Source organism: Siphateles boraxobius, unplaced genomic scaffold (assembly GCF_051911475.1).
Source record: "Siphateles boraxobius isolate OS27281-9 unplaced genomic scaffold, OSU_SipBor_1 31, whole genome shotgun sequence".
NCBI classification, from domain to species: Eukaryota; Metazoa; Chordata; class Actinopteri; order Cypriniformes; family Leuciscidae; genus Siphateles; species Siphateles boraxobius.
The window spans coordinates 17,644,248-17,716,336 of NW_027508931.1; the positions used below are offsets into that span (position 1 = coordinate 17,644,248).

The window sequence follows — 72,089 nt, forward strand, 5'->3', positions numbered from 1 at the left end:
GGTATAATAAAAGCCATAGTCAGAGGTGAGATCAGTGTGTTTTATTTTAAAAGAGGTCTTTCACATTTACATTTGAAGTTGTACTTTTCACAATCACATATAAAAATACATTAAAACAATGTGTATCGTTAAAGCACATACATTTTAAAAGCATGAGTTGCATACATGTTCTAGAATTAAAATTATATCACGCAAATAGTTTTATTTTCTAACATACGTTTGAAGAAAAGTTGTACTTTTACAATTAATTTGTGTTGAAAGGTATTAAAAAATGTTGTACAAAGTTAAAATACACGTCTTTAACATTCATAGATTTGTAAAATGTTCAAAGCGTTAAAACATCAATGAAAAAGTTTAAATTGCATTTTCTTAAAGTTATCAAAATGTGTTTGTATTAAAACATAGAAAACAACTTTTTAAAATGTTAATTACAAAAGATACATTTAAAAAAAAGAGTTGATCCATAAATCTTTTACCTTCACACAGTATTTGTAAAACTATTACATTTTACATAAAACATATATTTTCTAAACAGTTTCAGACACATCATATTTAAACTACATGTTTAAAATAGTATTTAAAAAAGGCCTTTACACTTTTACAATTACGCTTGTTGAAAGAGAACCAAAACTCTTATTATCCAGCTCCGCGTTTCATACATTTGTAATACGTTAAAACATCATTGAAAAAAAGTTTAAATTGCATTTTCCTAATGTTTCAAAATGTGTTAGTTTTAAAACATAGAAAACAATATTTGTAAAATGTTAAATGTTAAGTTAAATGTTAAAAAGTATGAATTGCAAACATGTTCTAGAATTAAAACATGTATTAAAATTGTATCATGCAAATAGTTTTATTTTCTGACATACGTTTGAAGAAAAGTTGTACTTTAACGTTCATACATTTGTAAAATGTTAAAAACGTTAAAACATCAATGAAAGTGTTTAAATTGCATTTTCTTAAAGTTATCAAAAGTGTTATTATTAAAACATAGAAAACAACATTTAAAAAATGTTAATTACAGAAAGATACATTTTTAAAAAATGTTGATCTGTAAGTATTTAACTTTCACACATTATTTGTAAAATGTTACATTTTACATAAAACATTTATTTTTTATTTTTTTTAAAACACATTAAAACAGGCTTAGCCTACGTTTGATAAGACCGTGTAAGGCAATCTCCGGGGAACACAATGAAAACACTTCTGGTTACTCTGGAGACCTGGCCAGAAATGGCTACAGAAGGGTCTGCAACATAGACATCATATAGAGACTAGATGCCCTATTGGCCGCTGAGCACCGAGAAATACGGCTGCCATCTTGAACCGGTCATACTCCCAGTTTCGTTGCGTGGCAGCAGATAAGATGCCAGAGCACTGTGCAGCATTTTCCTGTTCTAATCGGCAGACCATCGCAAATAGGGCCCGTGGGATTACTTTTCACATGTAAGTTTTAACATTACCGAACTATTGGTTGTATTTTGTGAATGGAATATTACCAGATAATTGAGAAGGAGCAAGGATCTTTGATATTACTGTACTGAAATCGCAGCCAGCTAACGTTAGCTAGGCTATGTTTACTGCTGAGGTGGGGTAAAGTAATAATTACAAGAGCTTCTCGGTTATCAGGTACAAGCATTCAACTGCCCTGTTGTATAAATACATATATTCTATATATATAGTTTTTTTTGTTTGCGCACGTGATATCAGGAAGCAATATAATACACGCATGACGGCGATGCGCAAATTAAGTTACCCCCTCCAATAATTCTATGTAGAAATAAAACAATTATTATTGGTATAATAACATTGGCCAGTGAATTTTACACAAGTGTCATAGACTGTATTATCAGTGTTGGGCAGTCACTACTTGTAGCTTAGCTAGTAACTTAGTATTTTGTTCTTAGCTTCACTATTTACTGAATCAAGTAACTTTTCAGTAGCTTACTACATTTAAAAATTGGAGTTTTGTTGAAGAAAGATTCTAAGAAATGTGAAGGAAGAAAATAAGCTTGACCTCCATTGTGAAATGTTTTTGTGTAGACTCTCCAAAATTTTCCGTTTTCATTTTGAAGGTTTCCCAGGGACAAAGTTGTGAGGAAGAAGTGGGAAGTGGCTTTGAGGAGAGAAGGGTTCCATCCAAATGATTCATCCGTGCTTTGCTCCTCAACATTTTAAGCAGGGTGATTTTGATAGGACAGGTCAGATTGTCAGACTCCGAGATAATGTTATTCCTTCCGTCTTCAGCTTCCCAGTTCACCTCCAAAGAGTAGGTGTATCCTCATAAGGCTGTTAGCATTCATAAATGTAAATATTAGCCTATATTATCAATCACGGGGCAGGGTAAGATACTTTATACAAATTTCATTATGTATTATGCTTCTTCCTTTTAGTTGGAAAAGGGCAGGGATACGTCTACCTCCAGAAGAGCTGAAGAAAGCCTGTCCGTGGACTCTCAGGATTCCCAGAAAACGGTAACCTCAAGCCCACAACCTCAGCCTAATGATGTGAATATTTCTAATTTAAACATCATATCATAATGTTTCCTGGACATATTCAAATCTCACTTGTTTGCTGCCACTCATATTAAACAGGCTCACACATAAACCCATACATACACAATTTAAGACACGTTGAACATGCACTGCTGGCACACACACACACACACACACACACACACACACACACACACACACACACACACACACACACACACACACACACACACACACACACACACACACACACACACACACAGAGTGCTGGCAGTGAAGTGAAACATGGCACAGGGCACAGTGAAGGTTTGATTCTATTATCCTGTTTTTTTAGTTTTTAAAAAAAAAATCTTTGTATATTAAGGTTACTTTGTTCTTATTTTCTCTGTTCTGTAAAGTGTATTTGAGTATTGTGTAAAGCGCTATATAAATATGAATTATGTTTTTTTATTATTATTATTATTATTATTATAAGGTGCAGAGAGCTGCAGAGAGGGTGATCCGCCAAGCTTCAACAATTCAAGCTCCTAAGGTGTCAACAGTCACGCATGTTGTGCGGGAGGAGATTGGAACCGAGGACATTCTCCTTCTTCGAGAGCACATTGAGGAGACCCAGTTTGGCATCGACAACCATCAGTCTGACTTGTTGTCATTGGTTGTGTCTGTTTTTAAAGATAATGTTGCCAGACTCGCCTCTGTTGAACTACAGAAAGGGAGAACGAGAAAGAAGCTCTGTAAAACAGTCCTCTTTCAGGGGTTTTAGTGTGTGTGAGATTGTGTGTGTGAGAGAGAGTGTGTGTGAGAGTGTGTGTGTGAGAGTGTGTGTGTGTGTGTGTGTGTGTGTGTGTGTGTGTGTGTGTGTGTGTGTGTGTGTGTGTGTGTGTGTGTGTGTGTGTGTGTGTAGGCATATGTGGTTTATGAGACCAATTTTCAGGTTTACATACCAGCATTACAAGACCAATCGGTTTATGAGACCACTTTTAGTGACCTCGTAATTCTGAATTTTTTTATTGTAATAATTATTGACTAATAATAATAATAATAAAAAATAATGCTTGTATGTTTTCTACGTTACTACTTGTGTTAATTAATGTATCTATTGCACTGTTATGACACTCCCTACCCTTTTTATAACCTTTACAAACACTGTCCTCTTAAACCATGATGTGTATGTGTGTACTCGGAACAGTGCCCCTGTAGGTGGGAATTAGTATTGCAAAGTATACACATTGGCGCCAAATTACACACACATAGGCGGCAAATTACACACACATAGGCGGCAAATTACACACACATTGGCGCCAAATTAACGCAGTTTACGTCAGAGAAGATTTGCAGCGCTTCAGTGAACAACGCAGCAGCTGGATCTATGGTGAAATAGTAAGTACTTGATAATATCTTTTTTTTTTTTACATAAATATGAAATCCTCGATTCCTCAGCGTTAGTATCAGTTGTCAAATGTTTATTTGATGTAATTTAATCACTTAAACTGTAGTAATGGCGCGTGAGAGGAGCACTGCTTGTAGAATCAGCTCTGAGATGCAAAGATGATGTAGATCGCAACGAATGTGGTAATCATTAAAAAATACAATTTAAATTAAATATATCGTTGTGAAATAAAGTGGCCTTGGGCAGAGCACACTGCTAAAAGGTCATTGCGTCTAATAAGAAAATACTTCTGCGATATATATTTTCATAGTTTATCAAAGTTCAAATAATACGTTACAGTAGATCGACATCGGAATAAGCACAATCTCCTCTAATGTCGCTGTCTGTGCGGTCGCGGCGGTCTGAGCGGGAGAGCTGGCAGGTTTAGCCGGCTAAGGTCAGGGATGCAAACAGCGCGCTTTTCGGCGCCTCACGCTTTTTTCACGTCAGTTTGGGTGACTTGGGTCTGAGACTGAGAGGGTCTTATTATAATTACAAAAAGTCGTCTGAATCCATTCCATAGCTTAATGTGAGGGACAGAAGTCTATTTACATCATTAAATTAAGGTTTACGGAAACTCGTTTTCCCTCCTCTGCGGCTGCCAATCATTCTCCATTCAGTATAACAGTCTATGATAACAGCGCGCGCCTCGTCCGGTTACAGCAGGATGCACGGTAAAACTCTCGAATATGATATATTCCCATTATAGTGCTTGATCTGTAGATAAAAGGCTGTGGATTTGCATAAAATTACTTTATTTTGTGTATTTGTATATTATGTTTGTTGCTGTTTTTAAACGACTCGCTACCGTGCCTGTTAGCACAAGGACTATGAATCGGCATCAAACGCACAATAACTGGAATTTAAAACTGGTGCACTCCTAACACGAGGAGCCACGGCCTTGAGATTCGAGCTATTTTCTCACCCAAACCACTGCCGCGAATTTCACGGACGAGGAAACATTAAAAGCATTATTAGACGGTTTACAAGGCTGCATTATATGTTAAGCCAGTGGCGGTTCTAGAGGGGGGGCCAGAGGGGCCCGTGCTCCTGTGACAACAAGCTTGGCCCCCCTTGTGGCCCCCCCTAAATGTGGAGTGTGAAATAATTTTTACAAAACTGTTTTTATGCTATCGTTGTATGCGTATTATTTTTTATTATTCTATCTTCGTGGATTTGCTTGTTCACGTGACAATTCGCATCACATTCGCGGGAATCGCGGCAGAATAACGTCTGTCTCCTGCACGCGAGAGAGAAGGAGAAAGCTGGTAAATGTCAGTTCAGTTGCAAGTTCATTCTTTATGTGCGTATCGGGTGTGCGATGCGTATTGTCTATTATGATATTGTAATCAATGTTTTAACTGATTAACTGGCTACGAGGCACTGTGAGCTGACATCGCATTTGTCTATAGTCCTTTCACTGCTGTGTGCGGTTCATAGGTAGCCTAACTTAGGCTATGTCCCCACATTAGTTTATGTCTTATATTTATATCATATTATGTTCTTATATTAGAATATCAGATCAGCAAGAGTGCCGTTTTCCCGTGCACAATTGCAACTGTGATATTGATGTTATACAACAGTTAAAATAACAATAAGTGAACATTGGGAGTTACTTTTTAGACACAATATTGTCAATATTGTTTGTTTTCCCTTTATTTCGCCGACTAGAATTTCAAAATGAAACCGTAGCAGAGTCTCAACGCAACAGACAGCGATGATTTATTGACCTGAAATCCGCGTTTTGAGGGAATCACTTGCTCCTTTCCCGAATGAATCAGCCGTTTGAACGAATCGGTTGAATGAATGAATCCCTCAACTCACTTATTAAGAGCGTGACTTGCCGCCGCCTACTGGCGGTTTTAGTTTCATATTTAAAGTACCCTTTAACTAAAACATTAAAATTAGAAATCATTTCATATTTAAATATTGATTTAAAAAAAATCTCATAGCTTTATTTATGCAATTGTAAATGGAGTGTAAATATATTAATGCCACTTCTGTGTCACCTCTGCACTGCAAAAATGGATTTTGATTAAATGATTTAATTTGACTGGTGACAGTGGTACTGTATAATTATTGTATAATTAAGTATTATTGTATAAATAAGTATAATTAGTGTATACTTTGAACGTTAGTATTTGACATAAAAGGTGATTCATAACTCTATATAAGTTTAGAAAGAATGTCCATATATAGGTGAAAATGCCCCTGGAAATCAATTTAAGGTGGCAAATTAAATTAACAAAAAAGTAATAAAAAAATTAATTTCGGTCCCTGCTGTTAACTGACCACTGTATAGAATATTAAAAAATATGAATATCTTTGTGAGTCTGCTGTCAACAACAGGCCTAAACCAGCCATGGCACCAGCACAAAAACACAATCAGTAAAATATCATCTAATTATCAACAAAACATTGAAAATATTGAGATATATTTTTGTCAATATTGCACACCCCTAATGTACGGTATGAATTTTGATTTCTTCAGGTCTTAAAAAGCCTTAAATTTGACTTTAAAAAGTGTGCAGGAACCCTGTAAACGGTTAGTAGTTACCTAGCAAGTCAGTTATTTTCAGTAAATGAATTAATACGCTTCTTGGTCCCCATTGCTTTTGCTCTATAGTTCTCACCAAAATGAAGAGAAAGAAGGACATCATGTCAATTACAGTTACTGTGACTAATACTGAATATGTAATGCAAATGTAAAAATATAATGGCAATGCAAATGCATTGTTGAATGATTATAAACATGGTATTTTGCCTGTTAATGCCTGCAGTGCAGTGCAGAAAATGATATGACAACAATAAGGTCTAAATGTAACTGGCCCCTCTAACAGCACAACTGGCCCCAGCTTGGCCCCCCCAGTTGAAATGGTCTAGAACCGCCACTGTGTTAAGCCCATTTAAAAATTATAATAAAGCATAATGCTATTGTGAATTAATAAACCCTATGATTTAAATAAATATATGCAATGCAGGTTTATACAGTATGCAATGTAATTATTTACATGCGTTACTTGTGTGCATGCCAGAGCAGCTCTGTTCACACGTTAAGTTACTCTGCTCCTCACAAACTTATCAATAACATGCGTGGATCGTCTCACACTCTATCTTTGCATCTCAGTGTCGCTTTTAGTTATAATTACTAACTTTTTAGTAAAGTTTTCTGCCATTAAGCAGCTCTCTAGTGTGGAGCCATAGCTAATGATAAAAGCTTTTTAAAATATTTAACATCATAATAGTGAATATTTAACATCAAAGTTTATTTTTGTAGTATTATTTTTATTTTTGTATTTATAGTGTTTATATATACTATTAATATTATTAATATTAATATTATACTGTTTATCTGTAAAGATTGACTTGATGATATTTTGTAGTGATACTGAGTCATCGGATCCGAGGACCAAATCCTCTAAAAGATTCAGAAATCAATGTAAAGATGGGTAAGGACAAAGACGTTATAACCGGGAGATATATAAATCCTGTCAAAGGTAAGTTTCTTTTTCTTTTTTTTTTCATAAACCTTAGCCTATCTATTAATTAGTTAGTTGACTTCTATTATACTAGATACACAATGTTCAACCAGAAATACAGTCTCTTGACGTGTACAGTGTAACATGCATGCCTTGGATAATCTAATAATGGAGTATAATACATTTCAAAATAGACCAAAGTGTCAGATCTATCCACAAAGAAGTTGGAACCTAGGGTGTACTCACAGTAGATGATCTGATCTGAGCTGTGCCCGAGCACGTTTGACCCCTAAAGCCCGGTTTGTTTGACTAGTGTGAGGCCATCCTTAAAAATATTTTGGTTTGCAGTAACAGCAAAAAAAAAAAAAAAAAAAGGGTCGGTAGGTAGGCCTATTTTTTTTTTTCAAGATTCAATGTAAAAAAAAAAAAGTAAAATATTGGTGATTTACATGGGTATGAATTTAAACAAATTTGCATATCGTGACGTCACTGACTGGGTCTTCAACACGTGCCTTCGGGCGCACCATTGCAAACCTCATTCTGATGCAGGTTATATAGACCACAAACGATTTGAAATCTTTGTCAAAAAATATGTTTATTGCATTAATTCCATCTGCATTCATTTGGGGGGGATTAGCCAGAATCAAGAAAGAAGCCACTAGATATCAACGAAAGTGGATTTTCAGAGGAAACAAATAGATTACAATTACTTTAGAATTCACAAAATAACAGTTGTTAATAACAATGTAATACCTAGGAGTAAACATGTTAATGTGTTACATTAACAAATGCACCTATATTTAGTTTTTCACCGATGTCTAGGGGCTGTTTACACCTGGCCACTACATGCGTATTATCGACAATTAATCGGTCGCCGATTAATCGTTTACATCCCTAGTTCGATCTGAACATTACCATAGGCTGTCTTGCTTGCCTGTCAAATATGTACAGTATTTGCATATCTCTGCACACCCTGTTTACACAGACATGTAATCAGTGCAATCCGGCGAGAATGAAAGCCGCTATTATTGTAATATTTTTAGGGATGCACCGATCCAAATTTTTTCACTTCCGATCCCGATACCTGAATTTGGATATCGGCCGATACCGATTCTATTCCGATACCAGAGCTGTGTTTGCTTTAATATTATTATTATCATTATTGTTGATTTTATATGATGCTGAAATAAACTCCTCTCAACAGGCAAGTATGATATGTACGTATGTCCCAAAAGGTAACTTGATATAAGTATGAGGTCAGAAAAGGAAGTCAGAAAAACAGGAAATCCTGTTAACAGGAAAAATCACATTCTGAACACAAATATGCAACTGTAAGGGACGGGTTTCAAATTGATTGTCATATCAATATTTATTACATTGCCAAATGTCAAATACTTGAGTCTTGAAATATAAGAAAAGTGCAATAACTGTAAACATCTTACACACACACTCTATCAATAAAACAGTGTGCATCTGAACAGCAAAAATCAAGTATAGTAAGAGGTTTGGCACTGAAGATGAACTGGATTAAGCTTAACGTGAGAGTCTACCTTATTCTTCAAAAGAAAACAATTGATTCCTGACGGCTCCCGTTGTCTTTCTGCCCCCTGGCTAAAAAAATCCTTGTGCTCTTTAACGTGGTGCGTTTTAAAATTTGCGTTCATTGTCTAGTACAACGCAAGGGAGCTTGTGCCTCTCTGAATTACGGCTTTGTAAACATTGCATTTTGCTGTCTTCCTCTGCGGTGTTTCCAGTGTGAAGTAGTTCCACTCAGCGGACATGTTGGCTAATCACACCTGGCCACTTCATGCGTTTTCTCAGATCGGATTGATTTATCAAAATGATTCCATTTACACCTGTTCACATAAATGGGTTTTTTCGCAAAACGGATATAAATCCGATCTTCAATTCCCGTGCTATATGCAGATTTAATCAAGTTCTTCACATTTTAGCTACATTTTATTGATTATTAGCTAATTTCAAAATCAAAGACCGCAATAAGAGATAGCGGTCACAGCACTGGTAAGATCCTTCCGTTTCTTTATTTTAAATGAAGATGATTGTGTCTTAGCGTCTGTAAACAGACCCAATGCTGTTCAATGCGATCCTGCAAGCTGGCTGCAAACTGCGGAATGGATTTCCTGAGCGGGGGCGTGTTTCATAACTCTGTGTCTGTCTCATTGAGCCGCGCACCCGTTCAGGAAATCCATTCCAAAGTTTGCAGGCAGCAAGCAGACTAGCCGGCGGGTATCACTTTTGGAGTCATTTCAGCAGACAACGTTAAAGCGCAGACATGGCTCATGGATATCAGAAATCTCCGCAGGTTGGATCGGGAAAATCCGATACGTGAATTACGCTGGTATCGGTTCCGATACCGATACTGGATCGGATCGGCCCCATCCCTAAATATTATGTGCTTTGTACTGTAACAGGGCTCAAAATTAACTTTTTTACTTGCTAGCACTGGTGCTCCCAACTTCAAAAAGTTTGGAGCACCAGCAAAAATTTAGGAGCAGCACAACTACAAATTATATATTAACAGATTTCATTTCACTGGGGCTTTACACATCCTGTGGCCAAGATTTGGTCTTCTGGCTAGTGTTGCTTTCGTCAACGAAAATTATGACTAAATATCGTCGTCAACGAACCTTTATTACGTGACGAAAACGAGACGAGACGCAACGTAAATGCTGGTCATGTGACGATGACTATAATTAAATGTATAATGCAATATTGTTGACGAATAAAAACAAGACTAAATGTGGTTTACAAAATAAAAACTATGCTAAAATGTCTCTTCATTTTCGTTGACCAAAACGAGACGAAATGTTATTTAACGTTATTTCGTCTCGTTAACTTGCATTATTATTATGCAGCATTTCTGTTTCCTGTGTCACTTCAGGGGCTGTATCAGATCGCACTGCACAGACGCAGGCGACTTCACATCCTCAAGCCCCACTCGCGGCATTATTTAGAAGATGCAGCTGCGTGAGTTACGGCTGTTTCACACATACTCCGTGTGTAGTGCGTATGCGGTGCGTGTTGCGGTGTGTATGCAGGAGCAGCACGAGCTATTGTGCTTTCACATGTGCTCCGTTTGCAGTGCGCAACTGATCTACGGCTGTACCACAATCACAACATTTATTCTCTATTTTTTATTTCAAATCAAAATTTTTAGCCTACATCCATTATGTCGCGTTGTTGAGGTACTGTGTAGATCTCTGCTCTGCTGTTATACACGCACCGCTCCTTGCCGGACCGCATCCGCGTGCGGTGTGAGCGCTCTAACCATAGGCTCTACATGGGTGCGGGAAAAAATACGCACCACATACGCACTGCAAACGGAGTATGTGTGAAACAGGTGTTAGCATAAACGACAACAAACAAAGTTAAGTCTGACAGAGAAAGGGATTCGTCTTTGGGAGAAAAAGAAGAAATGACATTTGGAAAAACTTTCATTTCATCATGTGTGTAGGGCAGGCTACTTTTAACATGTTTGGTTGGTAAAATAAATATGTTGTAAATTCAAATCAGAGCGTCTTCCGTGTCTGGAATGGATGTATTCTTGAGTCTATAAGGTAACAATAATGTAGATAACTATAAGAAGATAAGATTGTTTGAAATGGGTTTGGCTAAAAGAAAATTTTGGTTTCGTCTATACTACTACTACTTATACTATAGCCTTTTGACTGGGTTAAATAGAATTGCATTACTAAAAAGTGACTAAAATACAATTTTCATTGACTAAAACTAGACTATGTCTTTCATCGACTAAAACTAGACTAAAATGTCATAAGTTTTCGTTGACTTAAACTAGACTAAAATGTCATCAGTTTTCGTTGACTAAAACTAGACTAAAATGTCATCAGTTTTCGTTGACTAAAACTAGACTAAAATGTCATCAGTTTTCGTCGACTAAAACTAGACTAAACTAAAAAGAGTATGCACGTGACTAAAACTAATAAAAACTAAAATGACAGCTTGACACAAAGACTAGACTAAAACTAAAATTAAAACAGGCCGCCAAAAACAACACTACTTCTGGCTCTATATCATCTCTCACCCTGATGATACACATGATGGCACATGATTTGTCATTTGCATACGTCATGTTAAACGCAACTCCGTTCTTCCATGAGCTGCAACATAGGTTTAAATTTAGTGAAGGCAAGCTCTTCTTTGGCGATGGTGTATGCTGTGTTATATTTGAAATATAATTAGCTCTGCCAATAGAGCGGAACGATTAGCAGCATCCTACCGATTAAAAGCCTTAATAATCTAACCTGATGAACCTGATTTTTTTTAGCCACACACCTGTCCCCGCATTTTTTGCTTGGCACTCTATTTCTATTAATATGCTGTATTAATCTTTGTTAATCTTAGTTACAGTTTTTTTCAATCGCTAACAAGCGCTTACCCATACTTCAGATACTTTTTCTAAACTCTTAACACAGACTCACACCTACAAAACACAATTGGCCAAATGGATAGTTTTCTTCTCAAAAACACATTTTGTTCAATATATACTAACTCTTCATTTCCATTTCATTCACTTCACTTCACACTAACTTTACCAAAACACTGGAAATCTGACTCAGAATGAAATTATTCTGTCAAAGAATAACACTTGTTTTCACTTCACAAGGTACATGCAGTCAATCAGAGTACACCAGGTTTCAAAATACTGGCTATTGTTGACATTACAAAAACTTCATAGACTTTTGTGTTTCAGTTTTACAGGTATTTGCATGCAAAACATACAATCCACCGTTTTTACACTAAATGTCTTGGTTGGGAACTGTATGTCAACATGTACTGTAATGTTCACATTCAAAAGCATTCCAGTAAAAAGCAAATCATTTTTTTTCCTTTACTGTTTACCAGCCTCTCTTAGTGAAAGACCGTGGTTGATTACATGGTCAATGATAGTGGCAATTTCATCACTGACTACTGTTCTTGCAGCCCTTGGAATGCCACCACCATTCATTCTTACACCTCTACCTTGCCCTCTCCTTGGGCCTGCTCTTCTCCCTGGCCCTGCACCTCTCACTGCACCTCTCACTGCACCTCTCACTGCATCTCTCACTGCATCTCTCACTGCATCTCTCACTGCATCTATCACTGGACCTCTCACTGCATCTCTCACTGCATCTCTCACTGCATCTCTCACTGCATCTCTCACTGCATCTCTCACTGCACCTCTCACTGCATCTCTCACTGCATCTATCACTGCACCTCTCACTGCACCTCTCACTGCATCTCTCACTGCATCTCTCACTGCATCTCTCACTGCATCTATCACTGGACCTCTCACTGCATCTCTCACTGCATCTCTCACTGCATCTCTCACTGCATCTCTCACTGCATCTCTCACTGCACCTCTCACTGCATCTCTCACTGCATCTCTCACTGCACCTCTCACTGGACCTCTCACTGCACCTCTCACTGCATCTCTCACTGCATCTCTCACTGCATCTCTCACTGCATCTCTCACTGCACCTCTCACTGCACCTCTCACTGCACTGCATCTCTCACTGGGCCTCTCACTGCATCTCTCACTGCACCTCTCACTGCACTGCATCTCTCACTGGGCCTCTCACTGCACCTGCACCTCTCACTGCATCTCTCGCTGGACCTCTCACTGCACCTGCACCTCTCACTGCATCTCTCACTGCACTGCATCTCTCACTGGGCCTCTCACTGCACCTGCACCTCTCACTGCATCTCTCACTGGGCCTCTCACTGCACCTGCACCTCTCACTGCATCTCTCACTGCACCTGCACTTCTCACTGCACCTGCACCTCTCACTGCATCTCTCACTGCTCCTGCTCTTCTCCCTGGGCCCCTTGCTCTTACTCTTTCTCGTCCAGACATTACAGTGTTTGTCTTTTTCTGTTTCTTTGTCCAAAAACATAACTCCTCAAAGTCCTCCGTTTACTGTATAAGTGTCAATGTAATAGAAAAAAATAACCCCTGCTACTGAGTCTAAGCCAGACTGGAATCAGCTATGGTTGGCCCAATTTACCCAACATAAATCAGCTACGGTGTGTCAATTATTCAATTGTTTGTTTATAATCAGCTGAGATTTATTGTTTTTGAACTGATATAATTGCAGAAGCAGATGTTTTTATACTGTATCTAAGGTCTGGAATATTGTTTTTGCTATTGTGGGATGGTGTGTGTTAACATTTGTAAATACTACAAAAACAATCCATAATTTTGTTGGGAGGTATAGCTTGTCTGTTAAGAAAATGTAAGCATTGTGGAAATGTGTTCAATGACTGCATATTGTGTGAAAACGACATGAAATGTGTGAATGGTATGGCCACAAAAGACCGATGCTGTGCTAATTGTGTTTAGAGTTTTGAAAATGTGACAACTGGTTGGACAAACGCTTGTTAGCGAATGAAAAAAACTGTAATAAAAATACAGCTGTTCATTGCTCGTTCATGTTACTTCACAGTGCATATGTTAACAAATAAAAAACAATTATTTTACTATTAGTAGCCTAAATGTTGAAATTAACATTAACAATGGTTAACAAATTAACAAAGTACAGTTTATTAAAAGTACATGTTAACTAATGTAGTTAACTAGAATTTAATAAATGGAACATTATTGTAAAGTGTTACCGATTTGTTATACACCAATTCAGACGTCTCGTGAGTTCAGTGTTGGACAGATCAGTTGTTTTAACGCTTTAACCATTCATTAAAGTGAATCGGTTCAAATGAGTCATTAGTTCGCGAATCGTACATGTCATTAGTGGACGTGTGTAGCCTACGACGGCACAGGTTGTGTGATTATCCCGGCAGTTTATTTTTGAGCACAATTCACACTCCGCAGTAATTCAGGAGAAAAAACATCTCTGAATTCTCCACGTGAAACTTTGGTCTTCCGCCCGAGGGAGAGATCAAGACAGCGCTCGTGTTGTTTGAAGACGTGAGAGCGCGCGGCCGGAGCTCTCTTTCTTACATAGATGCGCCCTGTCAAGCGCAGCAGTCATTTATTCTATATCACTCACCGATCAAATAAGGCTTTGGTGGCCGCCGGAAAAAAATTAATGCAGGAAAACCCCTGGATTGGTTATATAACGTTGGATAGAATGATGGTCCGGCCATCGCATATCAGCGCACAAGGTACACACTGTGAAGTAATTTGCAAACGTTTTTTAGAGAAATGAAAACAGGTCGCACCACAACCATTTGCACTCGCACAAATACTCCCAAATATATTTTTAGGTCGCACAGATTAAATTTCAGGAGCATATGCGACCAAAATGGTCTCAATTTCGAGTCTTGTGTAATGTTTTCTCACCGGTGGGTGAATGAGACGTGAGATAATCTTGACAGCGTTGCATTCAATCCTCCGCCAACGCTGTCTCTCATCGTGTCACTGGTTAGTCTCTGCTCTACCTGAGCGTGTTCATGTGTTTGAGGAGGCATGGCTTTGCAGAGTGATTATGCTGGGATGGTGGATTATGCTTGCTATGGTTATGCTTGCTATTGCCTTTATGTAGTTTAAATTGTTAAACAGTTTCTTCTTGATTTTTATTTCATTTAGGTCGGGGTGTGTTTGCCACAACTCGTATCGTGAAAGGTTCCTTTATTGTTCAATATAGGGGAACATTATTAGAAAAATGGGAGTTGAAAAAAACAACAAATGATTATACATACTACTTCAAACACAGAGGGTGTGACTACTGGTAAGTAGACTGTATTTTGCTCTATGTAAATTCCTGTGCATCTTTTGAAATGTGTTTCTCAACCCTGAAACCAAATACCACACACAGTTTTGGGGCAGATTAAAGTGATTACTAATTATGTATTCCTTTCTAGAGCATAACTTTAGTGAACATTTGTAACAACTACTTTTTTTTCCCTCATATAGCATTGATGCCTCCTTTGATGACGGTTCACTCGGGAGACTGGGAAATGACAGTCAAAAGCCAAATGGCAAAATGAAGAAAATTGAACTGGAAGGAAAGCCTCATCTTTGTTTATTTGCTGTGAAAGACATCAATAAGGGTGAAGAGATAACCTATGATTATGGAGGACATGACTTGCCATGGCGTTCTCGCTGTGGGCAGAAAACGTGCAAGGTAGAATATTTCCAAAAGTTATTACAAAAATTATACTATTATCATCCAGTTGCTTCAGATTTTTCTCTGTCTTCCAGCTTGTCCATGAGCCTGTCGCTCCAGCCTTGACAGGAAGTGAAGTCACATCTCCTGAAGAGGTTTGTTAATACTTTTGACAACTAAGTTTCACACGCGTTATAACATGATCTTAAGTGAAATTATGTTATTGCTACCAAATGTGATTTAGCTGTACATTATTGTTAAAAACACTTGTGGGAACCATGAGTAAACACACACAAGTGTTGTAAAACAATAGTCTACCGCTGAGTCACATACAATAGTCATATGAGTCCTCATAAACCGAATAATGTCCTCATAAACCATGAGTAAACACACACAAGTGTTGTAAAACAATAGTCTACTGCTGAGTCACATTATTGCTCCTTTCTCCTTGTTTCTGTCTTCCAGCTTGTCCATGAGCCTGTCGCTCCAGCCTTGACAGGAAGTGAAGTCACATCTCCTGAAGAGGTTTGTTAATACTTTTGACAATTAAGTTTCACACGCGTTATAACATGATCTTAAGTGAAATTATGTTATTGCTACTAAATGTGATTTAGCTGTACAGTATTGTTAAAAACACTTGTGTGTGTTAACCGTACCATGAGTAAACCATGAGTAAACACACACAAGTGTTGTAAAACAATAGTCTACCGCTAAATAACATACAATAGTCATATGAGTCCTCATAAACCATGAGTAAACACACACAAGTGTTGTAAAACAATAGTCTACTGCTGAGTCACATACAATAGTCATATGAGTCCTCATAAACCATGAGTAAACACACACAAGTGTTGTAAAACAATAGTCTAGCGCTGAGTAACATACAATAGTCATATGAGTCCTCATACACCATGAGTAAACACACACAAGTGTTGTAAAACAATAGTCTACCGCTAAGTAACATACAATAGTCATATGAGTCCTCATAAACCATGAGTAAACACACACAAGTGTTGTAAAACAATAGTCTACTGCTGAGTCACATTATTGCTCCTTTCTCCTTGTTTCTGTCTTCCAGCTTGTCCATGAGCCTGTCGCTCCAGCCTTGACAGGAAGTGAAGTCACATCTCCTGAAGAGGTTTGTTAATACTTTTGACAATTAAGTTTCACACGCGTTATAACATGATCTTAAGTGAAATTATGTTATTGCTACTAAATGTGATTTAGCTGTACACTATTGTTAAAAACACTTGTGTGTGTTAACCGTACCATGAGTAAACCATGAGTAAACACACACAAGTGTTATAAAACAATAGTCTACCACTGAGTCACATACAATAGTCATATGAGTCCTCATAAACCGAATAATGTCCTCATAAACCATGAGTAAACACACACAAGTGTTGTAAAACAATAGTCTACTGCTGAGTCACATACAATAGTCATATGAGTCCTTATAAACCATGAGTAAACACACACAAGTGTTGTAAAACAATAGTCTACCACTGAGTCACATACAATAGTCATAGGAGTCATCATAAACCAAATAATGTCCTCATAAACCATGAGTAAACACACACAAGTGTTGTAAAACAATAGTCTACTGCTAAGTAACATACAATAGTCATATGAGTCCTCATAAACCATGAGTAAACACACACAAGTGTTGTAAAACAATAGTCTACTGCTGAGTCACATACAATAGTCATATGAGTCCTTATAAACCGAATAATGTCCTCATAAACCATGAGTAAACACACACAAGTGTTGTAAAACAATAGTCTACTGCTGAGTCACATACAATAGTCATATGAGTCCTTATAAACCGAATAATGTCCTCATAAACCATGAGTAAACACACACAAGTGTTGTAAAACAATAGTCTACCGCTAAGTAGCATACAATAGTCATATGAGTCCTCATAAACCATGAGTAAACACACACAAGTGTTGTAAAACAATAGTCTACTGCTGAGTCACATTATTGCTCCTTTCTCCTTGTTTCTGTCTTCCAGCTTGTCCATGAGCCTGTCGCTCCAGCCTTGACAGGAAGTGAAGTCACATCTCCTGAAGAGGTTTGTTAATACTTTTGACAACTAAGTTTCACACGCGTTATAACTAGGGATTTACCGATCCTATACTCGGTATCGATATCGGCTCCGATACTACCTGTCTTGGCCGGATCGGGTATCGGTCAGAAGAGGCCGATCCAAATCCGATATTGTGCGTACTATTCTGTGTTATTGTTTAGCCCCACAAAAGGCACACAAACATTATAAAGCACCGTAAAGTTTTCGTGTACTAATTTTTAAGTGTTCAGAAGCCATTTATAGTATAAAGGTAGAAATTAATATTTAAGTCGTTAAATTCAAGTTCACGTAAACTTTTCCGTTCGCTGCGGCTGTCAGTCATTCTCCAATGAGCATCAAACAGCACGTCGAGTTCGGTTACAACAGTCAACACGATGACACTCTCAACAAGATGATTCAATGTTACTATTATTATACTTGATCTGTAGATAAAGGTCTATGGTTTCGCATAAAATGACTTTTATCTTGCTGGACTGTATTGCTGTACCTTAATCATGTTACTTTCTACCGGGTGTCTCTTAGATCACAACAATGGAATAGATTCAGAGCACTAATTGTTCTACACGAGCACAGTAACTGAAATTTCAAACTGTTAAAAGAAAATGCTGAATAAACTATTGCATAGATAGATACTGTATAATACACTACGCTGCTACGCATCAATATGTCTTTCCTTTGTGCTTTGAACTTTTCAATGCGGACTCGACGCGCTGTGACTCATGTTGCTTCATGCGCATCATTCTGCTCACGGGATGCGCATAAGCGCTGTATTGGATGGAGCCTTTCATATTATAATATTTTTGCACAATAAAATATTATTAATAGCCTTTCTTGTTCTGTCCTATCATATGTTGCTGCCTCATTAAACAGCTGCGCTATACAAAAATTCTTACTTTTATAGCCTAAACATTTTTCTTATCTTTTTGATTTTTTTATCTTGTTTTTCATGAATGTATTTTACAACAATACAAAGAGCAATGTGTAACGTTTTACCAGATTTAGTACTACACTTATTGTCTCTTATTTGTTCCCCACTAAATATATTTTTTTTCACTAAATGTTCAGATTTTATAAAATTATTGTGCACTCGTGATTTTTCTAGAGTAAATTTTACTGCTGAATTATCCACTAATCTAGTTTATAATAACATTTTTGTTATAGAGTATGATCATACATTTTTTTATTTGTTGTTTTTCTTTATAATGAAGTTGTCCGTATTAAGTAGATTGTGTGTTGAACTGATAATCACTCTTTTGTGTGTTAAACACAGTGTAATAGAAATTCTACCTAATAAAATAAAGAATTGCGCCGGTATCAGAATTTTTAGTATCAGATCGGATCGGTTCCCAAAAAAATTGTAGCAGTGCATCCCTATCCTTTACCACCCATACCAGTGCTTGAAATTGTGTAAATTATATACTGATTGCGAGCTAGAGAAATTAGTGTGTCAAAAAAGAGAATTCTGGTTCATCTCAGTTGTATCCCAATACAATTTGTTGCAAGTTTATTTACCAGTGTGAAAATTAGCTTATATCCATATCCACTGTCTTTCATGGAATCATGTTTTTTATTTTTTTATTTTTTCACTCCAGGAAATCATGGTTAGATCCCAGCAGGAAGTTAGAAGGCCAGGCAGTGGCAATGATGGTAAGAAAATTCCTATAAAAAATAACAGAATTATATTGCTACCTTGGTATTGAGGTGCTATGTGTGGTTTTAACTGATTATCATAATGAATGCTACTATGGAATCAAACTTCAACATAACTGCATTCTGTTTTTATTCACAATTTGTACAGTGTCCAAACTTTTTTGGAATCGGGTTTGTACACCAAAATTAAGCCTAAACCCTAAACTTGCCTAAATGTTAAAATTATTCTTTGTGAGTCTTCAGTACATGTGGAGCTTGTGTTCAGATCACTGTACACAGAGATCATCCTGTTACCTCTGATCACACACCTGATGCCCCAAAGAGAAATGCTGAAATTCACAGGCACAACCAGTGAACATCAGCCCTGTGTGTGTGTGTGTGTGTGTGTGTGTGTGTGTGTGTGTGTGTGTGTGTGTGTGTGTGTGTGTGTGTGTGTGTGTGTGTGTGTGTGTGTGTGTGAGAGAGAGTGTGTGTGTGTGTGAGTGTGTGTGTGTGAGAGTGTGTGTGTGAGAGTGTGTGTGTGTGAGAGTGTGTGTGTGTGTGTGTGTGAGAGTGTGTGTGTCTGAGAGTCTGTGTGTGTGAGAGAGAGAGAGAGAGTGTGTGTGTGTGTGTGTGTGTGTGTGTGTGTGTGTGTGTGTGTGTGTGTGTGTGTGTGTGTGTGTGTCGGAGGGCTTCATATGGAGGAACGCTGGAGTGACCAGCCCGAGGGGTGGCAACTTTCAACTCCAGGAGTGGCAAGGTGGCTTGCCGAGGGAAAGACACATGCTCAAGGAGGCTTACAGTGGAAATACACATGTAGGGGTTACTCAGGGTAGGAACCATGCACACGGAGGCACCTAGCCGACGCACAGGCAATAGACACTGGCGCCAGCGTCAACAGTGCTGGAGGAACTCAGGGCTTCAGAGAGGAAAGCTCACCTGAGGAATATCGCACGTATCCAGTCCGTGGAGTGGAATGGCGAGCAAGCGAAGACACCTGAGCGGGTCCAGTACTAGCTGACTGAAGCGAGTACACGAGAGGACACAGGCTCCACTCGGAGATTATAAAATCTGGCGAATGTGTTGGGTGTCGCCCAGCCTGCAGCTCTACAGATGTCTGTTAGCGAGGCGCCATGCGCTAGAGCCCAAGAGGAAGCCACACTCTGGGTGGAGTGGGCTGTCACACCAAGGGGGCACGGTCGGCCTTGCTGTTGGTAAGCCAAAGCAATGGCGTCCACTATTCAGTGGGACAACCTCTGCTCTGAGAGAGCCTTTCCCTTCAGTCTCCCACCATAACAGACAAAGAGCTGGTCTGAGGTCCTGAAACACTGCGTCCTGTCTACGTAAGCACGGATAGCGCGTACTGGACAGAGCAGTGCCAAGGCTGGGTCTGCCTCCTCCAGGGGCAGCGCTTGCAGGTTCACCACCTGGTCCCGGAAGGGAGTGGTGGGAACCTTGGGCACATATCCAGGCCGGGGTCTCAGGATCACGTGAGAGTAACCGGGCCCGAACTCCAGGCACGCTTCGTCAACGGAGAATGCGTGCAGGTCCCCTACCCTCTTGATGGAGGCCAATGCAACCAGGAGCGCTGTCTTCATAGACAGGAACTTAAGCTCAACTGATTGCAGAGGCTCAACGGGAGCCCTCTGCAAGGCATTTAACACCACTGAGAGGTCCCAAGAGGGAACGAGAGGAGGGCGAGGAGGATTCAATCTCCTCGCTCCTCTCAGGAACCTGACGATCAGGTCGAGCTTCCCCAGAGACTTACCTTCAACTGCTTCGTGATATGCGGCGATAGCGGCTACATACACCTTCAGGGTGGAATCTTGCAGGAAGGAAAGCACGACACTGACCGAGCATCTCCTGGGGTCTTCTCGGCGAGAAGAGCACCAGTTGACGAAGAGGTTCCACTTCAACGCATAGATATGTTTCGTGGACGATGCTCTAGCGGAAGTGATGGTAGCCGCCACCGCTGGTGGCAGGGTACTCAAACCTGCCTCTTCCCGTCCAGGAGCCACACGTGGAGCCTCCAAATATCGGGTCGAGGGTGCCAGAGGGTGCCCCGTCTCTGAGAAAGGAGATCCTTCCTCAGAGGAATTGGCCAAGGAGGTGCTGTCGCGAGGAGTATCAGTTCGGAGAACCAGGTCCGGGTGGGCCAATACGGCGCAACCAGAATGACCTGCTCCTCGTCCTCCTTGATCTTGCACAAGGTCTGTGCGAGAAGGCTCACTGGGGGAAACGCATATTTGCGTAGGCCCCGCGGCCCGCTGTGCGTCAGTGCACCCGTGCCGAGGGTGCCCTCGGACAGGGAGTAATACAGGGCGCAATGGGACGAGTCGTGGGAGGCAAACAGGTCTATCTGTGCGTCCCCGAACTGGTCCCAAATCAGCTGGACCGACTGGGGATGGAGTCGCCATTCACCGGAGATAGGCCGAAACCGTGACAGCTCGTCGGCTGCAAAGTTCCGATCTCCCGGAATGTGGATAGCACGAAGGGACCTCAGGTGCTTCTGACTCCATAAGAGGAGGTGGCGTGCGAGTCGCGACATACAGCGGGAGCGTAGACCACCCTGACGGTTGATGTACGCTACTGTCGCGGTATTGTCTGAACGGACTAGTACGTGTTGACCCATGAGCAACGTGCGAAAACGGTGCAGGGCAAGGCGTACTGCCAGCAACTCGAGGCAATTGACATGCAGAAGGTGCTGGGGTCCTGTCCAGGAGCCCGCGGCAGCATGTCCGTTGCACATGGCGCCCCAGCCCATCGAAGAGGCATCTGTGGAGACAACAACATGCCTGGAAACTCGTTCTAGGGGAACTCCGGCCCGTAGAAAACTGAGGTTCCTCCACGGGCTGAAGGTCTGACGGCAGGTCGGAGTCACTGGGACTCGGAGCGTGCCATGATGCCATGCCCACCTCGGGACTCGATCGCGAAGCCACAGCTGAAGCGGTCTCATTTGAAGCAATCCGAGCGGCGTTGCCGCGGCTGCAGATGCCATATGCCCCAGGAGCCTATGAAACAATTTCAGTGGGACCGCACTCTTGCCATCGAACTGTCGAAGACAAGTCAGCAGTGAGTGTGGTGAGCGCAGACATGGCGACCGAGTCGATCTCCATCCCGAGAAAAGAGATCCTCTGCACGGGGAAGAGTTTGCTCTTCTCCCAGTTGACCCGAAGGCCCAGACGGGCTAGGTGCCGGGGCACTAAGTCTCTGTGTTTGCAAACCTGATCTCAAGAGTGAGCTAATATTAGCCAGTCGTCGAGGTAAATCATGATGCGAACCCCGTGTTCGCGTAGGGGAACAAGGGCTGCCTCGACGACCTTCGTAAAGACGCGAGGAGACAGAGCCAACCCGAATGGGAGAACTGCATACTGGTATGCCTGCCCCTCGAAAGCAAACCGGAGAAACGGTCTGTGTCGAGGTAAAATGGAGACATGAAAGTAGGCGTCCTTCAGGTCTATCTCTGCAAACCAATCCTGTGGCCGCACGCATTCGAAAATGTGTTTGGCCGTGACCATCTTGAACGGCAGACTGTGAAGGGAGCGGAGAGAGGGATGAGAGCGGTGAGGCCCGGGGGCGTCGCGCACTGTCAAACGGCTCTGTGTGCTCATTGATAGGTGTATCGGTTCTTTCTTTAACCATGATAGGGTACTGCCCACCCGGGGGAAGGAGGGGGCCTGGAACCACCTCCTGGGGAAAAACCGACACCATCACTGAGCAGCCCGTCTCAGGAGCGCCGCTTAGCCTGGCGTTTAGCGGGGCGCGGGGGCTGGAGAGGGCTGTGGCGCCTTCCTGCGGCCTCCTCCGCGACGCGGCCCGGGTGAAGGCTGCTGCTGGGGCCGTGCGGGAGGGGAGGGAGCCACAAGAGGGCGCCCTCAGCGGCGAGCAGACAAAGGCGTCTGTACCGACGGCTGGGTGGAGGCAGCAGCAGGCCGTCGGGGCAGAATATGTTTGATCGCCTCAGACTGCTTCTGTGTGGTTGAGAACTGCTGGGCAAAGCCCTCAACCGCTCCGACGAAAAAGCCGGCCTGGGATTTGGGGGCGTCGAGCAGACGAGAGCGCTCTGGGCTGGGCGGAGGGTTCCACTCAAGCCCGATGCTCGCGGCGGCCCGGGAGAGCATGGCCGTCATCTCGGGATCTGATACGGGCAACGCTGGTACTCCAGAAGGAGGCAACGCAGCCGCATCGTCACTTCCCGATGACTCCTGCCCGCCTTTCGATGCCGCGATCGACATCGAGTCCTCTGGAGCGCCGAATGAAACACGCGGGGCATCAGTAGATGGACCCGGTAGAATCACCGCAGAGCTCGCGGGTTGCAACACTGTAGAGGGGGGCGTGGTCCGAGGACGCATCGTCGGATTGTTCCACACCGTCACCCTCAAGTCACCCTGTCCACCAGCCGAATTTAATGTATTTAACATTTTAAATGTTTTTTCTTCTAACCAACTTACATTTCATATGAATTACCTGAGGCGTTTAACAACCACATATAGGCAATGCATGTTGATTAGTAAGTTTCAGGGATAGTGCAAACATGCAATGTTCGAGAAAGCTCATATTGTTGTAATCTTTCAGAGGTCTCACTCACCCACAAACGTAAAACTTTGTGTTGGGAATATCCAGGCATAGCTTTACTAAAAAAAACTTTATGGAAGTCATTTTCAAACTGTGAGTATGCTTCATCATGTAATTAGCCTATACCATATTTTATATATTAATATTATGGTTCCATGTTGCTTTAAAGTCTTTGTTTGTTATTAACTAATACCTTTTTAACTAACACCTCAACAAATTAAAGAAACATATGAGCTAAGGAGCTAATGTTCTCTAATCCCAAATAAACAGATAATGGACCGTTCACAATCAACAATATGTTAGATATTACTTAGTATGACACTGTTCACATCTTGTTTCTCAGACTGTATGTGTTTTAGATGAAGACTTTTCTTTGAGAGCTGTCAACATTCAGTGTTTATAGGAATAAATGACCATTAAGAATTTAAGTGATAGTCTTTCTGTTTGAAAATGTTTGACTATCCCACTATCTATGATGCTGAATCACACAATGTATTAACACGAAAAGTAAGTGCATGCTGTTTTAGACTTCGACTATTAATCACATCTGACTATTGCACTGAGAGATATATTCATAAAGCTTGAGTTAAGATAGAATCAAACATATCTTCATACCTATTGTGTTCTGACACAATGACAGACACAAATTGTTATAACAATTTTTTTTGTTTTATAAATACTCTTTTCTTATTTCTACAAATATCTGTGCTAAATATGGAGTTAATACACAATGAAAACGAGAATAATGCTACCAAATACATCTGACACAATGTTTTTAAGAATAAGCAGTGTTTTAAAATACAGATGTTTTTTTTCTTTTGACAAACCTACATTTCAAATGATCTCATCCCGTGGTGTTTAACATCCAAGAGCTGAAGAAGCAGTTCTTTATGCAAAAATTAATTAAAAGACAACAATAATACAAATAGTTTAAGTCGACATAAACGAAACACCCCAGATCATCCCAGAAGTTATAGTAAACATTTACAATATGGAAATAGATTCTGTCAGTTTTGTACATTTGAGGGTTAACGTTACCTGTCCTTGTAAAGACTATGGATAAAATTCAAAGATTATGTTTGCACAAAAGTAAACTCTAGAGGTCAACTAGCTAAAAGTAAATACAGCATGAGACAATTAAAACGAATATAGAAAAGCCACTTGTGATCAGTTTTGAATTTTTGTAACCGACATTTTATATACTAGCCGATTACACTGTTTACATCTTGTTTATTTTTATTTTTGTACAGTGTGAAAAAACTATAATGGACAAACATGTTCATATAGGAATCTATGAAAAAACACGTGCAAATATAGCATAAAGAGCATTAAATGACTGTCCTTCTACACGAGTGTTTAAGACTAAACAAATCATATTTCTTTTACAACATCTTTCTGCCATGTCTACGAAACATCGACATGAAAGATGAGTATTGCTGTTGTTCTGTTACCTATAAAACTATTACACTTCAAACTCGCCTAACTATTACACTTGAAAATGTGCATTTCACAGCTCAGTCATCGATACACAGTTATGTTGTGTATGTTAGTAAACAACAGTTACGATAATGAATTATAAATAAGAGGGTTTTGGTGAAACCCAAGAGTGAAAGGTGGGATTATTCATTTTTATTCTGTCCATACCAAAACTTTGACACCAGAGTTTTAGATCTGATCCAGAAAACCGACATTGTGTTTTATGTCTTAATAATTTGTTTTTCTTTTTATGAAAACATGTGGTAAGCAGCTTTGGCCTCATCAACAGAATGCCAAAATGTTGTAACAATATTGTAAATTTCAATTGTTAAATAAATTATCTAACTATTTTATCTAACTATAAACAGATATGTGAAACAAGCTCAATCGCATTAGAGTGGATTACTGTTTTGAACATTGTTATTGAACCGCATGATTAACAGTGCTACCCAGAAAGCAATAGCCCTCATTTCACCGTCTCAGTTAAATATAGACCCCATATAGTCCGGCTATGTGTAACCCATTTCTAGCCAAAATAACATTGAATCTGGTTACACGTCATTTTTTTCAAAATAACTTGCGAGGATATTCAATCATATAAGCAAAGTCAACTGTGATTACAACAAGGTGTTTGGTTTCATTTCTTTGACATGTTTTTATGTGAAGGCTGTGCGTAGCCGTCAGACCGGCTGTGTAGCCGGAAATATAGTCAGTGCACCCGTGCCCAAATATTGTAGCCCAAATATAGTCAAAACTGATTAATTGTAGTTTTGTGGCCAGGCAGCTCATGAGATGGATGATATCCCATCATGTTCACGTTGGTAATATCTACAAGATGCAAGGGTTATTTCATTAAATGGTCGAATATATTGACGATTTAGCTCTGAATTGGACGGGCTATGTGCAATCTGCTTTTAGCCCACCCGGGGAAATCGAGGAAATCATTGGTCTGTGCTCAACGGCTTGGCTATAGCCCTGATTTAGACCAGCGATTAGTATAGCCAAAATAGTCTTACAATTGTTTTTCGCACACGCAGCTTCATGTTTGCTGTCACACATAACATTTATACACAATCTACGATATTATTTGACTGGCTTTAATTTAAAATGAAATAAAAATGCAATTACATTTCTCAACCGCTAGATGGCAACAGCCCTACTGAGACATAACTACTGGCACCACGGGACTTGATAGTTAGTAGAGATCACTGTTCTCAAGATCACTCCATAAACATTTCCACCATTTTGAAACATTTTAAACGAGACAGAGCATTGCATTCACTTACTGTCGGTCGAAGAGAAGAGGTAAAATAAAGTCCTAACTTACTTTTGTCTTGTAAGTATCTGTGTTTTCGTTTTGACGTGTGCTCATTTTGTAACTAAATTATGAGTTATCATGTGTTGTTAGAATCGTTATGGAGATAAAGCCAACAATTAATCGTTGTTTCTTATCTTAATTTGTTGATGTTCCATATTTTATTTGGTCATTTTTATGTTTTGATCTTTTTGTAAGTTGTCTAAGTCGTTAATGTACTTTTTCTAAATAAAACTTTTATATTGAAGTAGTTTTGATGGATTGTCATTTATGAGAACCTGTTATATTTGAGTGAAAAATGATTTTAACCCTTTAGCCATCATTTTGTTGTCTATTAGACACATGTAGTCGTTCAATAGTCGTCTAATTGATGACTAGTCTATTCTTGAGGTCTGGTTAAACGTCTATTAGATTTTCATTGACAGCCCGAATTCAGCCTTATTTTAGACATCTGGGCTGTGTTTTGACGGCTATTAGACGTCTTTTAGACGTAAAATTGCTAGCAGGATAGTGTTCTTGGCCTCATCAAAGTTTACACCGGAGCATACCGACTCTGAAAAAAGATCAAATATTAACATGTAACATTTTGAACATTTAATTTTTTATGCATCTTTGATCTTGTTTGGATCTCTTCTGAAACACTGTTTTACTGAAATTGTTTACCATTGTTTAAAGGGATACTCCACCAGTTTTTCTTATTAAACTATGTTATTCCCTTAACTAAGGCGAGTTGATACATACCTCTCTCGTCTCAGTGCGTGCACTATATCGCTCTGTATTGCCGCAAAACTATGTTAGCACTTAGCTTAGCCCATGCATTAAATATGGGCCAAGCAGAGAAGCGACCAAACACTTCCACGTTTTCCCTATGTAAACACAGTTACTCGAGTAGTGTAACTTGACCTGGGCTGGTGACACAAAATAAACCGTTGCGCTTTTCTAAGCGTTTAAAATTGATGACTATATTGTATGGCGGAATACCATAACAAGTGCTTTTGAGCACTTCGACTTGGCGCAATAATATCTTCACTCGTGAAAAGTCCTCTTACCGGCTCCCGCTTCCTCTCCCTCTGACATTTCCGTCAATACAACCAACGTGACATTTACTACCTGTGCTATTAGCAAACTGCAGATCATTTGCAATGGCGGACTTTGTAGATGATTATGACTTCTTTGTAGAAGACCCAGAGCCATATCTGTTTGAACCCGAGTACACGGAGGAGGAATTAGCTCTTATGGACCGTGAGAGGCAAGAAAGATATGATCCAGAACAGACCGGAGCTGGCGAAAGACCACGGGCAAACAGCAATTGGTGGTGCAAGTGTGACTGTTGCGAACTTTGTGAAATGTTCGGAGCAAACACGCCACTTCTTCAGAGTCATCAATGGTGTTTTGGGATTCTTGTTCAAAGCAGCTAACCAAGCTCTCCGCTGTATGTGGTGTGTTGGAATTCGGTGAAAAATGACAGCACTATGTACATTCTCCTTATTTTCACAACCCTTTACGATGCACGCTTTAACCATTATTGTACACAAACTAGCTTCCAACAACCTGTTACTTCGTCAACTCCGCTCGAACTACTACTACCGGCGCATGTCACGTTGGTTGTATTGACGGAAATGTCAGAGGGAGGGGGAGAGGAAGCGGGAGCCGGTAAGAGGACTTTTCACGAGTGAAGATATTATTGCGCCAAGTCGAAGTGCTCAAAAGCACTTGTTATGGTATTCCGCCATACAATATAGTCATCAATTTTAAACGCTTAGAAAAGCGCAACGGTTTATTTTGTGTCACCAGCCCAGGTCAAGTTACACTACTCGAGTAACTGTGTTTACATAGGGAAAACGTGGAAGTGTTTGGTCGCTTCTCTGCTTGGCCCATATTTAATGCATGGGCTAAGCTAAGTGCTAACATAGTTTTGCGGCAATACAGAGCGATATAGTGCACGCACTGAGACGAGAGAGGTATGTATCAACTCGCCTTAGTTAAGGGAATAACATAGTTAATAAGAAAAACTGGTGGAGTATCCCTTTAACATCACCATTATCAATCTATTGCAGTGTGTCTATTTTCCTTACGCTTTGAAAAACAAACTTTGAAAACAACTATGTTTTCTTAGAATGTCATCAGCCGTAGAAATGTCTTGCGTATGTCTCTCACACACCTATCGCAGGGGTTTCCTGCATCACCTAATCTACAGCAGAAGAAAACATTTACAAGAGTTGTGAAATGTGCGTTAAATTGAAATCTAAAGTGACCCTCAAAATCTGTGTATGCAACAAAACACAGTGCATCCGTGTACGATGATTTATCTGAAAATTACTTTTGTCACTTTGTTTGAAGAAAAAAACTTAAATCAACTTGTGTTCAATAACTATTGAAGTTATTAAACAACACTGAATTCGGTAATGACGTGTTTTATGTGATATTTATATCATGTTTTAAATCTAACAATACATTTGAATGCGCTAAAAGTCTATAACTGAACTTTAACATCTTAATATTTGGTAAAAGTTAACTTATAAGGCCTACACAAAATTAAATAGGTCCTATCTACTTTCTAAATGCTTGTTACACCTCTTATTACGAACAATCCACCATGCATATGTTTTCGACCTTGTAATGTTTAATAAAAATTTTGTAATTGGAGTGAAAATAATAAACTTCTCTCAGGGATCATGCACATTGTGTATGCCACTAAACAACAGTTACACCCACTGTTTACGACATCATGACGGCTACACCCCCTATACACCTCCATCCACCGGCGTTGTATACCCGATCTGATGATCTCACAGAGACACAGAGCTGGTGACCTCCTGACAGAGCTGACCTAACAGGACAGTACAAGTTCCAGCGTGGACATCTGCACTATTACAACATTTCAGCGATCAAAGGTTGAAGGAACATTGTCTGATTGTTACATGGACAACCAAAGAACGCTTCAACATTCTTGTATATCTGAGCATGACACGAATTGTGCTTCTTCAACTAACATCACTATGGAGGATCTGACCCATAACCCCAAACTCCAGAGTGTTAATGCACAAGACTTGGACGATTGTGCTGCAAGGACTCAATCTGGTTTTAGTCCTATCTCACAGGTAGGTCCTTCAGGGTTACATGGAGAGGCGAGGTATCCAAAGCACATCAACTGAACACAGGGGTTCCTCAGGGTTCAGTTCTTGGACCGCTCCTCTTCTGCATCTACACCACATCATTGGGACCCATCATACAGGCACATGGTTTCTCTTACCATTGCTATGCTGATGACACCCAGCTCTACCTCTCATTTCAACCAGATGATCCCACAGTAGCTACACGTATCTCAAGCTGTCTGGCGGACATCTCGGCATGGATGAAGGAACATCACCTGCAGCTCAATCTGGCAAGGACTGAGCTTCTCGTCCTCCCTGCAAAGCCGTCTCTACAGCACGACTTCACTATCCAGCTAGAGTCATCCTCAATCGACCCATCATGGTCGGTCAGAAATCTTGCAGTAATATTTGATGACCAGCTGACCTTCACAGACCACATTACAAAGACAGCTCGATCATGCAGGTTTACAATGTATAACATCAGGAAGATCAGGCCTTTCCTAACTGAGCATGCAACACAACTTCTCGTCCAGGCCCTGGTTATTTCTAGGCTTGATTACTGCAATGCTCTTCTAGCTGGACTTCCATCATACTAAACCTCTACAAATGATCCAGAATGCTGCAGCCCGCCTTGTCTTCAACGAGCCCAAAAGGGCTCACGTCACTCCTCTGTTCATCTCACTGCATGTGGCTACCACTTGCTGCTCGCATCAAATTCAAAGCTTTGACGCTTACTTACAGATCTACCACAGACTCAGCTCCGTCCTACTTTCACTCCCTACTACAAGTCTACGTCCCTACCAGAAGCCTACGATCGGCCAAGGAGCGACGGCTCGTGGTGCCATCACAGCGAGGCACTAAATCACTCTCCAGAACATTCTCATTCACGGTTCCATGCTGGTGGAATGATCTCCCCACCCTCGTCCGTAATGCAGAATCCCTGACAGCATTCAAAAGACAACTGAAAACTCATCTCTTCCCTGAGTACTTAACATAAAAAAAAATAAAAAAAATTCTTCTCTTTTAAATCTTTCCTTCCCTTTTAAATCTTCCCTTGTCTGGCTTTTGCTACTCTGAGCAATCCAGCACTTCTTGCGTCGTTTTTCCCTCTTCACAATGACTCGCTTGCTTTAGTCCTCAGATGTAAGTCGCTTTGGATAAAAGCGTCTGCTAAATGACTAAATGTAAATGTAAATTTAAATGTAATCACATGACATTCCAGGAACTGTCCGAATCTTTCAACATCGGATAGGGGACAAAGTTTATACCTTCCACGAAGTTTTGTTCTAAGTATCTAAAAACTTCGAACTAAAAGCTTGATGGAGCACGACTGCCCGTTGAGTTCTGAAGATGCTGCGCACAAGCCTACGGTGTTCGACTGTGCCATGAGCAAAGAGTGTCGTTTAAGAGCTACCATAGACTGTATGTTTGAAGAGTATTTTAGAGGCCAGATGGTTGACTTGATGCATAAGATCATCGATGCTGAGTGTGATTCGAATAACGACTGTGCGGGAGATACCAGACGTGTAACGAATCTCAAAAATGAAATGATTGTAAGAGGCCTAACAAATTCATGGCATGATGTTACGATCGTGTGTCTTAATGCCAACGAGCCGATCTGTGTAATCCTCAGAAAAGTTCTGGGTGTGGTGTTTGATTGTAGTAACGAGTTTGGAGTTCTCTGTATGTGTTCGTTTTTAACAGATCTATGTGCGTCACTGTTTTCAAAAAATGAGAAATTCTGTGACGTCGGGAAAATGGTTGAAACTCTAGTCAGCTACATCCTAGAGCAAGACAAGACAGGCTGTAAAAAATTAATTTTCTGGTTAGACAAACTTTAATGTCATTACTATTGTTTTTCTTTTTACTTATTGTTTTTTAACGCTTCAATGTATGAATATACTGTATAACGTTTCAATGTATGAATATACTGTTTATCTCTCAATATATTGTTGAAATAAATTGTTTTTAAAAAATCTTTCTTTTGTGGTCATGTCTGAGATCATAAAAAATGTATTGTACAACATGCAACCCTAATCCAGAACATTAGGAGGTATTAAATAATAATAATAATAATAATAATAATTAAATGATCTTCATTCTTTTGTTTAGCTGCATTTTAAAAAATGGACAAATGGTTCATATTATACCCATATCTGTGTTACACTGCATCTTTTCAATAATAGACAAGCTGTTTAAATTGAGTTTAAGCAATGCCAAGTGTTTACATATATCGAAAAGACCATAGTGTTACAGCAAAACCATTATTTGTAGAATGATAATGTAATGTATTGAGTTCTTAGATCTGTTTTGTGTTACTCAACATTATCTCAGTGCTTTTTGCTATATGTTTATTTGTTTTTGTTTAATTGTGATTGGAAACAGTTTCCCCCGCCTCAAAGAATATGTATGTTACAGATGTAATAATGGTTTATTCAGAATGTAGATTACTGTTTTAAAGCTGATGTGTAGGGTTAGGCCTATAGGTATATTGCGTTTTCATGTTACTCGAGACAATTTAATTAACGCCCTGAACTTCAACATTTTAATCTTTGGTAAAAGTTAACATAAAGTCTGCACAAAAAGAAATTCCATCCTATCTACTTTCTAAATGAGTGTTATGGATCTATTGTGAACAACATGCATATGTTTTTGACCTTGTCATGCTTAGTAAAAATGTTGTAACTGGATTGAGTAAAAATAAAAACTTCTCTATGGTGACATGTGGGACTTGCAGTTACTTATGATGCATTGTGACTGTAATTTACATAGTTATTTATGGCTTCCTGATGACAACCCCCCATACACCCTACACAACAATGGGCTAGGGAGGACCCCGTCGCTGTCCTGTCCTGGTGGAGCCATGAAATCTTAATTATTTTAATATAAAAATGAGTTTGACTAATGTATTGGACTAGTTTAGTGCCTAAACAACTGAATACAGTTAATTTGTACTTAATTGGGATAGTAAAGAATTAGGAATCATGGAATACGGAGTGATTTTTTTAAATTATTATTATTTTTTATTACTCACCAGCACCTCCGGTCATATTAATAAATGGGGGCACAGACTATAGCTAAAGTTCAACTGCTCAGTTATCATGGTTCTGGTTCTCAAAACCTCCAACATTGTTGCACCTTCATGGATGAGATACACAAATAATTACTGTAATTCAAAGATTATTCACCCTTCATTGAATTGATATAATCAACGAACTCTTCAACTTTCTATATTAGCTGTCAAAATAAATAATCTAAAAACATACTATCATACCTAAATTTACAACGGGAAAAACAATCTCTTTTGATTCCCCATGTGCAAGAATGTGAGCAAGCTGGCAGTCAACAGCAAGTATATGCCAGAATGTAAGATTAGTAATTTATGGATTTAATAATGATCCATTTTTGTTTGTCCTTTACAAATTAATGCAAAATTACCACCTATCTTCTAGTACAAATGCCAGCGCAGTGTTCACATACTAAATGTCTATTTACAGTACACAGTACACACTTTTGTAGTAAATTGTGGACGCGTGATTGTTGCATAAAGACTATGCTTGAAATGTATCCATAGTCTTTACAAGGACAGGTAACGGTAACCCTCAAATGTGTTTGCATTACAAAACTGACAGAATCTATTTCCATATTGTAAATGTTTACTATAACTTCTGGGATGATCTGGGGTGTTTCGTTTATGTCGACTTAAACTATTTGTATTATTGTTGTCTTTTAATTAATTTTTGCATAAAGAACTGCTTCTTCAGCTCTTGGATGTTAAACACCACGGGGGTGAGATCATTTGAAATGTAGGTTTGTCAAAAGAAAAAACATCTGTATTTTAAAACACTGCTTATTCTTAAAAACATTGTGTCAGACGTATTTGGTAGCATTATTCTCGTTTTCATTGTGTATTAACTCCATATTTAGCACAGATATTTGTAGAAATAAGAAAAGTGTATTTATAACACAAAAATAATTGTTAGAACAATTTGTGTCTGTCATTGTTTCAGAACACAATAGGTATGAAGATATGTTTGATTCTAACTTAACTCAAGCTTTAATGAATATATCTCTCAGTGCAATAGTCAGATGTGATTAATAGTTGAAGTCTAAAACAGCATGCACTTACTTTTCGTGTTAATACATTGTGTGATTCAGCATCATAGATAGAGGGATATTCAAACATTCTCAAACAGAAAGACTATCACTTAAATTCTTAATGGTCATTTATTCCTATAAACAGTGAATGTTGACAGCTCTCAAAGAAAAGTCTTCATCTAAATCACATACAGTCTGAGAAACAAGATGTGAACAGTGTCATACTAGGTAATGTCTAACATATTGTTGATTGTGAACGGTCCATTATCTGTTTATTCTGGATTAGAGAACATTAGCTTCTTAGCTCATATGTTTCTTAATTTGTTGAGGTGTTAGTTAAAAAGGTATTAGTTAATAACAAACAAAGACTTTAAAACAACATGGAACCATAATATTAATATATAAAATATGGTATAGGCTAATTACATGATGAAGCATACTCACAGTTTGAAAATGACTTCCATAAAGTTTATTTTAGTAAAGCTATGCCTGGATATTCCCAACACAAAGTTTTACGTTTGTGGGTGAGTGAGACCTCTGAAAGATTACAACAATATGAGCTTTCTCGAACATTGCATCTTTGCACTATCCCTGAAACTCAGCCTACTAATCAACATGCATTGCCTATATGTGGTTGTTAAACGCCTCAGGTAATTCATATGAAATGTAAGTTGGTCAGAAGAAAAAACATTTAAAATGTTAAATACATTTAAAAAGTCTAAGTAAATACAATATGTTTGTCACAAACACATCTAAAACGCTTTTTACACGTGTGAGGAAACCCCCTCGCAACATTAATCAATTAATCAAAGAAATAATGCATCTCATCAGACTGTTTTAAAGAAATAAAAGCATAAATAAAAGGTAAATCTTTATTTAAAAGAAAATAGACTTCTGCTTTAGCAACACACACATTTATAAATGTTCAAAAGTATATACATGTTCAAAAACTTGTATTTCATACTTTGAAGCATCATGCTCTTAGGTCTGTAAAGATACATAATTTAAAAAAAGAAAAAACTTTCTCTAACATTTTCTGATAACGTAGTAAAATGTACGAATAACCTTTGTATTTTAACTTTATTTTAACTTTTATTTTTTACGTTTTAAAAATGTGCTAGTAAACTTTTCAAATATATGTAAACACCGAAACTTTTCTTTAATTAAAAACAACTTCTTCTGCGACATAATTGTATTCGGTCATAAAACTGTAAAAAGTCCCCTTTGGAAATGGACTCTTCCAAACACCCCCGCATCTCTTCGTGATTTGGACTGTTCAAAAACTTTCCGGGAAGTTGGAAAACATCTAATGGAGAGAGAATGTGCTTGTTCAATGTAAATAATAGTTAAAATCAAGTGTTGTCAACTGAGGATTTTGAGGAGTATGTGTGTGCGTGCAACTAATTGTAAACACATTTGCATATTCATAAGAGAGAATGAAGATCGCTATCGAGGCATTCCGTCTAAATGTTTACACCATATTGTTACTTATGGCTCGTTTCCACTGAGTGGTACGGTACGGTTCAGTACGGTACGGTTCGGGTCGGGTCGCTAAACCATGATCGGGGCTCGCGTTTCCACTGCCAACAGTACCCGACTTGATAGGCGTGGTGTATGCCGGAAAGTAGTGATAACGTCACTTGATAGGCGTGGTGGATGACGGAAAGTCGCTTGATGTCACTCACGCTCGAAGAAGAAAGCTGAAACCGCAAACAACAATGGAGGACATACAGCAGATCTTGTTCTTGCTTCTCGGCATGTGGCTGTTTGTCACAAGGAGGAGACAAGCTTTGTTTGAACAAAGGCTGCAGGCTGCAAGGAAAAACACAGCCGAAAAATACAGGGGAATTCGGGAAATGTTAAGGAGCTGGGACGAGACAGACAACCGCGCAAGTCAAGACAAGGCAAGACAAAAACGATGGCGCAGGAGGGTAAGCTTGAGCTAAGCTAAATGTTTTTATGTCGTATATTACAATGTATTTTGTTTCATGTACTGTAATCCGTTAGCTAAGGAATATTCTTATAAATCAAGTAACCCTCCAGTACGAATAAATAAGTACAATAAGCCCTGCCTGCGAAACCAGGCCTATTGGCCTTTAAACTGTAAACTACATTATATTAACTGTATTATATTAATAAGCACTGTGAAGGTTACATCTTAAAATCATAAATCTTTCTCATGAATCTGTATGAAATCTATATTATTACAAGTGCAATACTAGTTGTGGTTAATGACTGATTATATGTAAATTTTGCGAAAATAGTTATATCTGCAAGCTATTTTTTCTTTGTGCTTCAATGACACCACAGTGCTATTCTCTGGTGCAGTATATTGGATATTGTATAAAATGTATATATTTTATTTTGTCCAAGGTAACACTTTCAATGTTGTAATTTCCCAAATACTTTGCATTGTTTCATCTGGCCTATGATAGTTGCACTAATAATTAAAGGACCTGAACACACCCACCATCACTGCTACATCGTATTAACATTTTGTTTGCTTTATGTGTTTTTCTAGATAATCAATCTGATGCAAAATCGGCGCTGCAGACCAACCATTTGGACTTTCAGCCGCTCAAATGACTGGTGGGATGTGATCGTTCCAGGATTCACACACACACAGTGGGTGCACAACTTCAGGATGTCTGAAGAAACATTTCTGTCCCTTTGTGCCATGGTGCATCCAGCAATGGATAAGCAGGACACGAACTTCAGAGTGTGTGTTCCCCTTAAGAAAAGAGTTGCCATAGCACTATGGAAGCTGGCAACCAACAGCGACTACAGAAGTATTGGCCATCTTTTTGGAGTCAGCAAAACAACAGTGTGTCGGTGCGTCCAGGAGTTCTGCATGGCCACTTGCACATTGTTAGTTCCAGAACAGATATGTTTTCCTGACCGGCAGAAGCTTAAAGAGATGGCAGCCTACTTTGAGAACCGATTTGGGCTTCCGCAGTGTGTGGGTGCCATTGATGGGTCACACATACCCATAATAGCCCCAAAGGAGTACCACTGCGATTACTTCAACAGAAAAGGCTGGCATTCCATCATCCTGCAAGGAGTAGTTGACGGAAAAGGACTATTTTGGAATGTATATGCAGGAATGGCTGGAAGTATGCATGATGCTCGGGTTCTGAGACTGTCCACATTGTGGGAGTTAGTCGAGCGTGGAAGCCTTTGCCCAGCTTGCACCAGGAACATCAGTGGGGTGAATGCTGGCTATTATGTGCTAGGAGACTCTGCCTACCCTTTGCAGAATTGGCTCCTAAAACCATTCCCTGACAATGGCCGGCTGACAGCAGAACAACTGACCTACAACAAGAAAGTGTGCAGGGCTCGGGTGGTGGTAGAAAATGCTTTTGGGAGACTCAAAGGGAGGTGGCGGTGCCTTTTGAAGAGGAATGACAGCGACATTGAACTGGTAAAATCCATGGTGTTGACTTGTTGTGCTCTGCACAATCTTTGTGAAAGACATGGAGAGGATTATCAGCACGAATGGGATACAGCTGTTGCTGCAGAGGCCTGTGGTGCCACTGGCACAGGGTGTAGAGGAGGAGGGCAGGGATGTACGCGAGGGTCTGATGCGGTTTTTGAACAGTTAAATCTGTTGTACAGTTATCAAAGGCGCACCTGTGTAAATGCTAGGTTGTTTTGTTTACATGTTTTGATTGATTTTATGGACCCAAATAAATCGATTTTACATTTACCCTGCCTCTTCATATTTTGTAAAAGAGAGAACTTATTACTCTCTGCAATACCCATGTAGAAGAATTAATTCATATTTTGTTTGCAATGGGTTAATTTTAAAATCATATTTGAGTACAGAGTGAAATTTTTGAAGATTAGCTATTGTAAAGTAACACATTACCAACTATTTTGTATTTAAGGCAAGCATATTCTCCAAAATCAACATTATCATTAACAAAAGGTGTCGTTGACACCAGATGACAGGAACGTTAATGAAATGACATACATTTATAGCAGTGTTTTGCTCCTGAAAGACCCCCAAGACACATAAGGTTATGAAAAAGTACTTTAATTTGAAAAATCAAACAAATGCTTCCGTACAATGTGCTGTGCAACAATAATAGAACAAAACATGTGTAAACAAGTGCAAACAAAAAGTAAACGAGTGCAAACAAAAAGTAAACGAGTGTAAAGTGCTGTGTGAAAAGCACTAGTGGCTGGATCATGGCACAGGGTCGCGACGTCTTCTCAACGCCTGCACCAGCTGACTGAGTGTGCCGAGGAAGGCCTGATTGAAGCTTGCAGACTGCTCCATGTGTTGCCGAGTTATTTCAGCCTCATGCCGCCTTGCCTCGCGGGCGTCCTCCAGCATCAATTCAAAGCGCCGGTCACGACGGTCCTCCATCCTCTCTAGCCACTCCTGCTGCCTCTCATCAGCTGCCTGCATCTCAACCAGGGCCGCAACAACATCCTGTTGCCCCCTTTTCCTCTTGCCTGGAATGCAAAAAAGACAGGAATGTTGGTTGTTTAGCGAGTCATTTTTATCCTTGTAATTTGAGCCAACCAATATAAGGGGGACACATCTAAAGTACTACAATACAATGTCCAGATTATACTGTATATGATATCTACAATACTGTAATAATCAGTGTGTAACTTTTCACTCTGGTGTTCATGTCTTACCGATGGTTATACGCCGAGGTTCACTCGAAGTTGATGGAGCAGATTCTGGTGGTGGTGTCGGTGTTGATGTCCTGGCAGGCGAACTTGAGCTTTCAAGAGTGGACATCTCGTCAAGTCCCTCTATTTCCTCCTGACAGCTAGGATCCTCAACTGAAAAGTTACACAAGTCACGCTAATTACACAAACTGCAACAATACTGTTTGAGATAAATACAGAACATACAACGTAGTAGGACTGAAGTCAATTTACAGCAGTAGACAGTAACAAAGCATTTTTACTTCGTCAATATACATAAGTATTTTTTTCAAGTATCTATAATTTTATCAGAGTAACTTTTACTGCACTACATTCCAAAGCATAATATTTTTACTTTTTACCCCAGGACATTGCTGTACTGTTAAGTACAGCAATGTTGCGGGGTAAAAAGTACAATAATTTAAAACTTTAAGCCCATTGAATGTAGACATTTTTCCCCCATCTCACTCTGATATTTCACAATTTTCTTACCTAAGCTCTATCATTAGACCCATCTTTCTTTAATATATATTTTATCTATATAATTGATCTGTGTTGTATTATTTTCATGTTATCACTGTTAAGCTGCTTTAATACAATCTGTATTGTAAAAAGCGCTATATAAATAAAGGTGACTTGACTATTTAGTTGAATATCTTTAGTAGTATAGTAAATAGTAGTTAAATAGTTTTATGATTAGGGTAAGTTATCTGTACAAGTTAACGTTTACTGGACACGTACGTAAAGTTACTCCGTTCACCACTGGCTAATAAACTAGCGTTTTGCTAGCTTGCAAACTATTTGTTGGTACCACACTGGCTGACTGACAAACAAACAACAGGTTTGCTCAAATGTTGTGCATTGCAAGTAAGCTTTCCCGCTATCGTTGTATACTTTTTCACAAGTAAAAGTTATAAGAACTTACCGGCAGGCTCCACCATCGACTCCAGCAACGCGTTGGCCGTATCGATGCCTCCTTCTCTCCCCAAACTCGCCGGTCTGTGTCCGTATATTGCGTCCATCATATCTAACCACTTCCATTTTTTTCTGTGAACACCACTCCGGCTGTTGTGGTCTTTCACCTTACGGTAGTCACTCCGCAGTTTCTTGCTTTTAATTCGGCACTGCTCGGACGTCCGCTGGAACCCCTCGGCAGCCATCCTCTCAGAAACATGCTGAAAAACCTTTTCGTTTCTCACCATGCCATCGAGTTCCCTTTGCACCCTTTCTTCACCGATGATACCCAGGAAGGTCTGCACCTCCTGGGTCGACCACGGTAATGTTAAGCTGCGCGGCGACATTATTTTGCAACGGTGTTTTAAAAATGGCACCTCTTGTGTTGTCGACGTTCCCCTTGTAGCACGCGCAAGTGACGATTCTCTGTCAACCAATCACCGTTCTGCAGTGAGTCTAGCTCCACCTTTTAGTACCGTACCACTGTGCTAGGTACCCCAACGAAAGGGTACCCAAAAAGTGGTACGGTACGGTTCGGCTTTTTGGTACCATTCACAACTTTTGACAGTGGAAACGCAAATAATTGCGTACCGTACCGAACTGTACCGTACCGTACCGCTCAGTGGAAACGAGCCATTAGATGTCACATGATCCTGCCGTGTTATTTATCTGTACAGTATGTAATGTTATCTCGTGGAGACTTCGACCGTGTATTCTCTTGGTCGGCGTTACGTCACAAATCATTCAATTCAATTCAATTCAAATTTATTTGTATAGCGCTTTTCACAATACACATTGTCTCAAAGCAGCTTTACAGAAATTGCATTTCGGAAATGTACATAGAAAAATACAGTTAGTTAATCAAGTATTAATTTATGGCATAACATATCGCCGGCTTTGAGTCGTCTCTTCACAGGCGTCGAGTCGTCTCTTCACAGGCGTTGGGGCATCTGAAGTCTCCGTGAGAGGCTGGATACAAACTGGAGCTGACGAACGCTATTTACCTCGGGACTAGCGTCCCGAGATAACAGCAGAAAGGCAGATGGGAAATAATTAGCATAGCTGATGTTCATAATGTTAATGCATTCGAACTGATTCAGCAGTAGTATCAAAGGTTAAGCATTAAGTGAATGCTTGGTTAAAGAGATGCGTCTTTAATCTAGTTTTAAACTGGGACAGCGAGTCTGAGTCTCGTACAATATCAGGAAGGCTATTCCAGAGTTTAGGAGCTAAATGCGAGAACGCCCTCCCTCCTTTAGTGGACTTAGATATCCTAGGAATGACCAGAAGCCTCGAATTTAGTGATCTTAAAGAGCGCGATGGATTGTATGGCGATAGGAGGTCTGTTAAATACACAGGAGCTAAACCACTTAGGGCTTTATAGGTCAGTAGGAATACTTTGTAATTGATACGTAACTTAATAGGTAACCAGTGTAGAGATGATAAAATAGGTGTTATATGATCATATTTCCTTGATCTAGTAAGAACTCTAGCAGCTGCATTTTGCACTAACTGTAGCTTGTTGATTGAGGATGCAGGACAGCCAGCTAATAAAGCATTACAGTAATCTAGTCTCGAGGTCATGAATGCATGAACTAACTTTTCTGCATCAGAAACAGATAGCATGTTGCGTAGCTTAGCAATGTTTCTAAGGTGGAAAAAGGCTGTTCTTGTAATATATGAAATATGATTTTCGAAAGTCAAGTTGCGGTCTAGTATAACACCCAGGTCTTTTACTGTAGTGGATAAAGTAACAGGACATCCTTCTAAATTAAAGTTGTATTGTAAGGGATTTTGTGGGTAGTTTTTTGGACCAATAAGTAATACCTCCGTTTTATCTGAATTTAATAGCAGGAAATTACACGTCATCCAGCATTTTATATCATTTAGACACTCTGTCAATTTAGATAAGTTAGTGTTTTCATCTGGTCGTGATGAGATATATAATTGAGTGTCATCAGCATAACAGTGGAAATTAATTCCATGTTTTCTTATAATATTACCAAGTGGCAGCATATATATTGAGAATAGCAGAGGGCCTAACACCGATCCTTGCGGCACTCCATAGTCTACTGACGTTATCTTTGATTTTTCCCCATTTAAACAGACAAAATGGTAACGGTCTGATAAGTACGATCTAAACCAGCTTAATGCCTGTCCCTGAACACCAGTGTAGTTTTGTAGTCGATCCAAGAGTATTTTATGATCAATAGTATCGAACGCAGCACTAAGATCGAGTAGAACTAGTATTGAGATACAGCCTTGGTCAGAAGCTAAAAGTAAATCATTTGTTATTTTAACTAGCGCAGTTTCTGTGCTATGATGCGGTCTGAATCCCGACTGGAATTTTTCATAGATATCATTTTCTTGTAAGAAAGAGCACAATTGAGCGGACACAATTTTTTCTAGTATTTTAGACATAAATGGAAGATTTGAGATGGGTCTGTAATTTGCTAAGTTATTTGGATCTAATTGCGGTTTCTTAATGAGAGGTTTTATTACTGCCAGCTTGAATATTTTTGGAACATGACCTAAAAATAAAGACGAGTTAATAATATTAAGAAGAGGCTCTTCGACTACAGGTAACACTTCTTTCAGTAGTTTAGTGGGTATTGGATCTAATAAACATGTTGTTGGTTTAGATGCAATGATAAGTTTATTTAGCTCTTCCTGTCCTATAGTTGTAAAACGGTGTAGTTGTTCTAGAGGGGCCATAATTGAGGCTGAATCATAAGACATCATAGAGGATTGTATATTTACAATTGTGTTTCGGATGCTTTCTATTTTCTCATTGAAGTAATTCATAAAATCATTACTACTATATTGTAATGGAATATTTTGCTCTGGTGATGTTTGTTTATTTGTTAGTCTAGCCACGGTGTTGAATAAAAACCTTGGATTATTTTGGTTATTTTCTATTAGTTTGCGGAGATGCTCAGCCCTGGCTGCTTTTAGAGCCTTTTTATAACGTGACATACTGTCTTTCCACGCGATTCTAAAGACCTCTAAATTAGTTTGTTTCCATTTACGCTCTAAGTTACGAGTTTCTCTCTTGATTGCATGCGTAGCACTGTTGTACCATGGTGCTTTAGTTTTCTCTCTAACCTTTTTTAATCTAATTGGTGCAACAATATCTAGTGTACTAGAGAACATGGTGCTCAAACTGCTAGTCATTTCCTCTAGTTCATCTGTTTGTTTGGGTGCACTGCGCAGCTGAGATAGATCAGGTAAGCTATTTGAGAATCTATCTATAGTGGTTGGAAGGATTGTTCTGCCTGGTCTATAACGTGGCGCAACATGACAAATTTCAGCAGTACGTATTATACAAGTTACCATGTAATGATCAGTGAGATCATCACTTTGCGGTATAATATTTATATCAGTTGGATTGGTTCCATATGATATAATTAAATCTAGTGTATGATTTAGACGATGAGTGGGACCACTGACGTTTTGCGTGACCCCAAAGGAGTTTAATAAATCTGTAAACGCAGTCCCTAACGCATCATTTGTATTATCAACGTGTATGTTAAAGTCTCCAACAATTATTGCTTTATCGACATTGACCAATAGATCTGAGAGAAAGTATGCAAACTCTTTTAGGAAGTCAGCATAGGGCCCTGGAGGTCTATATAGGGTAGCCAAGGCTAGAGATAATATGGATTTGTTTCTTGCATCTAAGAGCGTAACATTAAGCACAAGTACTTCAAACGAATTAAACCTGTGACCTGTTTTCTGAGTAACATTAAGAATATCTCTATAGATTGTTGCAACACCGCCGCCACGACCGATCAGACGGGGCTCATGCTTATAACAGTATCCTGGTGGAGTAGACTCATTTAGACCGAAATAATCATTTGGTTTAAGCCAGGTTTCAGTAAGGCAAAGTACATCGAAACTATTATCTGTGACCATTTCATTTACAATAACCGCCTTAGGTGTGAGCGATCTAATGTTTAGAAGACCTAGCTTTAGAAATTGTTTTTGTTCACTGATATTTAGATTTTCTGGTTTAATTACAATAAGATTTTTGCTAGATCCTACACTAGATTTATTGTTTGGCCTCACTAAGCGAGGAATAGACACAGTTTCTATATAATGTTCTACACTACTTATATCAATTAAGTTGGGACAGCAAAGACTGTGATTTGGACTTTGACTTACTAGTCATATGGTGTGTAACGTCTTGGAGATGTTGTCCGACAGAACAGCCGCTCCGATTCTGCTGGGGTGCAGGCCATCAGCACGGTAGAGCCTAGGTCGCTCCCAGAACAGATTCCAATTATTTACAAAGAGCAGTTTCTGTTCATTACACCATGACATTAACCATTCATTTAGAGCAAATAATCTACTGAACCTTTCTTGTCCTAGTCGGTACGTGGGAAGCGGTCCAGACACGATGATCGTTGCTTCAGGCGATGTGCTGCGAACCGTCTCGAACAGGCTTCTGTAGTCCTTCTTCAGAACCTCCGTCTGCCGCAGCCTGATGTCGTTCGTCCCTGCGTGTAGGACCACAGCTCCGGATCATGGACATGACGGATCATGGAAGTGCCGATGATCACGGCGGTGTCACGTTCCGGCTCGCGAAGAGGGGAGAAGCGGTTCCGGGTGGAGATCTCGAAGACCGGGAGGGGCGGGGAAGTCCTTGGTCTGGTCCTGGCTCGTGTCTTCCGCTGTGGGATCACCCAGGGTCCATGGTGTTGCCTCGGTGCCGGAGTGAATGAAGGCAGAGATGATCGCGTCCTTCTGGGCAGAGAAACGCACGGAGTAGACGAAGTCGGAGTCAAAAAGTTACTAACCACTGACTTGTGAGCATCGGCGCGTGATGTTTCAAGCGTTGATCGCCGATCTCGCAGCTCGGCTTGCTTCACCAGCAGAACGCGGATCTGTTTCTCCACCGACTCCAGCTCCAATCGTACCGAAACCAGCTCGAATGTGTCCTCACCTGCACTCAGAGGTAACGTTAGACACACATCCGATATGTTCGCCATTATAACAGATGAACAGTAAATTAGTAGTGATACTACCAATATCACTACTAATTTAGGACTGAAATGATGGATATAACCCGTATCCTTTCAGTCAAACGGGTGTAAAATGAGAGGGTCGATAGGCGCGAGGCCACGCGTGAAATGCTAGCGGGCTAAAGGCTAGTAGCCGAGATTCGGAAAGTTGGATCTAAGTAGCGATATCAAAGCAATCCGATTGTTTTTTATAAGGAATAGTGTCGAGGATAAGTTCACATGATATAAAAATAGAAAGTGCTTGTTTATAAATGAGTGGTAAAGAAGAAAATCAGGGATTAATGAATCAATTCGACGGAGCTCCAAACACAAACACAGATCGCACGCGCATGTGACCTGCATAGCAACAAGCTGCCGCCGTGTATGAAGGGTAAGACAAACCGAATACACAGCCCGAGGCAAATCAAAAAGGTATCTATTCACAGAAGTTTTGCTGTGGATTATGTCAGTTATGGGTACTAACAGACTACTTTGTATTAATGATGCATGGTATGTGAATGTATGTCGGTGGTGAGAAGTGAATGTAATAAAACACTCATGTAAAGCGCTTTGTGACTAGCTAACGTTACCGCTACATGTCTGATAAAGGCGCTAGCAGCTATATGAATACAGATCTTCTTCTTCTATTACAGAATGTCTTATCAATATATATAGACAGTCTCCTAGCGCCTGCATTGACCAGGTACCACAGAAAGCTGTCGCTTGTAGGTTTAGCATTACAATCTTGTCCCTATCGGCATCCAGCTGAGTCCTGGGAGAACAACCCAAAAGCATGGCCCAGGCTCGAGTATCCAGACATATACAATTACCTCATCAAATCACCTCGTATGAACACCATGTGTACATACCATGTGTCCTACACGAGCAGTCATGTTTAAATACCCATCAAGCATCGATTACATTAACTATGTAATCGATTTTTTATTCATTAAAAAAAAAAACTGTTCATTCAAAAGCACTGTACAAGCTGTGCCACTAACAGACTGAGCTCATAACAGCCACTTTGTAACACAATGTCAGTGAGGGACACCGTTTTTTCAAAAAAGCCAATAAAGGCTAACTGCATAAATGTATAGTTTTTAGGCATGATTCTCGGCGCTTGTTTATCTTCCGCTTTCGTGTTGCTTAATGGCGGGCGCTTGTTTGTTTTACCCTTCGCCGCGTTGCTATGCGCGCGCAGTGCATTATAGGAGTAAAAGTCCCGGATGTCCAACCTTGAGAATCAGGGAACATGTACGGGCATGTTTGTCCGTTTCGAAGGGCCATGTTGTTCACTTTTAACTTTTCTGCCTCAGAGTAAGTGAATGGGTAAGCTACAGGACGTCCGGTTAAAACAATATAATGTTTGGCATAGTCATCTACTTTTCACCCTCTCAGCTTCACTGCACGATGTATTATAATCCTCTGGGTAACGTTATTAACGTGGTCCGCGAGCAGTCTGTATCCCCATTTGTTAATCCGCGTGTTAATCCATGTGTTTAAAGAGAAGCTCTGTGAAAACCAAATCGGTGGTCCTCTCCGTGTAAATTTCTCATCGTTATCCATTGATCAATCAAATGAAAACCATTTCCTACATGTTCCGTAGGTTCGAGAAGAAACTCCATGTATTCTTAGCGGTACTAGAATTAAATCCTTCCATAGAAGTAGCAGTTGAAGCTGAATCGTTATCTACTAGCTAAAATCACAAGTGAGTGCACGTTGAGTTTGTGGCTTTTTAAACAGGCCGCTGCAGGCTAAGCGTCAGTCCCAGCTGTCCAATGAGACATAAGAACATGGGTGTGTGCACGCATGGGTGCTGTATGCACTTTTCCCCACGCTCCAGGTGTGGAGGTGTGTCTTGCGTGGGAACCATAGACTGTAAAAAAAAATAGGGTGGGAACTCTGTGTTCTATTTCCCACGCTCCAGGTGCGGAGTAGTGTCCTGGGAGGAGTCTGCGTGTGGCTACTGTGCAGACCCTGTATGTATCGCTGCAGCCCGGAGACATGCAGGTGGGAGGAGCTTACGCCGCAAGTGGGAGGAGCTTATGCCGCAAGTAGGAGGAATTTCACAAATGTGCAAGTAGGAGGAGTTTATGCCGCAAGTGGGAGGAGCTTATGAGGACATCCCCAAGCTGTCATTCATTGCCGACGGCGGTGAATGAGTATGGCAGGAAGTAGCGACAGTAATGAAAATAAACGATCAAATATTACGTTCCTCATCATGGTCTGATTTCTTACAGCTTTGTTTTTATTGTGTGTCCAATAGCACTCACTGCCAATGATGACGTCACGTCTTTACACCTTTTACCATACTTAAAGTGATGGTGTTTTAAATTCATCAGGCTGTAGGCCTTATTCAAGTATATTCTACAATTCTACAGTATCAAGTAAATGAACATATTAAAATATGATACAATTGGACTCAGTGAAGTGAATATGTAAATACATGAAAAACATATTTTTTTTAAATAGCAGACTCATTTTCTGTGTAAATATGTGTTATTTACAAATATATGTGTTACACAAATATTAAATTTAAATCTCAGGGTGGATAAATTATTTTTTCAATGAATAAAATCATGTACAAGTATATTCAGAATTGATTGCAAAAGTGTTTATTTTATTTTATTATTTTTAGTCTTTTTTTGTTATTTGTAAGGACACTATCAGCTCATTAGAACTGATCTGCATGCAGTGAAAACGGCAAAATCCAGGGTGGAAGGTTTCTGAATAAATGCCCTGGAGCTCGCCTCGTTTTCTCTTTCCAGCATAACCTGGTGGATACACAAGAAGCACAATAAGAATTAGGGTTTATAGTTGACATTGAACATTTACAAACATTAAGAATAATTTCTCAGCTCTGTAGGTCCATGCCATGCAAGTGAATGGTGTCCAGAACTTTTAAACTCCAAGGGATGACATAAGTAAATGAGCCTTTAGTTTTCCTTTAGACTAACAACTAGTTTATTCATCACCAATTTACACAAAACGTACCAGGTGTGCAGCATTTGTACTCCAAACACACACTCCAAACAAGTGGAGATTGAGTACATCCTCCAGAAGAGCTGTTTGTAGTGAGACGACTTATTTTTCCAGCATGCAACACCTGAGGTGAAAAAAAATGAACATAACATTTAACATTATCAATGATGTTCTTGTTATGCATTTTATTTTTTAATGTCAATATTTACTTTCTAGCCATAAGAAGTTTACCTGATTCTTGAAATTGTCATCCCCAACTATGTCCCTGAACCTTGAGCAAGCCAATGACAGGGGCATGTAGGCAGCATCTCCTTCTTGAAGAACAACTTCAAGAAGTATGTTCTTCAGCAACGCTCCTGATAACTGAAAAGATAGCAACAGTTAGCACAGTCCGTTAAAAATTTTTAAAAAGCACATTATATAACATTATTCAACTACCTTGAAGATGAAGCCTGATGGAGGGTCATCGTTTTTTTAACATCCATTGCTCATCCTTAAAGAAAAATATAAGTGGATTAAAATTGTTCCATGATACACATTTTAAATCATCATTAAAATTGATTATACATACCTTGCTAAAAACAGAGGGCAAAACTGGGGTTTGGTCTGCAAAAATGAAGTAATTTAAAATTAGCTGAGCAATATTATAGTTAGCTAATTTGAAACCCAGCATAGTATATGTATTTTGTTTCATATCAAAGTTCTTACTTTCATTTCCTAGTTCAGTTTTTTTTTCTTCCCATAGGTTTCAGGGAGTGCAGAGCTGCATTCTTCTTCTTCTCAAAGAGGATTAGAATAAAAAAAAAGTGATAAATTATCCATTAATTTTTAATTTAATTAATTTTAACAAATATTTCAATTACATTACATTACATTGTGGATTACGCAGAAAAAAACATAACTACAATGAAAACAAGTTTTAAAAGAATTGCATGCATTGTACAATTTAGTTAGGAGTTGTATTCTAATGTCAAATCCATTTACAATACGTTTAAGACATTTACAATTTGAAAATCAATGCAGTCCTAAAACTTACAAAAATTACACTGCCACAATACCTTATTATGGTCTTCAGAATCCATAATCTGGAGAGCAAATTGTAGAAATGGAATTCAGAAAAGATCTTGTCATGCACGTTACAGATTTTGTAATTTGTGTGCTACTAAAAAAACTACAGAAATGTATTTGGATACACTTTACCCTTATTCTTTTTTAATACATCAAGAGTAAAAACAGTGTACAAACGCCATTATGAAGTGGTATTTTTCAGAACTAATAATGCTTTTTTACAAAACTAAAAACTGTACAACAAGCTTACCCCTTCATCTCAACGGCACGCTGACATGTGAAAACGGTTTTCTTTGTTTTCTGATGGATCGCAACAAAACTTACACATTACCGCCACCAACTGTGGAGCATAAACCAATAGCTACTACAACACAGGTGATACTAAATAAACCAATCAAAATCCTCTGGAAGTTTGTACAGCCCACTTGCGGCTAAAGCTCCACCCACTTGCTGCTAACCCACCCATTTGCAGCTGGCTCCGACCTCGTTTTATACCCAAATCGTGCAGACCCTTCTGTAGCCATTTCTGGCCAGGTCTCCTGAGTAACCAGAAGTGTTTTCATTGTGTTCGCCGGAGATTGCCTTACACGGTCTTTAGAGAAGCGTAAGCCTGTTTAAATGTGTTTAGAAAAAAAAAAGAATTTTTTTTTTTATGTAAAATGTACCCTTTTACAAATAATGGGCGAAAGTTAAATACTTACAGATCAACATTTTTAAAACATGTATCTTTCTGTAATTAACATTTTTTAAATGTTGTTTTCTATGTTTTAATAATGACACTTTTGATAACTTTAAGAAAATGCAATTTAAACACTTTCATTGATGTTTTAACGTTTTTAACATTTTACAAATGTATGAACGTTAAAGTACAACTTTTCTTCAAACGTACGTTAGAAAATAAAACTATTTGCATGATACAATTTTAATACATGTTTTAATTCTAGAACATGTTTGCAATTCATACTTTTTAACATTTAACTTAACATTTAACATTTTACAAATATTGTTTTCTATGTTTTAAAACTAACACATTTTGAAACTTTAAGAAAATGCAATTTAAACTTTTTTTCAATGATGTTTTAACGTATTACAAATGTATGAAACGCGGAGCTGGATAATTAGAGTTTTGGTTCTCTTTCAACAAGCGGAATTGTAAAAGCGTAAAGGCCTTTTTTAATACTATTTTAAACATGTAGTTTAAATATGATGTGTCTGAAACAGTTTAGAAAATATATGTTTATGTAAAATGTAATAGCTTTACAAATACTGTGTGAAGGTAAAAGATTTATGGATCAACTTTTTTTTAAATGTATCTTTTGTAATTAACATTTTAAAATGTTGTTTTCTATGTTTTAATACTAACACATTTTGATAACTTTAAGAAAATGCAATTTAAACTTTTTCATTGATGTTTTAACGCTTTGAACATTTTTACAAATGTATGAACGTTAAAGACGTGTATTTTAACTTTGTACAACGTTTTTTAATAAACCTTTCAACACAAGTTAATTGTAAAAGTACAACTTTTCTTCAAACGTATGTTAGAAAATAAAACTATTTGCGTGATATAATTTTAATTCTAGAACATGTATGCAACTCATGCTTTTAAAATGTATGTGCTTTAACGATACACATTGTTTTAATGTATTTTTATATGTGATTGTGAAAAGTACAACTTCAAATGTAAATGTGAAAGACCTCTTTTAAAATAAAACACACTGATCTCACCTCTGACTATGGCTTTTATTATACCTTTTCTTTAAAAAGATTAAAATATATTGTTTTTAATTGTTTTTTCATCATTTTGAATTTTTTTTACATTGAGCCCTAGTGATCGTCGGTGATTTTCCACGCTTAATCTGTTCAGACCAAACGGGGAGGAAGGGGAGGAGTTAGCGTGGGAAGAAATTCCAAGCACAGGTGTACAGGCCGGAAGTGGGAGGGAGGGAAGGGAGGGCTGAGTATCTCGGGGATTTCCCACGGTCACGTGACCAATCCGGAAGGGGCGTGGTCTAGCGTGGGAAATTCCCACGGCGTCATAAACGGGGAGGGGCGGGGCTTTATGGGGGGCAATAAAACTGTCAGTTTGACGAAAGCCGCCCTTAACCCTTTCAGACGTAAGTTTAAAATATTCTAACTGATCCCCCAGCGTGAGTTTTTCAAGGCGACCGTTATTTAGAACTTGTCACTTTAATGTTTCCATGGTGACTCGTCATTGCTTGTCACGTGACACAGCCCAACCACAACACAGCGCTGAATGAATGATGATCTGCTTTTATGTCATTTTCCCTTTTTTATTAAAAATATTCACAAATGTATTAGCTATAGCATGAAACACAGATATTCCGATTGTCAAATATGTGCAAGGGGATGTGTTTTGTTGTTTAAACACCGTTATAATGATCGCGTTAGTTGAGCTGTATGCGCGAAGGGCGGCGCCATGTTAGTTTGTTTCACAGTTCAGAGAATCTGATCTGTTGGATTTACAACACGTCAATTCCTCCACTTCTCACGAAATGCATGAAAGTAAGTGGCCGGTGAACTGGGAGAAGAATAGGGTCAAATGTAAAGCTACTTACACAATGTGTATCTGATATGAATAAAACGTGTCGTCTTATTATAATGTAAAGGATTATTATTGCCGCTTCCATAGACATCAGTGTGTATGTTACAAACTCAAAATCATTGTTTTGCTAGTACTTGTGCGTATTTAAATTAGGGGTGCGCCGATCCGATATTCGGTATCGGTATTAGTCCGATACTGGCCAAAATCACTGGATCGGATATTGTATGAATCGCGGGAGTATATTCCGATACGATACGACCACGGACCTAGTCCTAAACTGTCAAACAAATGCTTAACAACACCTGAGAGACATGCCGTAAAGAGAGATGAGCAACATGCGTCACGCTGCAGCTGCACGCAGGGTCGCCAGATTTTCACAACAAAACCCGCCCAATTGCATTTTAAAAAGTAGCCAATCGCGTTTCGGGGTGTGAGGGGGAGCGCGGACTTGGCAACACTGGCGTCAGTTGAACAGTAGCTAGAACGAGACTGAGTAAGGTGAGACCTGTCAGCAATTATCATGTCAGCTGTGTGGAGTTATTTTAAAAAAGTGTGCATTTTGTTTTGTGAGTCTCCGCAACGGCGATAGATTGGAGCGCGTCCGAGTGAAGATTGTGCGCGCGCCACAAGAGAACACTGTATCCGTGCAACTGATAGCAGCGGCAACGAGCGCTCAGCTTGATTTAAAAAAACAAACACATTTTAGCGCAAGGTCTAACTATGTTACTTAATGCTCTGTTAAATGGAGATGTTTTATTTATTTGTATTACATCTGTGCCTCATAATGTTTCAAAAGTGGTGGGGGGCAATATCGATCCTGAGAAAGAGTGGCTGGGACATGTCGCACCCTCAAATTACACCTATGATCCCCAGATGTCACATGTGAAAAACTTTAGAGCTTGGACTGTCTACCCAAAATGTTTTTCCCCTTTATCAGGTGTAATGGCCTAGTAGAGTTTAATTTGTGAGTGCCTTATTTTACTATTCTGTTCTATTGTACATTTTATAATGGAGATACCATTATTTTTATGGTAGGTTATACTTATTTAAGTTATGACTACATAGAGTTTTGTGTTACATCCAGTATTTGGCACTGGAATTATATATTTTTTTATTTGCACAGTTGGACTTTAAATTTAATTAATTGAATGGTGCTGAATAATTAAAAATGCTGCTACAAGTTCTGTTTAAAAATTATTTTAATAAAAATTAAGCAGCAGTAGATGTTGTGGGCTACGTATTTCTTCCTTTAGGGGAGTAGAACATTTATTGCACTATTTGAGCATGATGCTTTTTAGATGGCTAGGTTAATCACAGTGCATCCTCCTGACAAACGTGTTATTAACAGCTTAATTAAGAGGGAGAAAAATATGGTATGGTATTGTATCAGTATCGGTATCGGCAGATACTCAAGTTTGTGGTATCGGTATCGGTATCAGACATGAAAAAGTGGTATCGAGCCACCCCTAATTTAAATGTCTGAAACCTAAAATAAACATTATGTGGTTGAAAACACTCAATAGTTGTGATATATGACAGCACTGAGCGGGTCCTTCTCTGGCTCAGCGTCAGCAAACGCGCAAAATCACGTTTGAATTTAGCAGTTGATCACGTGATGCACTGACCGCTCTAATCACACCGGTGTGATCGTACGCTCCAGGGACCAGCCAAGACTGATCACACCGGTGTGATCGTACGTGTGAAAGGGTTAATACTCTCTCTCACACTCACACACACACACACAAACACAAGCACTCAGGAGATTCAGCATTAGAGCACTGTGGTCTATACTTGAGCAGCATGTTAAAGAGAAAGTCAAATACTACTGGACTTTTCTGAATTCTCTTAACAGATGGCGAAAAAAATCCAGGGAAACCTGGGCCCGTATTATTAAAGCTTCTAAGAATCCTCTCAGAAAACTCCTAATTTAGCTTAAAAACTTCTATGTAGGAGTCTTAGCTCACGAGCGATTCAGGACCGATCTGAGAGCAACTCTGAGAAAGGAAAAGACAAAAACTTTCATCTTAGTGAGGAGGTGGGGCTGACCCCGTTGCTATGTATGACACAATCTTTTGAAGACTGTGATTGGTTGGTTGTCCAAGAAGGAAAAAAGAGAGCGATTTTAAGTATAGGGTCTATTCTAAGCCTTCACTCTGAAATTACATGCGTAATTTTTCTTATTTTACCTTTCACACACACACACACACACACACACACACACACACACACACACACACACACACACACACACACACACACACACACACACACACACACACACACACACACACACACACACTATATATATGTATATAATTTTTTTTTACCATTCTGTTAATTTCCTTTAAGGTAGGCTATTTGATTGGCTTAGAATGATAAAAATTGTTCCATCTTTCCAATTACACTGATTGCTGGCAAATCTATTTAAGTGGTGGTTTGAATGTTGGTTTTAACATATCAAACATGGAATCAAAAACAAGAAGGACGAGAAAGCCCAGCTGGATAGAGGAACAGTCTTTACTGTTAGCTCAGTTAGTGGATGAACACAAGGCCATCCTTAAAGGAAAATTTGGGCCGGGTGTCACAACACGGGGCAAGAAGCAGACGTGGGAGCTTATAGCGCAAATTATTAATGGTTCATTCCCCCTGCTTGTGCACACAAGAGAAGCCTAGTGTATTCATAAATGCAGTTTTTTGGCCCTGCAAGGTGGGAATGTCCAGTGGAAACGAAATGAACTGTGACACAATAAGAGGTTCTGAAAGTGCTGTAATTGTTTGTGTGATCACTCTGCTTACAAAAGGTTGTGACAGACCTAAATCAACACTGCTGCATTGTTGCATTTTCCCAGTTGCCAAATATCTTAATGTAGTGATTACTTTCATTTCTTGCGCTATGGCATTTCTGTGCTGTATTGGATGTGTTAGCGTGTCTCTAATAAGATCGGTCACAAACATGATCCCTGCACAATCTAATCTATTGTGTCTTATTAACTCACTGTCGTCCATTGTCTGCAACACATTTCTTCTCCCTCTTCGTCTTTATGCCATTTTCTTCTCTGCTAAAGAAACTCTTAAAGGAATCAGTTCCCTTTCAAGGGAACTCGAGCTGCGTCAAGCTGTGGGAACGCCTCTGCGTGTGTGCGTCATGAAGCACGTATGGAATCAGTCCAATGGAGAGACGGAACGTCATAGGCGGGTGACGTCATCGACCAGGAAACTATAAAGCACCCCCAAAACACAAGCGCGACAGCTTCTTTGCCTTCAGTAAGCGCTATATGTGGATCTGTCTCAAGTGTTTTTGTCTGTCACTAAGCAGGAGTTTCACTATTTCAAAAAACTATATATATATAAATTTAAGAAGTGTGTTCCTCCCTGCTTGCGCTATTTAACGAGCGGGGATACACACAGCTTATGTGTTGTTTGTTTGGGAGTGCAGCATGCCCAGTCAGCTCTCGAGGGGGCTGATTGTGAGCATTGCGAGCGTTTGCCTCTTAGAACGCTCCGCTCCCGCCGATCACTCTTTGAGGAGAGTGGTTCGGTTCGCGATACCCGCGGATCGGGTCCCGCTTATGCCGAGGCTGAGCGGCGACGTCATTCGTGGGGATCGCAGATGGATCTAACAGCGGGGCTTGAGACGGGCTCTGCCCTATCTCAGCCCTTACCTGTTAGATCCAGTGCCTCAGTCTCGGGTTCGGAAGCACGCTCTGCGGTTTCTTCCCCCCGAACTGAGGCCCCAGTACTGCAACTATCCAGTTCTGAGGATCTGGATGTTGTTAGTCTGGATGTGGGAGATGTCGATGATTCGCCATCTCGCTCTCCCTAAAGTGAGGAGCTTATGGAGGTGCTCACTTGTGCTGTTTCTAAATTAAGCATCTAGTGGCCAGCTGTTAGGCAGGAGTCTAGAGAAAAATCTAAATTAGATGAAAGATTTTTGCCTTCCCGTTCTCAACCTCCACGCCGGTGCTTGCCCTTCTTCCCTGATCTCCACACAGAGGTTTCGCGATCGTGGAAAAAGCCGGTCTCTTATCGTGTTTTTAGCCCTCAAACTTCCACTTATTCAAACATTGTGGGGGCTAAATCTCATGGTTATGGGGCGATCCCCGGTTAGGGCGTTAGACGCTTACGTCCACAGAGCTGCCCTGTGGAGGAAATCAGAACAGTTATTTGTGTGCTTTGGGCCACCCAGGAAAGGGTGTCCCACGTCTAAACAGAGAATGAGCAAGTGGGTGGTTGAGGACATCTCACTTGCTTATGAGTCGGCTGGTCAGCCTTCACCTTTGGCTGTACGAGCCCACTCTACTAGGAGTATGGCTGCTTCTAAAGCATTGTTGTCAGGAGTATCGCTAAGTAATGTTAGCGGCTGGGTGGTCCTCACCGCATACATTTGTTAAGTTCTATGAATTGGACTTAAGTTCCACTCCTGGGGCGCAGGTGCTCTCGTCCTCTGTGCGCTAGTTCCCACATGACGGTCATTTGCTCCTATGGCGACGTGGGTATTGGCGTTCCCACAGCTTGACGCAGCTCGAGTTCCCTTAAAAGGGAACGTCTCGGTTACGTATGTAACCCTATTTCCCTGATAGGGAACGAGACGCTGCGTCGTTCTGCCATACTCCCAGCATGCCAGTTAGCGCTTCCTTCAGGCCTATCAGAAGCTGTCGCGCTTGTGTTTTGGGGGTGCTTTATAGTTTCCTGGTCGATGACGTCACCCGCCTATGACGTTCCCGTCTCTCCATTGGACTGATTCCATACATGCTTCATGGCGCACACACGCAGAGGCGTTCCCACAGCTTGACGGAGCGTCTCGTTCCCTATCAGGGAACTAGGGTTACATACGAGACGTTCACCTCAAAATGAAAATTTCCTAATAATTTACTCACCCCAATGCCATCCAAGATATCCATGTCTTTCTTTCCTCAGTGGAAGAGAAAATACATTTTCTGAGGAATACATTCCTGGATGTTTCTTTGAATAATGGACTTCAATGACAATCAGTGTTTTGAAGTCAAAATCAATTCAGTTTCAAAGGTCTTTGAAGTGCTTAAAAATGCTGTGCACGATCGCAGCTGAGGAAAGTATTGTCTAGCGAAACGATAGGTCATTTAAAAAAAAAATATATATATATATATATATATATATATTTTTTTTTTTTTTTTTTTTTACTACAATTGTGCGGATTGAGCTGATCTGCAACGCGCCGGGAACTACGTCATCACGTTGAAAGGTCAGGCTCGATGTCGTCGGTGTTGGCGGAAGTCATTTTGAGGTGAACTAATCCTTTAAGCCTCTTAAAAGTCCTCGTCCGTACTCCTAACAATTTTGACCTTAAGACCTCTTTTAAAGGGTTAAGATGCTTTCTGAATTACTTTTTTCTTTACTAGGAATTTTTCTTTAATTTTAAGAGTAAACGCCCACATTTCTAAGAAATTTCTTAGAATTTTGTCACTAGGAGCTACTCTTTGCATTAAGATTCTTTATGAATACGGGCCCAGGTCTTTACTGGACAGAATCCTCTTGTATTCCTATATAATCCTCATGTAATGGTCGTCTGATTTTGTTTACACTTACAGTACAGTTTCTTCACAGACAGTGATCCTGGGTTTACAAGAAAAATTAAAAGATGTCAAGATATTTTGCAGAAGGCACTTGAATTTTTATTTATTTAAGTCCTTATGACTTGTGCATTATATTCCAACTCCTATAGCTTTCCAGGCTTATTATTGTTAACTAAAACTATTACAAAACAAAATGATGGATTAAAATGAAATACAAAATATTAGTTGAAAAACGTAAAGGCTTTCATTTTAAAAATTTAGGCTTTTATTCACGTATAAACATTGTGTCACGCTGTGTAGTTCAGACACTTGCAGGAAGCAAGATCCAGAAAAAGTTTATTTTAATACACCAACCAAAATACCGTAATTCATAGGAGAAGGCACTACACAACAACTTAACACGACTAATACCGGAACAAAGAACTAACACAAACTGAAGGCTTATATACACAGTAGACAAAGGAAGAAACTAAATAGACACACCTGAACTGAGGAACCCAATCAATTAGAAACCATGAAGACAAATAGGGAGAGGACTGAGGAAAACTGAACTAATTAAAGGGCCCCTATTATGGCATTTTAAATGTTCCTACTTTTGTTTTGGGAGTCCCCAAAAACAATTTTACATGCATGCAAGGACGAAAAACACTTTCATTGTCTTATAATATGCATTTATTTTTACCTGATTTGCTCAACGATTCTCAAATGATTCATTCAACGATACATTTTCCCAAACACCACCTTTGCATGATGCTAATCTGCAGTGATTGGTCAGATGACCCAGTCAGTTGTGATTGGTATACTGTGTGCGGAGATTGTCGGTAATGGAACGCCCATGAACATTAATGGATTATGGCTTGTCAAGTGTTGAAAATTGTATACAGTGTATGAACAGACATGGCATCAATTTTGCCTTATCAATTCGAGCCAGCTTTGTCAGCTGGTGCTGGAGCTACTTAGGTCGGAGTGTCCGTGTTGTCATTCCGTGCTGCATTGTAACACGGATACGCCAGGCGTTTCCAGATCCGACTGGACAATACTGGCTTTCGACCCCTTCTTGACTGAATCTGAAAACATGACGGGCAATCCATTCACCCTTTGAAGGTCTGTCGTACTTTCTCTTGTGTCTTCGCGTGCAATAATTGGGCGCGGCCAATAGTCTAATGTTTCGTCTTGACGCCACTACGAAACGGCACATGTTTTAAAAACAATTCATTTAATTGACTCAGAGTTAACTCTTACTTTTGAGAGACAATAACTTTATATACGGTGCACTTTCAGGTTTAAAACTTTGCAGGATGTTTTCATTCACTTAGATCTATGTTACACACTACATGAAAGGTATTTTTCAAAAATCCATAATAGGGGCCCATTAACAGACTAGAAAATTAGAAAAAAAGACAAACCCAAAATGTGACGCATTGATCAGCAAATAAAAACAAACAGAAGCTCAACCGTACTTGCTTGACACGTGAGAACAACCTCTTGACTTTCAAAGTGCTGCGTAACACACGAGAACTAACCTCATTGGCTCTCGCACGTCAAGCATGCTTGGGCTTCCTTTTGCCATAACTGATGTGTGCAGTGATGAATGTGTAAATGCAAATAAAAGCCTAAATGAAATATGCATTTAATTTATGTATTAAATACAGTGCCCTCCACTAATATTGGCACCCTTGGTAAATATAAGGAAAGGCGGCTGTGAAAATAAATCTGCATTGTTTATCCTTTTGATCTTTCATTTAAAAAAATTCACAAAATTCTAACCTTTCATGAAAGTAAAACAATTGAAAGTGTGGGGGGGATCTCATTATGAAATAAATGTATTTCTCTAGTTTATGTTGGCCACAATTATTGGCACCCAATTATTGCAACATCCTTTTCTTAAGATATCAGCTCTGAGTCTTCTTCTACAATGCCTGATGAGTTTGGAGAACACCTGAGAAGAGATCAGAGACCATTCCTTCATCCAGAATCTCTCCATATCCTTCAGATTCCCAGCTCAATGTTGGCGTTTCTTCTCGTGTCTACATTTTTTTTATTACGTCTTTGGCCACTCAAACTCTCTTCCTCGCCGTGCATTAATACAATATAGACCCACGTCCTCTTCCTGGCAGATTCATAACATCTTTAGTTGATTGGAACTTCTTAAATATTGCCCTGATGGTGGAAATGGGAATTTTCAATTCTTTAGCTATTTTCTTACAGCCACTTTCTATGTTGTGAAGCTCAACAATCTTTTGCTGCACAACAAAACTATATTCTTTGGTTTTACTCATTGTGATGGATGATTAAGGGATTTGGCCTCAGAGGGCATTTGTCTCACGATTGGATAGCTTTCCAATCAGAGAAAAAACATGAAGTGATCAGGTACGCATGAACGGAGTTTCCACATGCATCGCAGTCATTTTAATATGTATGGAATGTTTAATAAGGACTCAATACACTTGGTTGAAATTTATAGCATTAACTATTTACAGCGGAACGAGCTTTAAGGTGTCAGTTGGATAACCTGTTTGCGCTGATGCGCAGTGGTCAGCGCGACCACTCTGACCAGTGGTTTGTTAGAGCTGCACGCTTTCATTGAGTTGTGTGTTCATTGAGTTGGCACGCGTGCCTTAGGTTGCCGACCCCTGGTCTAAGTTGAAGCACTAAAATTACAAACAAAATAAATAAAAACTAAAACATAAATTAGTCCAAAATATTAATTTAAAAAACTAATAAAAATGCAGCAAAATTACAAAAAATTAACTAAAAAGCTAATTCAAATATAATTTGCAGATATTCATACTTGACACATATATTCTGCAGTTTGTTTCTCACACAAAGCTTATACGAATTCAGAAAACAATGAAAATGATGCATGGGTCATACTTTTTATTGCGCTTTTATGCAGCTTAACAACACCTGATCACTTCATGCTTTCGTTGTATGAAAAAAAAGATGTTCCACAGAGGAAAGAAAGCCATACAGGTTTTGTAATGGCATGAGGGGGTGTAAATGATGAATTGTCATTTTGGGTGAACTGTCACTTAAAGGCACAAACACAAACCCTTATTTATGGATCAGCAATTCAGCAATTGTTTTAAATCTACAATATTATATAAGGAAGGTACTTTACTGTAACATCATTTCAGCTGCTTTTGTTTGACTTCACTCTTCACCTTAAAGAATGATTGATCTGCACTGTCAATACTAATGCTGTCAAGGGAAGGAAATTTTCTATTCAAAGACAAACACTTTCAAGGGTTTCACTCACTTATAAGTGATGCCATTTATTCAAAGCTGGTTTTTAAGTCTAAATTCCATGACCCATATAAGCCTCAGGCAGGGATATTTACATCTGAACGACTTTGACAGAGTTTGCTTCCATTTATCAGGGCCTTGTTAAACGGTCCACGGAAATGCTGACGTGAGTGTTTGAATGGGCACAGGCCCCTGATGGGCTGTAATTACCACAAAGAAACAAACAACCAGAAGAAACCCAACATCTATATAGTGCGCTTGGTCGGCTTGGAATGTATTTGCTCAAAGAAACCAGCAGTCATGGGAGATTTCATAAACTGAGCTTATCTGGAAGGAATCATGCATGGGGTCAGTGAGTGGATCTGTGCTTTAATGACCAGTGACTTCAGCTGTCTGATAGGCCGAATATCACAGTGAAGCATAAAAATGCTTCAATTAGATGATGCCTTGGTTACAAACTGGAATGAGATTAAGTTGGTGTACGAAATGTATTAAATGGAAATAAATAAAAAGGCACTATACAAGGTAGTAGGAAGTGAGGGAGACAGAAAAAGAGATTATATCCACGTGGAGCGAATTGAAGCTTAGCCAAGCCATGAGAACCGCAGAGGACAGAGAGAAGTGGAGAGAGCTGTTAATAGATTGTCTGTGGTGGCCAACAACCTCCTAAGGGGGGTTAAAGGACATGATGATGATGATGATGATGAATAAAAAACTACAACTTAACCAAAATGAATGTAAATAAATTAAACCTAAACAGTAATAATAAAAAAAATAATTAAAGTGAAAACTGAAAATATAAAAAAAAATAACATGGGGTGGAAATAATGTATGCATTAAGGCTTGGCTTAGAGTTTGTACTGATAAATAACTACATTGAAACGTTTCAAGATTGTAACCACACATTTATTGGGAGTGATATAGTTTAAAGGGATAGTTTACCCAAAAGTGAAAATTAGACCATGAATTACTCACCCTCAAGTCATCCTAGGTGTATACATGAATATCAGTCACATGACCTCTTACTTCATCCGCTCTTTTTCCAGTTGACTGCCGCCATCTTGAGTACCTGCCAAGTAGGCCTACTGTCTACAATACTGACGGCATTAGCTAGGAAGCAGATTTTCTCTGTTTGTTTCACTTTATACATAACCAACTTGTTTATGTAAACCCTATGTGTATTTGACAGTATTCGCGCAATAAGACTAGAAAGATAACTTCGTTCAGTAACCTGTCGCTGTTGTTAGACAGGCTTAGTGCGCGTGCGAAGCGGTGTACGCGCTCAGAAAAGCACTCGTTAGAACCGCGCATCAACACGTGAATGACTTGTTAGCACATGCAAATAATGAACTTATGTGAACTGCATTGTCCCGTTCCTTTGCGTTAACATTTGATGTGAATATACGTCGCGTTGTAGCCTATGCTGAGACGGAGGCGCCAGAACTGCAACTGATAGAATGCACGATACTACGACATTTCTTCAAAAGCAGATGGTGGATATATTTTAATCCACGATCATAAATCGTGATATCGCACAGCCCTAAGCTAGCGTAAGCTCGAGCATTATCATTTACATCCACTCACCACAGACAACATGAACACTGCACAGAGAGTTTGCCCACACAAACCACTGTTATAACATAAAGGCAAGCAGCTGCGTGCATGGTTGGGCATGATATGATTGAAGGATTTTGACTGAATGCGTGCAAAGTGCGCTCCCTTAATAATTCCTAATAAGCTGACATCAGTTAATCGCGATCTCACATCTCTGTTAATATCAATTAAGCTGACTGCACAATGAATCTTTCACAATATATACACTTTTTTTGTTACAATTAGAGGATTTGTCAGCATACAGAGCTCTAAACACAAAGTCCGTTTTGAGCATAGAGGATTTGAGCAGTGAGGGGAGTCTATCTTAAATGCTTCTGATTGGCCTTTGCGTTGAAGAAATCAACACGTATGTCTGTGATTGGCTACATCGCAAACGTGTTTTAAAAGGAAACTCTGGCCTGTAAATCGTTTCTATTTTGTTCTAGTTCTTGTTGCTTTTCTGCACAAATGTATTAGTTTTTATACGTTTTATTCATGGATATTTCTAGTTTGCAGGAGTAACGCGAATCGTTTTATTCTCCCTGCAATGCGCACACACACAGAGAGTGCATTGCCGCTCGCACTCGGCCATCAAATCTAGTCCCGCGCCGCACTCTTTTGCATTGGGAGTGCACATCTCTAGATCAAGGGCCCGGCCCGAGGATAGTGACGGGAAATATCGGCCCTCAAGTTCGGGCTCGGCCAGAGAATAAGCTGTAGTTCCTTTCAGGGGCGTGGTAGCGGGGGGAAAAGGGTACAGAGTAGGGGGGGGGGGCCCTTAGAATTCGCCGAGCTCAAGTTAAAAGTCCGTCCACCCCCCCAACCCCCCGTCGGAGAAGTTTCCGCGCTCAAATCAAAAGTCCGTGGCGGGGGGCCCAGCTAGATGGTTTGTACCCAGGGCCCATAATTTGTTACTACACCCATGGTTCCTTTGCGACTGACGTGTCGATCTTGCCGAATCAGGTACTCAAGATGGCGGAAGACAAGTTTTAGAATTGAGTGACGTCAGTGAGGAGACGTTGGTGACATCATCTGATATTCATGTTTATGACATTCTTTTTTTCAAACGAATACAATCGGAATTATATAAAAAAATGTCCTGGCTCTTCCAAGCTTTATTATGGCAGTGAATGGCTCTTTGGCTTAGCATACACATAACACATTATATATTGCTATAATTCAATGTTAGTGTGACCGGTTGATAATCTAACATTCAGTGTTCCTGAGAATTGGGCTACACATTGCAAATGACTGGACACACCCACCGGTGTTGAGCCACGGTTGATATTGAGTACACCTGTGCGGTGCAATCAGGCGGGCGCGTCTATGGCTAGTGGTGTGATAAAAACCCTGTCTAATGTTGGTTAATTGTTATTCTTCTCTGTGCGGGGTGAAGTAACCGGCTACCCATTTCTAGTTGCGTCTAGTGATGGGCAGATCGAGGCTTCGTGAAGCAATGAAACAGTTGAACCAAATGGTCCATATTGTTTCGAGGCTTCAAATCAATCCGACACCCGTCTCAACGGTGACACCTAGTGGTCACTTGCCGGTGTTGATCTGAAACAACCTTGACGAGCCATGGAAATTTTTTTTTTTTTTTATTATTGTACTTTTCTAATATGTGAATCTTGTAACCTATAGGCTCCTCCCTGTGTATAATGTTATTTTGGTCCTACAAAATGAATATTAATAAAATAAATCAAGCCACAATGTCTCACTTTTTTACATATTTTTATTCAAAAATATTAATTTTTCTGCTGTGGAAGGACTTCGCCTACTTCTTTTTTGACAGATAATTTCTCCAGCCTTTGAAACAATCCTCTCACAAGGGACACTTGTTGCTGGCATGCAAATATATTTTTTAGCTAGGACATACAAATGAGGAAAGATTACTGCTCTCTCTTTCAAGTAAATTAGTGGATCATGAGTTCTGGGCAAATACGCATCGTTGATGTATTTTTTCACTTCCACTGTGGCATCAGCTGTAGCATTGTGTATCATCTGGGTTTGATGGATACGAGTATCAAAAAGTTCCCATAAAATGCCCTGTGTTTCTACTGGTGTTGATGGTGATGGTGATGGTGATGATGGTGATGGATACATCTATGCATACCTTGCTTAGATGGCCCAGCAGTGTCAGTAGCAGGCCTAGGTACAGGGGAATGCCATCCTCTGCACCCTGCAAAATGGCAGGATGATTGCTCCTCAAATGGCGCATCATGGATGATGTATTGTTGCAGTAGGCGAGCTGCCGATCACAATACACACATCTCACTTTATTTGGGGTTTCTAAATGGAAAATGCAAAATCAAACTCCTCTCACAAAAACCCACGAGGTCAATATTCGTTGATTTCACTTTTATACAGATGTGCGATTGTGTGGTCTGTTTCCGACCGTGTCAATCAAACGCTGATTCGGCGGATCACACCTGATGAAACATTTAGTGAAACACTTCGAGGCTTCGTTTGGCCATAGTCACGTGACATGGGTGTTTTGAATCACGCTTCGAATCAGTAGGCTTGTTTGAGATGCGCCTTGCCTCGCCTGTAATGTAGTCGAGAGTAGGCGGCTGCAGTGAGAGGAGGAGTGAAAAAAGCTCAGGCAAGCCGAACAGTTCTCGCTTCTCGCACTGGATTTGACACCTGCGAGATCAATGATGGATATCGCGGGATTCACGCTCGTGCACAGTGTTGCTAATAAACTGGATGTAATTTAAGTTCTGTTGCTTTTATATGAAAATAGATATAATGAACAAGACACCCAAAGTACTTGTTATTTAATTCCATTCCAAATAAGTTTTTATCAATCATTTTTTCTTTAATACAGACATAGGCTGTGTGTTATATATATATATATATATATATATATATATATATATATATATATATATATATATATATATATAATAAAATGACATTGCATAACCCAGAGATCGCACTGTCCAAGAGTTTGGCAATTCACACATAACATATACACATAAAACATGATATCCGAGTTTTAAAATTCAAACATTTTAAAAGAGAACAATGCATCACGGTTGTTTAAACCAATCAACATTAAGCTGTGTCGTCAGCAAGTCGTTTCCCATCATGCTTTGGATCAGCGCAGTCGGTGGAGAGCAACTGCGCACGACTGCAGAATCCGACACATGCGCCTTGCGCTCGCGAGAACTTTTTGACACACGTCAGCATGACATCAGCGCAAGGCGGACCGCACTGGGACACATTTCTAACCGGCATGCATTACGCGCTGATCACCGGTGATCGGTTCTGCGCAGATTTTGTTAATCTCAAACAAGCCTAGTGTTTCGAAACATCTGCGCTTCGGGATCTCGCAAAGCTTCGGAACGACTGTTTCGCGTCAGCCATCCCTAGTTGCGTCGACTCTCTGGAATGTGTGTGCGTGAAGTGACGAGTGCAGGGGACATAAATGTTACTATAGCTTAAAATCCCCTACGAGGTGCGGCCCAAGAGCGCTAGCTGCTGTGTTTTTTTTTTTTGCTGTTTTTAAAAAAAATTATTATCTTTATTTTCGGTCACTGTTTCATGGTCCTAGTGCAACTGGCAGCTGCGGATATTGCGGTTGTGAACCGCTAACGATCGAGCTCTTTAACGAGCTGCTCGTAAGAAATGTGTTGAAAGACTGACGTAGCCTTATGTACCCTTGTGCATCCTTATGGACATTTTTGTCCTTTTCAGTTTTTGTTTTTTTTATCACTTCGCCTGTGTTAATGCTAACTGCGTACATTTTGGCACAGGTGTGTATTTTTATTGGAATTTTACCATTTTACCGCCATTTTCTTAAAAAAAATCTTTTTTGCACTAGCTACACAAAATACTCCCTCTCAGCGCCTTTTGGACAAAAATGGCCCCATTGAAACCCATTAAAACTGCCATTTTTAATCCCAGGGCCTTTTAACTATAAAATGATGCAATCTTTGTTAAGAGGCTTTCATTCTGTTGGCAAGGCTTCAAAATTTAAATTTTTAAAAAATTTTACCAGATGGTGCCATTTTTCCAGGTTTGGCCTATAAAACAAATATCGCTTTATTCCTGTTTTCTGCTTCGGTATATTATAGTGCCAATTGGATAAATTGTGCAACGATAATTGTGTGGGTGTGTTGGTATGGATGTCAGAGTGTGGTTTGTATGTGTGTAAACAAAAAAATGTGTGTGTATATGTGTGTGTGTGCTTGTAATATTTGAGAGTGAAAAACTCAATTGCAAATCTAAAATCCAATTATTGTGTGCACCAGTGGAGTTTAGCTGGCACCCAATGGGGAAAATCTGCTACTGCGCACAAACAAAATCTTACCGAAAGCTCATTTTTTGAGATATCATCCTCAAATTTGGAACACAACTTGTTTAGATGTATGGCTTTGAATTTATCACAGATTTAGAGTTCAACATGTTTCATAAAATATATATTTTATATAAAATAACGATAATAATGTTCAGAAATCATTTTCATAAACTTAAACCTCTATACAAAATTTTTGGTTTCACTTTTTTCACTTGTTTAACTTCAGCAATAATCTGCCAAGGGTCCTCTTTAAAATGAGACCAAACTTAAATCTTTGCTCCCCAGCCTAACATTTTTATGACAGTTTTTTGACATGGACATTTTTGTCCACTTTGTAGCTATGTGTAACTTTTTTTTTTTTTTGTTAATGCTAACTGCATGAATTTTCGCACAGGTGTGTATTTTTATTGTAATTTTACTATTTCACCCCCATTTCCTTTGAAAAATCTTTTTTGCACTAGGTTCACAAAATACTTCCTTCTCAGCGCCTTTTGGACAAAAATGTCCCCATTGAAACCTATTAAAACTGCTATTTTTAATCTCAGGGCCATTCAACTATAAAATGTTGCAATATTTGTTAAGAGGCTTTCATTCTGTTGGCAAGGCTTCAAAATTTTAATTTTTACTATTTTTTATCAGATGGTGCCGGTTTTTTTTAGGTTTGGCCTATAAAACAAATATCGCTTTATTCCTGTTTTCTGCTTCGGAATATTATAGAGCCAATTGGATAAATTATGCAACGAAATTTGTGTGGGTGTGTTGGTGTGGATGTCAGAGTGTGATTAGTATGTGTGTTATAAAAAAATATGTGGGTGTGTGCATGTGTGTGTTTGTAATATTGAGAGAGAAAAACTCCAACTGCAAATAACAAATGCAATCACTGTGTGACCAGTGGAGTTTTGCTGGCACCCAATGGGGAAAATCTCTTACTGCGCCCAAACAAACTCTTACCGAAAGCTCATTTTTTGAGATATCATCCTCAAATTTGGAACATAACTTATTTAGATGTATGGCTTTGATTTTCTTGCCGTTTTAGAGTTCAACTTGATTTATAAAATATATATTTTATATAAAATAATTTTCATAAATAATTTTCATAAACTTATACCTATATAACTTTTTTGGAGATTTACTTATTATTATTATTTTACTTCAGCAATAATCTGCCAAGGGTCTTCTTTAAAATGATACCAAACTTAAGTCTGTGCACCCAAGCTTCACATTTTTATGACAGTTTTTTGACACGGACATTTTTGTCCTCTATGTACCTATGTGTAACTTTTTTTAATTGATGCACAAGGGTTAAGTTATAGTACACTGATATGCTGGTAGCCTGATCCATGTCAAGCAGCGCAAACAATATTAACCTCAAGTCTTAATTGAGAAGTGAAATATGATGTTACTGTGACTGAGTGTTGTAATTATTTTCTTTTCTGTGGTTGTTGTGTTAAATCCATTTGCCAGTTCTACCCGTTGGTAGCTAGAACTGCGATATTGAGGCTTAACAGAAGGGGGAGTGTATTGGTTTTCTTTTGATATTCTTTTTATTTGGTGTGACACGTGTTTTATGGTTTGTTTATTCACTGATTTGCTGTGTTTTCTTTCCTTCTGTTAAAGTGGTCAAATTGTGGTCTCTTGTTTCTGTCGGTATTAATTGGTAAGCTGTATTGGAGACTTATTTTGATGTTTTTATGTGGATGATTTTATTCCCTGTGATAAATAAATTTGGTATACTTTTGGAAAGTCACGTCTCTGTCTTCAGTGCAAACCGAACCAGCAGGGTCCTTCCTTTTGTTGTAATTCTTTTTGGTTTAATTATCTTTTTTTTGGGGTTATTTTTATTACTTTATACTTTCCTGGGTGGAGACGGAACCTAGGTGGCATAGTCAGGTATATTTATATCGAACCAAAGGTTACAATTATGGCGCAGTCGGCAGGGTAACCTTTTGTGTGAAGCGGAGACGTGACTTTATTACTTTTTTTTTTTCAGCAGCTAGCGCATTAGAATACTGTTTGGTACTTTCCTCTCCTGTGTTTTTGTTTGTTACTTAGATCGTCATTATGGAGGATCAGATGCAGCAATTGCGAGACTTGGTAGCCCAACTTAAGGCTGATAATGAACTCCTGAGACAAGAACGTTTGGAGGTTCAGGCAAGTCCGAGTATTGCGCCCTCTGGGTCTAATTATAGGGGGCGATTTTAGATGTGGGGCCAAGATCTTCCTCCAGTGGTAATCCAGTAGTGACGGAAAGGTTGATTTATGTTCCTAGGGAGAGGAAATGTCCTGTTTTTAGGGGCCGCACCGGAATTTCTTTAGCTGATTGGCTAGAGGAAGTGAAGGCCAGTATGCGTGTTCGCCATCTATCCATTTTTGATAAAGCACACTTCTTGTATGACCATCTAGAGGGGGAAGCTAGGGAAGAAATAAAATTTAGGCCTAGTGAGGACCGGGAAGACCCAGATAAAATTATTCAAATACTTACGGAGCTTTATGGCTGCCCGGATTTATATATTGTTTTGCAGGAGAATTTCTTCTCTCGACGACAACTGGAGGGGGAGACGTTTCAAGAATTTTCACATGCCCTTCTTGACTTGATGTCAAAAGTAATACAAAATGCTCCAAACGGTATGCCCAATTCGGATGTCCTGTTGCGTGACCAGTTTGTTGAGTACGTGCTGGATTCTGCCCTATGTAGGGGATTAAAACAGTTTGTACGCCAGCATTCTGGGGCTACCCTACTTGATGTGAGAGGGGAAGCTATTAGATGGGAACGGGAGGGTATGTCGAGGGCTACTGGGTTAACCAAAGGTTGATCCCTCTTCCTCCCGTCACCCTCAGCCAGTCGCGCCAAGGTCCCAGCCCGCTGTTACCTTTCAGGAAAACTAGAACCTTCTGTGCTCCCGAGCCACAGTTCAGAAGGGTATGTCTTGGGCTCCGATGCTGTTTTCCCTGCTATAGAGCACATGGCCCCATTATTATCACCATGCCCCCAGGTGATTGTTAGTATGGGTGGGGTGTTAGTTTCCTGTTTGTTGGACACCGGTTCAATGGTGTCTACAGTGACAGAAAGTTTTTATTTGCAGAACTTTGAGCCGTGGGGGGTAGAAAAGCTCCACTCCTGTAATTGGTTGCAGCTTAAGGCGGCCAATGGCTTAGATATTCCATACATAGGCTATCTAGAGCTGGATGTGGAAGTCTTTGGCAAAGTGATCCCTAAACGTGGAGTGCTCATAGTTAAAGATTCCCCAGGTACTTCTACTCAGGCTTCCGGTATTTTGGGTATGAATGTTATTCGAGAATGTTATCGCGATTTGTTTGGACAGTATGGACCAACTCTTTTTGAAACCGCTTTAGTGCAGCATGCCCCTAATTCTTGGCGACAAGCCTTGCAGAAGTGCCATCAAGCTCAAGTTCATGCTCCTTTAGATTCTTCAGCCCGTGTTCGGGTTCGAGGCGGTAGGTGCATTCGTGTATCAGGCGGTACCATGAAGTTTATTCCGGCTACTTGCTCTCAGCAACATATGGGATTGACTGTAGTATTTGAGCCTTCAAGTGGTGGGCTGGGAGCTGGCCTTTTGACTTCCCCTGTCGTGGTTAGGGTAGTTCGTGGACAGGTTTATATTCCAGTAATTAATGTGGGGTTAGTGGATATTAAGCTTTATGCACGAACCGTTCTTGGTACCATTAGTCCAGTAACTGTGGTGAGTTTACCCAGGGGTGTAGAGGATGTTCCCTTGAGTGTGCAGGCCACAGTTTCTTCCCAGATGACTGTAAATCCCCTAAAAGACAAGATAGATTCTGTTGATCTGTCCCCAATGACCCCTGAAGAACAGTGTCAAGTCAGGGCTTTACTATCTAAGTACTCTACAGTATTTGCAGCATATGATGGCGATTTGGGCTGTACTACTCTGATCTCCCATGACATTCCTTTGATTGATGAGGTTCCTGTTAGGCAGCGTTATAGACGCATTCTTCCCTCAGAATATGAAGCCGTTAAGGCACATATTAATCAGTTGCTGGAAACTCAAATCATAAGAGAGAGTAGCAGCCCATTTGCTTCTCCCATTGTCCTGGTGAAGAAAAAGGATGGTAGTCTGCGACTATGTGTTGACTATCGCCAACTTAACAGCAAGACCAGAAAAGGTTTGTTTCCTTTACCAAGAATTGAGGAATCTTTGAACGCTCTTGCCGGTGCCAGGTGGTTCACTACAATGGATCTTGCTAGCGGCTACAATCAGGTCCCGGTGGCTGAAAAGGACAAGATGAAGACGGCTTTCTGCACACCTTTTGGGTTATATGAGTGGAATAGGATGGCCTTCGTCCTGTGCAACGCCCCTAGTACATTTCAGAGACTGATGGAGCGTATGTTTGGCTCGCAGCATTTTCAATCATTGTTGCTGTATCTGGACGATGCTATTGTCTTCTCTTCCACAGTGTCTGAGCATCTACAACGGCTGGAGGTGGTCCTGAAGCGTCTACAACGAGAAGGCTTGAAAGCCAAATTGGAGAAGTGTTCGTTCTTTCAGTATGAGGTGAACTATTTGGGACATTTGATTACTGCCCAAGGGGTGGCTACCGATCCGAAGAAAAATTGAGGCAGTTGCCAATTGGCAGCCTCCCCAGCTGGTTTCGGAACTTCGGTCATTTCTGGGTTTCGCAAGCTATTACAGGAGGTTTGTGGAGTCTTTTGCTAAACTGGCTGCTCCACTTCATCGCCTGGTAGCTGACCTGACTGGAGCTAAAAGGAAGATCCCAGCCCGGTCCTGCAGGGGGGCCTGGACAGAGGAGTGTCAGCAGAGTTTTGATGCCCTGAAGCAACGTTTGGTGAGTGCTCCATTGCTGGCGTATGCTGACTTCTCTTTGCCATTCATCTTAGAAGTGGATGCCAGTTATAGCGGATTGGGAGCAGTCCTGTCACAGGAACAGGAGGGCAGAGTTCGACCAGTAGCCTATGCCAGTCGTGGGTTAAGGCCTACGGAGAGGAACATGTCCAATTATAGTTCCATGAAACTTGGGTTTCTTGACCTTAAATGGGCAATGGCCGAGAAATTCCGTGAGTATTTACTGGGACACAAGTGTGTGGTATATACGGACAATAACCCTCTGAGCTACCTCAACACCGCTAAGCTCGGGGCTTTAGAACAGAGATGGGCTGCCCAACTTGCCGCTTTTGACTTCAGTATTAAGTATCGATCTGGACGTTGTAATCGTAATGCTGATGCACTCTCACGACAGCACCCGGCTGGACCTGTTCTGGAGGCTATGATTCCAGGAAGTTCTCTGCCAGAGCCTCTCCAACAAGTCGCTTTTACTGGACCCATGAGCAGGGTGCAAACATCCATTACTGCTTTCCCTGGCTATTCTTCTGCAGATTTACATGGCCTACAGGAAGCAGATGCAGTGTTGGGAGTATTCCTGAAGTTATGGAGAAGAGGGACATACCCTTCTCATGGAGAGAGGCAGGGGTTGTGTCCAGATGTAGGTAAACTCCTGAAACAGTGGAAGCGATTGCAGATGAATGATGGCGTAATGTACCGTCGGTGTTACCATCCCCAGGGCGGTGAGGCCTTTCTGCAGCTGTTGCTCCCATTCAACAATTGTGTGCGTTGTATGGCATTGAACGGAGTCGGACCACCCCAGCCCATCCTACTGGAAATGGTCAATGCGAGCGATTTAATCGCACTTTGCACAATCTGCTGCGTACTCTGCCCTCGTGCAAGAAGAAGAACTGGGCAGCATATCTTCCTCAAGTGGTATTTTCTTACAACACTACTCCACACCAGTCTACAGGTGAATCCCCATATTTCTTAATGCTTGGGCAAGACCCACAATTGCCGGTTGATTTTCTTTTGGGCAGAATCGATACTCCTACTCGGGGCAGTGTCCATGACTGGATTTCTGACCATCAAGCAAGACTTCAAGTGGCCTTTGATGGAGCTAGAAGTCGTATGAAGGCTGCAACGGGCCGTAGGAAAGAGCGACATGATCGGAGGGTACAGGATGAGCCTTTGAGCCAAGGTCAATTGGTGTACCTGCGGGACCTTTGTGTGCGAGGCCGAGCAAAGATCCAAGATCACTGGAGTTCTGTCCTTTATTAAGTGCTGCGAGCCCCGACACCTGGTGGGTCCGTGTACACCATTGCGACCGTAGAAGATTTGGAGAAGGTTAGACATGTGCATCGTACGTTGTTAAGAGTCCAACCAGCTGGCCGGAATCTGGCAGAACCTGTTAGTCCTCTTTCTTCAGACTCGGATCAAGCATCGGTGGACCCTGGAGAGGAGGATATACTGGATGTGTGGCTAGTGGTGATGCCAGAACAAGAAGTTCCTCCCCCAGTGACCGTACCCATTGCTGTCCCTTCACCTACACGTGGTGTGCCACCTCTGACCCAAA

General features: G+C 40.0%; 2 protein-coding genes and 2 long non-coding RNA genes across 4 annotated transcripts; 2 read left to right on the top strand and 2 right to left on the bottom strand.

Annotated features, from left to right (window-relative positions):
- Positions 1–1,352: 1,352 nt before the first annotated feature.
- LOC143697098 (uncharacterized) lies at positions 1,353–3,022 on the top strand. Its single transcript, XR_013186174.1, has 4 exons — positions 1,353–1,446; positions 2,076–2,269; positions 2,394–2,507; positions 2,971–3,022. It is a non-coding gene; the product is annotated as an uncharacterized LOC143697098 (long non-coding RNA).
- Positions 3,023–35,048: 32,026 nt separating this feature from the next.
- LOC143697001 (uncharacterized) lies at positions 35,049–39,076 on the top strand. Its single transcript, XM_077193972.1, has 2 exons — positions 35,049–35,695; positions 36,286–39,076. Exons 1-2 carry the CDS (start codon positions 35,483–35,485, stop codon positions 37,528–37,530), a joined length of 1,458 nt encoding a protein of 485 aa, XP_077050087.1. The 5' UTR covers positions 35,049–35,482; the 3' UTR covers positions 37,531–39,076.
- LOC143697089 (uncharacterized) lies at positions 37,954–39,730 on the bottom strand. The gene is made up of 3 exons (XM_077194017.1): positions 39,355–39,730; positions 38,415–38,564; positions 37,954–38,225 (listed from the first exon to the last, which is right to left on the bottom strand). The coding sequence occupies exons 1-3, from the start codon at positions 39,728–39,730 to the stop codon at positions 37,954–37,956; spliced, it is 798 nt and encodes a 265-aa protein (XP_077050132.1).
- A 7,648-nt stretch (positions 39,731–47,378) lies between these two features.
- Positions 47,379–47,835, bottom strand: LOC143697100 (uncharacterized). The gene is made up of 3 exons (XR_013186175.1): positions 47,807–47,835; positions 47,600–47,731; positions 47,379–47,492 (listed from the first exon to the last, which is right to left on the bottom strand). It is a non-coding gene; the product is annotated as an uncharacterized LOC143697100 (long non-coding RNA).
- Between the last annotated feature and the right edge of the window lie 24,254 nt (positions 47,836–72,089).

Coding starts and splice junctions, on each gene's coding strand:
- LOC143697001 (XM_077193972.1), top strand. CDS start 35,483: ATGGAGGACATACAGCAGATCTTGTTCTTGCTTCTCGGCATGTGGCTG. Junction 35,696..36,285: donor AAAAACGATGGCGCAGGAGG/GTAAGCTTGAGC, acceptor GTGTTTTTCTAG/ATAATCAATCTGATGCAAAA.
- LOC143697089 (XM_077194017.1), bottom strand. CDS start 39,730: ATGTCGCCGCGCAGCTTAACATTACCGTGGTCGACCCAGGAGGTGCAG. Junction 38,565..39,354: donor GTCGATGGTGGAGCCTGCCG/GTAAGTTCTTAT, acceptor GTAACTTTTCAG/TTGAGGATCCTAGCTGTCAG. Junction 38,226..38,414: donor ACCTCGGCGTATAACCATCG/GTAAGACATGAA, acceptor TTTGCATTCCAG/GCAAGAGGAAAAGGGGGCAA.